Here is a 72,089-nt window from a genome sequence, read left to right on the forward strand (position 1 = left end):
AATAAATATTAAATATTATATATACTATTTTTAAATGTAAAACTAATTTTAAAAACTGGGCTTCATTAAGTACAATAACTATCCTCTATACTAAGAAATATGACCCAGTGTTAAAGAATTTAAGGATTAATTAATAAAAATCAATGAGCCAAATGCATCATGATTTTTTTAACCTGTCCATATGACAATCTCTTCTTTGGACTCTCATTGCTAAGGATTAATATGTTTTTCTCTGCATAGAATCTTATATATGAAGTATTATTTGATTCCTGTAACCTGTCTTTTGAAAGAATTTGCAAATATTTCAAAATCTTCTAAAACATTTTTAAATGACTTCTTAACTAATATCAAAATACAGAGAAAAAAGAAGCAGAAAATATCAAAATATATAACATTAAAGAAATAAAATTAAAATCTAGTACATTCCTGTTTTCAGGCACACACAATTTTCAGAAGACATATTGCCCTTAGCAATGAAATTCAAACACAGACAGATGTTTGTGGAAGTTCATTATTGTCGCCTTCACATTATCATCACTGAAAGGCAGGTGCAGCCCCTTTTCTTGCACATCATGAAATCTCCTCTGCCAGTTTCATTGAGAAGCATTTATATCCTCCCTTGAATGGTATCACCCTTACTCTTATGAATAATACCTCTTTAACGATTAGTAGCAGCCAGGACACAAGACACCTTTTCTAATTCCCCCTAAACATATTCTAGGTCAATGGTTCAGTACTGACTCACAGAACAGACAAGCTATTGAATAATCAACACTGCTTCTTGCAACAACCTGAGTTTTCCTTGGAGACATATCAGTCATGTACTAACCTGCTTAGTTTATGACAGCGATCCCCAAACTTTTCAGGGTTGCATGCCCCCCCTTACCCCATCCATGGCTCCCCAGAGCCGGGGCTGGGGCCATGGTTTCGGGGGGATGAGGGGGTGGACAGGGTAAGGGGGCCAAGGCTCGGGCGGCAGCTGGGGGGCAGGGCCAGGGCCAGGGCCAGGAGCAGAGCCCCGGCTAGGCCACGGTCAGGGGCTGGGCGCGGGATCAGGAGCTGGGGCCATAGCTGGGGGCAGAGTGGGGTTGGGTGGCGCTCCCTCCGTCCCATGGGGGGGCTGACCTGGGCCCCACCGTGCCCCCCAAATGTTCCTCTGCCCCCCCAAAGGGGGGGGGTCACACCCCACTTCTTGGGGACCTCTAGTTTATGATATAACAAAATCACAGCCTGAAGTGGCATGAATGCAGGCTTGAGCCTACATATTCTGAGAACAAAAGCAAGCCAACCAGGAAACATTGGAGCATTTCTTCAGCAGATGTAAATTAGCACAACTCCATTGTTATCTAATGGGCTATGCCAATTTACACCACCTGAGGATCTGAACCCCTGACTCTTGAGCTAACTAATGCAGGTCTTTGCTCTACTGCAGTGATACTGATCTCAGGGGTTCAGGAGACAAATTAGTGATCAACATTACCCAAAAGAACCACAGTAGTGTGAGTTCATTGTTTCATTTACTAAAGTACTATATATTCATATTTAAACAGTATGACAGGGAAAATATTTTGTGTGTGTATACAACAAAATGACTGACCAAATATTATTTTATCAACTACAATTGGCTAATAACATAGTACAACCATCCTGACTGGTTAATAACTTAGATTGGTTAATAATTAAATCACAGAGTGTTTTCATATCATGTCCTGCAAAAGAGAGACACAGAGCCACTTGTGGCTTGCAAACCTCAGTCTGAGTATCACTGTTCTACAGATCCAGTTTTACAAGGTGCTGTGCACTCTGGCCCTGATCTAGCAAAGCATGTGCTTAACTTTAAGCACGAGTAGTCCACATTAATAACATGCTTAAAGCGTGTGCATAAGTGATTTGCTAACTCAGGATCACAGGGATCAGCATTTTGAAGAATCAAACCCTGTACTGAGAGTGGCAAGGTTTGCCTATGGCTTTGGCTTAACCAGCAGGAAAAAGGGCAAATCTTCATGAGGGTTTGCCCAGTGGACAAGTGGCAACCCGTTATCTTTTGGAATATTTGTCTTAACCTTACTAACCATATTATTGAACTGGGATTTCTTTATTTGTAACTTCAGCATTAGCTTGGAGTTTGAATCAAAGTTGATTGTTTGTGTGTAACTTCACCCCAGCCCAGCACTCACATTGAAACAGCTTGCGTGCAACATCACCTCTAGCTTAACACTTGCATCAAAGTGACCTGAATGCATGTAATCTCATCTCACCCAGTTTGACACTCATATTGGTTTATTTGTGTGTAATTTCACTTCTAGTTTGGCACTCATGTTAAAGCAGGTTTTTAGTGCACAAATTCATCCCTAGTTGGCATTTATACTGAAGTAATTTGTATCTAATTTCATTTTTATCCTCTTGCAGAACCTAGCAGAACCAGCTAGTTTGTAACTTCACCCAGCTTGGCCCTCACACCAAAGCAGTTACTTTGTGTGAAACTTTAGTACTGGCCTGGCACTTGCACTTAAGGGGCTTTGGTATCACCCTGCACAAAACAGTGAAATTCCTAATAGCCTTGTTAAAATCGCTTCTTTATGAACCCAGTGACATTACTGTCCCATCACTAGTAGACATGTTAGTAAGTGGGGGTTGCAGCAGGCGATGTCCCTGATTGTGTCTCTAGCCAGAACAAGGTGGGAAATGCCTCTCCCTGTCCCTATCTCATCTCATCGTGAATGTGATAAGGATGGGAGCTCTTGGTGCCCAGCAGTGCCATGTCCTCACACCTGTTTGTAAAGGGACCAGCAGTTAACACACGTTGGGAGTCTTCTTCGTGAGTGACCAGGGCAGCACCTTGCATCCGACGAAGTGGGCATTCACCCACGAAAGCTTATGCTCCAATACATCTGTTAGTCTTAAAGGTGCCACAGGACTCTCTGTTGCTTTTTACAGGGCGGCACCGTGACCGCACCCACCGTGCACTTCCTATACTGCGGTCCCTGGCTACGTAGGCTCTCAGTATGCCGATGTGGCCTATTGAAACTACACTTTCCAGCATGCAATGCTCCTGCTGAAAGGATAGCCCCCAGAATGCATTGCTCCATTCCTGGGGCGGCGGGCTGGCCGCGTTACCTGCTGGGAAGTGTTAGCCCAAGGGGGCCGCAATGCATGCTGGGAATTGTGGTCTCCTCGGCCATAATTCCGTATTTGACGCTATAGGAGCAATGTTGGGTTTATTTTATGCCATGTAGGTGCTCCCCTCAGGCCCCTCATTTCGGGTGCTGGAGGTGAACCCTCCTGGGCAGTGTCAGCAGCTTTTTGCCAACACTTCCATTATATTCGTGTTCTGTGTCGAAAAGTGAATGTGTCCCTCCACGGGCGCCGTAGGGTTTGCAGCGCGTGCGCGTTCTGCCGGGAGAAGCTGGTATGTCCTTCCGCACTTGCCGTAGGTTCCCGGCTCGCCCGACGTTGCCACCGCCTTTGTGAAGAGGTGAAAGCGGAGCTGGGCGCGGAGCCTCCGAGCGGCGGTTTAAGCGGAGAGAGGCTCCGCTGTCAGGTTAGCGCCGTCCCCGACGTGTTCTGAGGGAAGGGAAGGGAGCGCCCCGTAGCCCCTGAACCAGCCACCGCCGCACCCCTAGTCTGCGCTAGCGGCAGAGAGGAGTCGGGCGCCCCTTCCCCCCACACCCAGTGCCGCCCAGGGGAGGAGAAGCTACACCCCCCCTCCCGGTACCGCCGGCAGTGGGGAGAGGGGGAGCAGGTTCCTCCCATGGACTGTGGTGGGCGAGGCGGCCCCACACGCTGGGCAGTAGAAGGCGATGGGCCGGGGCACTGGGCTTGGGGGTGGGAAGAGACGGCTAGCCCAGTCTCAGGCGGAGATGCCAGGTCCCTCGGGAGGCGCTTGTTGCCTTGTGTTGTGGGGAGGGGGCCCTGGGCTGAAGCGCCCCGGTTGCTGTAATGGGTGAGCCTAGGCATCCCGGTGGCGTCTCCTTCCAGCCCTAAGGCTCCAGGGTGCGCCGATGCGGTCACCTTTGGGTAACAGCACGATTCTGTGCAGCAGCAACAACAGCCCAGCCACCGTGCGCGGGTGTCCCCTGGAGCTCTCTCTCACTCGTTGTTCGCTTATCCCCGCTGTCACAGCCCCTTTCAGGCGTCTCTGGTTTACGCTGAGGCTGTTTGCAGCTGCTGATAATGTACCAGGTCAGGAAGACGCACCTAATCAGATCAATTTTTCATCTTTTTCCAGTTGCAGCAGTGTTGTGAAGCTGGCTTTCTGTATTGGAGCTACCACGTTATATAATTTATGCTGTGTAAATTTAGTATTAAACTTCCAATTCCTTTATTAAAAACTAAACAAAAATATGCAGTGATCGTATTCATCTCTGAAGTTGCTTTGGTGATCTTAAAAACAAATCTATTGGCAATTTTATGTTTAAAATATAAAAAATCAACATTTATATTGAACTAAATATATGAAATTTCTGGTATGTTTCTTTTCTCATGCACACATGCATGTATGTGAAAAAAGAAACAGCTGTCAATTAATTGTTTACGGCTTTTAGCTTCATCATCTTTGGAAAGCACTGCTTCTGCAAACATAATTTCAGGCGCTTGAATAGTTCCATTACTTGGGCTTAAAGTTAAGCACCTGCATCACTGTTAGCAGAATCGGAGTTTAAGGGCATTCACAGCTTCTCCTCTTGTTCACTGTAGAACTTCCTAAAACACAATTTGGATTTATGTTGCATCAGCAAATTTGATCTCTTATTCTTCCACCCCATACACATACAGCTCTTCTGACCTGTATTTTAATTTTTTGGTACCTTTGTTTAATGGGAATGAACTCTCCACCTCTACCAACCTGTTTAATTTGGGAAACCTTGCTGTGTTCACAGTAGAACATATAATTGACCATGCATTTCTGAATCCACCTGTGTCTGCATCTTTCTTTTGAAAAATACACTGGAATCCTTGACAGTAAACACTAGACAAAAAAAAAAAATAAAGAAAGAAAAACATTGAGTAATCTACATTTTGTGTAGTTCAAATTGTATTCTCTAATAAATTATACTTACCTTGTTTTTTAGTTCATAATAAAGTTGACGTTCCTCATATGATTCAGAATATAGATTTAATACAGCTACATACTACAGAATACACTGTTAAACTGCAACATTTAAAATGAACTAAAATACAAAAGCAGTTCCTTATTTGTTGATATTCTCCTTCCTGCTGTCCTATGCCTGGATCCTGAGTGTAGTTGACTCTCTTCATATGCAGAGACGCATTGTAGGATTAGAGGCTCTAATCTTTTGGTAGCCAGCAGGATATGGTGAGTGAGGGAAATCTGGATATGATGTAATAAATGTTTAGGTGGCTCCTTAAGGCTTTGTTTCACAGCTTTGTTTTTAGTAGGCCAGATAAGTATATTTTATCAATCTGACTACTTTTTTGAAAAATCATGGAAGTCCATTATGTTAAAAATACTTCACTGTCTGTATTATATGACTTGTTTAATAATCACTTCATGTTGATCAGGATTCCAGCCATGTCTGACAAAAGTGAATTGAAGGCAGAGTTAGAGCGCAAAAAGCAACGCTTGGCGCAAATCAGGGAGGAGAAGAAAAGAAAGGAGGAAGAAAGAAAGAAAAAGGAAGTAAGAACCTAAATGTTATCAACAAGAAAATTATCAAATATTTCCTTATGTTCTGTAACTTGTCTTGCACTTAGTAATTTATTAATTTGCTTCATGTTACGTAGAGGTATGCTGTTAAGTAGGGTAGGATTAAAATTTAAATGTGCAGTTTTGTTTTGTTTTTAAGGGGGACTAACACCAGTTTTGAATAGAAATATTTCGATGACAGTGTTTTTCTTCCCCATGCATTGTTAGAAATCCAAACATAATAGCATTACACTAGTCCATGAGAAACAGAAAATTGAAGTGATTAGTGAGATCTCCCTGTAGAAAGTAAACAAACTGCATAAACTGTGAAAAGTATTTTTTTAAAGTACTTCCTTAAATGTAGTTCTCAATATGTCCCTCAGTAATGACTATCAGTGCTGTCAGTGGCCTAGTAGAATATTGTGCCATTAGCCAACTCTAATCTTCAACCTGCATTTTCAAGTCAAAACAATAATCAGGTCATATCCACCTACTCTTCATGTTAGAAGATAGAATTAATAATCAGTAAAAAGAAAGCCAAGAAATTGCTTAAGTGCACAGTTGGCAGTTATACTCTAGAGCCTTCTGCTGCAAACTTCTTCTGCACATTGGCACACATTCAACAAAGCACTTAAGTATGTGCTTGAAATTAAGCATATGTTTAAATGCTTTGCTGAACTGGGGCCTGTGTTTATGTCTTTTCTGCATTTAAGTTATGGGCTGTTAAGAATCTTAAAACAGCATATTACTGAACACGCCAGAAGCATGATTCATATGTAAAGAAAAGACAGAGAAATATCTCACAATATAATCCATGTCCCAGTGATCACAGAAAAGTGTATTGCTAGTTTGCACTTTCCAGGAATCATGTGTTTATAATATTTGGGAACTCCTTGATTTAGGAGAAATCATACAATGGTTTGGAAATATTACATGTATCCAAGAGAGGAGTAGGCATTTATCTTTAACAATTACATAGTGAGAAAATTGACTTATCTAGGTTTTTCCACCTATTCCAAAGATTCCTGTTGAATGACCAGTTCATCTTTACAAAAAAGAATGATAGTGACAGAGTGCCAATGATTGTACTCTAATTATGTGACTGAGATAAATGTATTGTATGGTATGAGCAACTTGAATTTGAATCATATTTCTTCAAGTTAATAAGTAATAGACTTATTTGTTTAAACTTAATGAAGTGTTTTGGCTCTCTCTCTCTCTCTAGAACATCAGTTATTGTAGACTTTTTTCAGTGACCAGTTGGAGGATAATTCATTTGATTTTTAGCCTGAGGTGATGTTATTGGGAGCTGAGTGTGCTTTATTCCTAAAATTCACTTGGCCCAAACATTAATCTTTTGGTTATTTTTTTTGAATAATATGCTGAAGCGTTTGGTTACTTGATTTTTTCCTTTTCTTTTGTGGAGTATGGCAAGAAACAACTTAACTTAAACTGTACTGTGCATCCATCAGTTGCGTTTTTGCGTCTCACATAGTTCTTTCACAGTTCCCTTTCTTTCATTTTGTGAAACCTATGTGATTGACAAGAAAACCTAAGCAGCCCGTGTACACCCCTACAGAGAAGTGGTTCTGAATATGTTCATGCCTGCTAGCACATGATCTATATATTCTTCTAATTAGTAAATGTTTTAAATATTTGCCATATCGGGCATAGTGTCCTGTCACACAGTTGGCCAAGGTTCTGTCTGTCTCCTTGCTATCCCAAACCCATAGTATTTTTCTTTATAAGAGTTACTGCCATTCTAGAGGTTTTCCAGATCATTATCTCATTAAGGAACATAGAAAGAGCTCTTTGACTTTCCCTGCAAAAAGGAGCTTGAGGATTGCTAGATCAGACTTCTCCAAGCTCTACTCATGATATTTATTCACTAAGCACAGAAAAATGAATACTGAAAAATAACTAAATGTTTTCTCACATATGAAACCACAAAATGTTTTACACCAACTATATACTGTCTCTCAAAGGTTGTCTGTTCCTGAAATTTTTTTAGACTGATCAGAAGAAGGAAGCTCTTCCTGTACAAGAAGAGTCTGACCTTGAAAAGAAAAGAAGAGAAGCTGAAGCATTGCTTCAAAGCATGGGATTAACGCCAGATTCTCCTATAGGTAAGAATAATACCAGTTAAATGTTTCATCCCTCATATCCTACATTAAGAATGTAGCATTTGTATTAGAAGCATGAAAATTAAATGACTGACTCAGTAGTTCTAGCCTGCATGTGTCTCTTGTCTTTGGCACAGTTTGTCTTGCATAGTTCACCATTTGTCATAAGTGTCAATCCTAAATGATGTGCCTCAGTGCACACAATTAAATGCTCGATCTCTCTTCTTTTACAAAATATTGCTAGTAAAATGTTTAACTCTGCTAATCTGCTCAATATTTAAGACCGTCTCTGAGAACTGGGATCTAAATTTAAAGTATCTTTGGCACATATTAAATAAAATTGAGGAATATGTCAAAAGTTAGTTTCCTTCAGAGCATAAACAAAAGTGTTATTGGGAATCTGTTTTGGTCTGCATTAAATAACATACATTTTTGTTTTCCTCTTATTTTCCCTGAACAGCACATTGGTATTTTGTCCTCTGTCAACAGGCAGGGTTTTAGCTAGCGATTGTCCACTTCTCCACAATCACTGACCTTAATTACTATACATATCAGTAATGCATCAGTTTGTGCATTTGTTCTGTTTCTACTACTTAACTTCCCCCTCCCACCAACACCTACACAATCTTATGGGTGTTGGATTGAGGTTCACTTAATCAGCAGATGGGTCTAACATATTTATTAAGGGAAAAACAGAGTAGTGATCAGTTACAAGTGGGAAGTTCATCAGCACAATCTCATCAGTCTCCTCCAGCACCAAACAATACAGCAGCCTCCCTTTGTCACACAAACTTTTTGCTTATATTTTCTTATACATATGTCCTAGTCTCTCATTTCCATGTTAACTATCTTCCCTGTCCGTACAAGTTTAGTGTTAAATCAGACCGGTCTTTTCTAACTTTAGTTATTTTATCTTGATTACACTGCAATTTCTTACACATATGCAACACTAAACATGATTATTCTGCAATTTCTTACATGTACACAGTTCTGCTTATGCTGTTAAATGTTATCAGAACAGAGTGTTAAAATCCACAGCAGTCTTCTGTCAGGCCTAAAGGTGCTTTCACTTCCAATAATGGGGGTAACAGCAAGGTCAAATGTAAGTTTTAACTGTCTAGGAAAATATAATTGTTCTTAATTTGTTCTTTCCCCATTTTAGCCTCAGATCCTACCCCATTCTTGGATAGGTTTGTATATCAGGTATGTCTGATTGCTCAGACTTTGGCTTTCCTTAGCCACATCTTTCTGAAAAAAAATCAGACTGGAGAAGTATTTTTAAACTCCATCCTGAATCTCAGACACTTCTCTCATCACTAGTTTTTGACCACCCAGGATTTCAAGTTATCCTTTTGATTTGGGCTATCACTCTGAATCTTGTCTTGCAAGTATGAAGCAGTGTGGTAGTTGCTTTTCCATTATGGACATGATCCTTCTCTGACTACCTTGTTGCATCTGGTCTTGAAACAATCCCTATGTATTTTGAAAGCGACCATGGGGATGCCATTAAAAACATTCTTATTCCATAAGCTTCAGCAATGATCTACAATGACTTGTAAGAGTAGAATCCTGTCTCTTTAATCATTACTGTGGCAATTGTACTCCACAGATGTTTGAGTATCTTTCTCTGTCTGCGCCATTCAGAGTTTTGGCATCTTTAGCAGTACAATATGTTACAAACTATCCATTCCTCTCTGGGTATTTTTGGTAGACTAAAATTTTGGACATTTCCATACAGGAGAAATGAAGGCTTGATAGTTTTGCTGAACTAATATGAAAGACTCTTTCAGAAGTCCACAAGCACATGATTACTAGCTGTCTGTGAAAGTCTGAAAGCCATGAACTGGTACATCTCTATAAAACAAATCTGTGGGTTTATAATGTGTAACTGTTCATGGAAAATTGTCTGAAATCCCATGCCCTAACAAAATTGGTACTCTTCAGGCAGGGAACCATTTGTCCAAAGCCTGGACCTTGCTTGCATGTGACAGTGGAGAACGCTCCCTTTCAGTGGCTATATTTAACTTCAAGCAGTAGCTTTGATCAAGCTCTAACTCAGGTTACATTAAGTTTCTTCAAAGGAAAGAGCCATATTGGAAAAATGTATAAAGTAAACACGTATTGATAGTCTTTCCTTTCTGTAGACTTCCAATAAGGCGGTTTTCCTATATCAGATATTGCCTTAATGATATAATATGGGATTCCACTTTTAAGAACTCATCCTCTGAACCAGATTTTCTTAAATACCACCATATCCCTGATGTAAGAAGACATACTTGTAGTAGGAAGAGAGCCTGAGATATAAGCCCTTGTGTTAGAGGCCTGGTATGAGGCCTGAGCTAAAGTGGGCAAGCTTTGCTAATATAAAGCAAAGTTAGCAAAAGTTAGGCTGTGAGCAAACGTCAGGGTTTGCCTGCTTGCAAGTTCACAGAATCTGGCAAGAACAGGGCTGATATTGGAGAAACACACATTGATTAAGTACTCTGTGCCTAGCACTTCTTAGAAAACACATTTCAGAAGAGTGGTACCAAAACATCCTGATATCAAGGATGGTACAAAAATATTTTCCAAGAATTACAGGAACATGCTGACCCCTCCCAAAAGACAAGGTCAGGATAACGGAGTGATAAATAGAGATGTTTTAATCGAACCAACATGCACAAGGAGATGGGTGATAACTAGCCACATCAGGGGGCAGTAACTATTTATCTCACGGGGCAGCACATAATTTGTTTGTATCAGGGTATAAAGAGGTATCTCTGAGAGTGTCTTGGCCCAACCGAGGGGGGAATGGAAAGTTCTGCCATTCACAGAGCTGCGTCCATTGTCACGGGCATACATGTCTTAGTGTCCTCATGCTATTACTGGTGCTTTGTCGACAATAAACCTGGCCTGGTGCCTTTGTACCTTAACGGATCTTGTGGTCATTGGTTCGCTCGAGGTCTGCTGTGCCGGCTGTCTGCGTAGACCTAGGATAGCACACAAGGAGAACACACACAGATGAACATCTAACAATACTTACTTAGTGAAACACAAAACTGCTTCAAGAAATCCTTAAAATTTTATCTTCTAACAATCAAAATTAAGCCTTCTTATTTGGAGTGTCTCGTAAGATAATTACATTTGCATTAAATAGGCATTGTCCCCACCAAGGGGGAGACTTCCTTTTTGGAAATGACATACTCCACAAGGGGGCATTGCAGTATCGCAGATTAAATTTGAGAATGCTTTAGAAATAATACACTCTTTGTGCCGGTCATAAGGATTCTGTGCACAAATCTTTTTCTTAGCAGTCCTCTAATCTGCTCTTCCCACTAGCCCACTTATTAACTAGGAAGAGTGTGCAAGTTTTAGTCTAGTAACAGTGCCTAAAGAGATTAGGCCTCAAACCTCTTCACTGCATGTTAATATTTGCAGTATTGATTATGAATAAAGTACTGTAGAAGGAGATCTAGTAAATCATGGTATTACCTGAAAATCTGTTTGCTAGATACATATGCCTACGATAAGTAACTGATAGGCTACTACAAGTTGCCTTTTGGTAAATCAGTATACAAGGACTAGTTCTTGTCAATTCCTTTTACATTTTGCCTAATTTTAGTCTGCCTTCTACGAATATTACATTATTTTAGATCTGCTTTTACCAGAGGTGTATTGGAGAGTTCTAAATGTAATTTCCTCTGCAAGAAAAGCATTTTGGGGGAGGAGCAAATGTAGGGTTTTTTTTAATAGGCAGAACATCAGAAATAAGAATTATTTTCCAAAACTCTGGATTAGATCTGCCATTTACTTTGGTAATGAGAATCTATTTCTTTAGCATATACATGTTGTACTACAGATAAATCACTCAGCTATGCTGTACATAGCAGTTTTTTAAAAAATGGAAACTTCATACAAATGTAAATAAACTGGGAGGCATAGAGTAGGTACTCAGGCTGACACTAGTCTTTCCTTTCCAGCTATATAGTGCTGTCTCTCTTTTAAAAAATAATAATTCTGGTGCAAATAGGATTTAATAAAGATAGAATTTTCATTAAATACTTGTGTGGTCTTCTGTTGAACAAGAGATTCTTAAAAGGAAAAAGGCATTTTAACTTTAGTGTATGTTAGAGGGTCAAAATCTGTCCTGACTCGCACTCCATGTAGTTTCAATATCTCGAACAGGGTTGCATCATATGTAAATTGGGGCAGAATTTGGTGTAAAAAAATCAGGGAACCTTCAAATGATTGTTTTCATTGGTTAATTATTTTCATGGCAGTGATCATAGAATCACAGAAACGTGGGACTGGAAGGGACCTCAATCGGTCATCTAGTCCAGTCCCCCTGTACTGAGACAGCACTAAGTATTATCTAGGCCAGGGGTCTCAAACCCGTGGCCCGCGGGGCTCCCTGTGCCCCCCCCATCCCTCTGCCTACCCGCGGGATTGCCCCCTGTGGGATTGCGAGCCCCGCGCCGCTCTCTGCAGCAGCTGGCAGCATGCCCTTTTGGGACGGGGGAAGGAGGCAGAGGGCTCCTGCATTGCCTCCTTCCAGGCACCGCCCCGTGCAGCTCCCATTGACTGGGAACAGGGAACCGCGGCTAATGGGAGCTTCGTGGGAGGTACCTAGAGGAACGGCAAGAGCAGCGCACGCACAGAACCCTGATCGCCTCCCCCCCCTCCCCCAGGGGCTGCAGGGACACGGTTCCACCCGCTTCCAGGAACGGAGCGGCGCAGGGCCAGGGGCCAGGGCAGGCAGGCAGGGAGCCTGCCCTGGCCCTGGTGTGCGCCGCTGCCACCCCGGAGCCGCTCTAGGTAAGCGGCGCCGGGCTGGAGCTCGCACCCTGAACCCCTCCCGCACCCCAACCCCCTGCCCTGAGCTCCCTGCCACATCCCGCACCCCAACTCACTGCTCTGAGCCCCCTGCTGCATCCCAAACCCCTCCTGCACTCCCTGCCCTGAGCCACCTGCCACACCCCTCACCCTCTTGCACCCCACCCACCAACTCCCTGCCCTGAGCCCCCTGCCGCACCCTGCACCCTTTCTGCACCCCTTGGGGGCAGTGTTGGGGTGGGGACTTCGGGGAAGGGATTGGAATGGGGCAGGGAAGGGGTGGGTAGAGGTGGGGCAGGGGCGGGGCCTAATGGAAGGGGTGGAGTGGGGGCGGGGCCAGAGGCAGCGAGTGGGGGTGACAGTGATGCGGCCCTCGGTTCAATGCACTAGTCCTCATGTGTTCCTCGTGGTCATTTGAGTTTGAGACCCCTGATCTAGGCCATTCCTGACAGGTGTTTGTCTGACCTGTTCTTAAAAGTCTCCAATGATGGAGATTCCACAGCTTCCTTAGATAATTTGTTATAGTGCTTAACTACCCTTACTCTTAGGAAGTTTTTCCTAACATCTAACCTAAATATCCCTTGCTGCGATTTAAGCCCAATTACTTCTTGTCCTGTCCTCCGTGAATGAGGAGAACAATTTATCACTCCTATTTGTAACAAATATTTACATACTTGAAGACTGTTATCATGCCCTCCCTCTCCCTGTCTTCTCTTCTCCAGACTAAACAAACCCAGTTTTTGCAATCTTTCCACGTGGGTCACATTTTCTAGACCTTTAATCATTTTTGTTGCTCTCCTTTGGATTTTCTCCAATTTGTCCACATCTTTCTTGAAGTGTGGTAGCCAGATCTGGACAGAGTACTCCAGCTGAGGCCTTATCAGTGCTGAGTCGAGTGGAAGAATTACTTGTCATGTCTTGCCTGCAACACTCCTTCTAATACATCCCAGAATTATGTTCACTTTTTTTGCAACAATCTTACATTGTTGACTTTCAGTTAACTTGTGATCCACTATAACACCACCCACCCACCCCCGATCCTTTTCTTCAATACTCCTTCCTAGGCAGTCGTTTCCCATTTTGTATTTGTGCAGTTGTTTGAAAAATGTCTTCCTACATGATGTACTTTCCGTTTGTCCTTACTGAATTTCATCCTATTTATTTCACACCATTTCTCCAGTTTAAGATCATTTTGAATTCTAATCTTGTCCTTCAAACCACTTGCAACTCCTCCCAGCTTAGTATCATCAGTAAACTTTAAGTGTACTATCTCTCTGCCATTATCCAAATAATTTATGAAGATACTGACCAGAACTGCTTCCAGGACAGATCCCTAAGGAACCCCCCTCTCTCTGTTCTTCTGGCTTGATTAAACCATTGATAACTACTCTTCATTTTCCAAACAGTTGTGCACTCACCTTATATCAGGTTCATCTAGGCTATATTTCCTTATTTTGCTTATGAAAACATCATGCAAGACAGTACCAAAAACTTTAGTAAAGTTGAGATATATCCCATTTACTGCTTCCATTCTATATCCACAAGGCTTATGTCAAAGAAGGCTATTGGGTTGGGTTGACATGATTTGTTCTTGACAAATCCATGTTGACTGTTAGTTATCACCTTATTTTCCTCTAAGTGCTTACAAACTGTTTGATTATTTGCTCCATTAACTTTCCAGGTACCGAAGTAAAGCTGACTGGTCTAGAATTCCCTAGATTGTCTTTATTCCCCTTTTTATAAATAGGTACTATATTTGCCTTTTTCCAGTCCTCTGGGATCTCTCCCACCCTCCACAGATCCTAGCTCCACTTATGTTCCCTATGTTAGCTTTTTTGGTGAAAAACTGAAATAAAAAAGGCATTTAATGCTTCATTCATTGCTGTGTTTTCTTTTAGTCTTTCCCTCTTTATTGAGTAATGGGCCTATTCTGTCTTTGGTCTTCCTCTTACTTCTAATGTATTTGTAAAATGTTTTCCTATTACCCTTTATGAGCCTAACTAGTTTAACCTCGTTTTTGGCTTTGGCCTTTCTAATTTTGTCCCTACATATTTGTGTTGTTTTCTTACATTCATCCTTTTTGTAATTTGACCCAGTTTCCACTTTGTGTGACTCTCTTTTTGAATTTCAGGTAATTGAAGGTCTCCTGATTAAGCCAGGGTGTTCTCTTACCATACTACTTATCTTTTCTACACATTGAGATAGCTTGCTCTTGTGCCCTTAATAATATCTCTCTTTTTTTAAAAACTACCAACTTTCCCGAACTTTTTTCCCTTAAACTTGCTTCCCATAGGATCTTCCCTACTATTTCTGAGTTTGTTCAAATCTGCCTTCTTGAAGTCCATTATCTTTATTCTGCTATATTCTCTCTTACTGTTCTTTAGAATCATGAACTGTATCATTTCACGATCACATTCACTCAAGCTGCCTTCCATCTTCAAATTCTCCTTCATATTTATCAGAATTAAATCTCGAATAGCTTCTTCCTTGTAGTCGCTTTCACCACGTTCTGTAATAAAAAGTGGTCTCCATTGCATTCCAAGAACTTGTCAGATAATCTGTGCCCTGCTGTATTATTTTCCCAACAGATGTCTGGGTGGTTGAAGATCCACGTCACCATCAAATCCTGCGCTTTGGATGATTTTGTTAGTTTAAAAAAAGTCTCATCCAACTCTTCTTCCTGGTTAGATGGTCTATAGTAGACTCATACTATATCATCATCCTTGTTTTTTACCCCTTTTATCTTTATTCAGAGACTTTCAACAGGTCTGCCTCCCACTTCTATCTCAGTCTGAGTGCAAGTGTATACATCTTTCATGTACAAAGCAACCCCTTCTCTCTTTTTCCCTGCCTGTGCTTCCGGAACAAGCTGTACCCTTTTATATCGATATTCCAGTCACATGAAGTATCCCCTAAGTCTCTGTGATACCAAGTATGTTGTAATTGCGGTTATTCACTAGTATTCCTAGTTTTTTATTCCCCATACTACCTCCATTAATGTACAGATATCTAAGACGTTGATTAGATTTCTCCTTCTATATTTCCTCGTCTCCTGCATCCCTGCTATGATTTCCTATGTCCCCCCCCGCCCCCCAGATTCTGACCCTTCATCCAGGTCTCCATGTTTTGGACTTACTGTGGATTTTTGTTTCCTGCTCCCTTTGAACGTAGTTTAAAGCCCTCCTCGGTAGGTTAGCAGTCTGTATCCAAATATACTCTTTCCCTTCCTTGATAGGTGGACCCTCTTTCTGCTCAGCAGTTCTTCTTCTTGGAACAGTATCCCATGGTCAGGGAAGTCAAAGTGCTCCTGGCAACACTGTGACCGAACAGTTTTACATTCATCCCAGGATGTGTCTCTCTCTCTCTGTCTCTCTCTCTCTCTGCCTGGGTCCCTACCCTCGACCAGAAGGATTGATGACACCGCCACCTGTGCCCCCAGCTCCCTCACCCTCACTTCCAGAGGCCTGTAGTCACGTCTGATCTGCTCAGGGTTATATCTCACCACCAGGTGGTTTTCTCTCAGGACTGGTGGCCACATTCCTTCCAGCCTTGGGGGTATGTGGCTCCTCCTCCTCTGCCTTTGGGGGAGATTCTTCATCCCTCATTGCCAGGGTAGAGAACTAGTGTTTTTTTTTTTTTTTAAATCTCTATGGAGGATTGGTTGGGAGCAGAAGTAGCCAGCATCCAGCTTCCTCCCTATGAAGGAGCTGTTTCCTCCTCCCCTGGTGGTGCCACTGCAGGCCTCCCCAGATGGATTGCTTCCTCAATCTTGGAGGTCTCCATGTGTATATTTTCAATCACTTGCAACCTAGCCACCTCCTCCTGTAGCTCTCCCATGTGGTTCCTGAGGGATTCTATCAGTAGGAAACTCACACACTGGATGACCTCCCTAGCCTGGCTTTCTGTGATGGGGACTACAGGTCAGTCTCTGCAAATCCACACCAGGACCTGTGTAGAGTCATCCATGATTGGGTTCTCTGTCTGGACCCAGGAGCAGTGTTGGCTTTGGCAATGTGGCCTTTTTGAACCATGCCCCCTCGTTAACACACAGGGGAAAGGTGATCAAGAATGATTTAGGATCAAGGGACAGGAGGCTAGAGCCTTGCTAGCGCACACTCAGTTAGCTGACCTCTGACCCCTACTCCCACACAGTCCCTAAACACACAGTCCCATACAGACCACGCTGTAAACTTTAAGCAAGCCAAAAGAAAAACCAAACAAACAAAAAACTCACTCACCCCAAGAATTAGTGTTCGTTCCTTCAGCAGGGGATCTCCCTCTCAGATTCCCTCGTTTGCAGCCCCCTGTTCAGGGAGCTTGTTTTGTTTTGTTGATACTCTTACCTTCTTTGTATCTGACTCTTTCGTGGTCTATGAAGTTGTGTACAGTGAGCAGCTGCTTCCAGGGGCAAAAGAAATCCTGGAAAGTCAGTCATTTGTTCTCACCTTTTCTTTGGATTTTTTTGGAGGGAGTGTGGGGAAGAGCTGCTCTGCTTTGGAGCATACATACATACATACATACAATTTTAAGTTGCAGTATACACAAGTATTTTTAGATTTGGCTCTATGATATTTAATGTCATAGTTCAGTGTTTGATACTTTATATCTATTAGTTAGAGCTCAATCACTGGATTGCACACAGGGGTGGCTCTATGTATTTTGCCGCCCCAAGCACGGCAGTCAGGCGGCTTTCGGCGGCGTGCCTGCGGGAGGTCCACTGGTAACGCGGATTTGGCGGCGTGCCTGCGGGAGGTCCGCCGGTCCCGCATCTTCGGCGTACCCACCGCAGAATTGCCGCCGAAACCGGCGGACCTCCCACAGGCATGCCGCCGAAGGCAGCCTGACTGCCGCCCTCACGGTGACCGGCAGGCCGCCCTCCGCGGCTTGTCGCCCCAGGCACACGCTTGGTGCGCTGGTGCCTGGAGCCACCCCTGATTGCACATTATTAGGGCCCCTACTGAATTCACAGTCCATTTTGGTCAATTTCACAATCGTAGAAATTTAAAATTAGTCAATTTCATGGTTTCAGATGGTTAGACCTGAAATTTCATGGTGTTGTAATCGTGGGGGGTCCTGACCCAAAAAGGGGTTGTGGGGGTTGCAAAGTGGTCACAGGATTACTACCGTTGCTTCTGCGCTTCAGCTGGGCTCTGAAGGCAGCAGCCATGGCACTTGCTACAAGTGTGGGTGGTACCCAGAGGTGGGTCTGATCTCCCCCCTCCCCCAAGAGCAGCTGTGCAGGGGAAGAGGAAGTACCATCCCTTCCCAATCCCGCCAGGACTAGCAACTGGTGCCCGGTGCATGATAGGAGCCCCCGGTGGGGCACCCTCAGCCCTGCCCCTTTTTTACCCCCCTCCAATAGATAGATTTCACAGGGGAGAATTGATTTCATGGTCCGTGACACATTTATCACAGCCGTGTATTTGACACAGTCTGAGCTAAATTGATAGTCTGGGCATTGTGATCCCTTAGCTCTGTTTTCAGGTCTTAACTGTCTAATTTAGTAAAAGCAGAACAAGTTTTCATTCATGCTTGTCTGTTTATGTTAATTGCCTTTTTTTAATTGAACAAGTTAGTGATAAAATCATGCAGTACTAGAATAGAGGGTTGTAGGCAGTCATTCTATAAATTATCCAGCAGATGGCAGTGACTACCAAGTAAAAGTATACCTGTAAAAAGAGCTATCTACCAACTTTACCTGTAATTTTTCCCTGTTTTGGGAGGAAAGGGTGATGCGGGAGGGGGGGGGGGGTTGTTGTTTTTTTTAACTCCCAGTTTAGGGGAGAACCATGGCTTTGGGTGTCTGTGTGCGTTACTGAAAAATAGAACGTGCAAAGAACTCTGAGGCATTATTAGGCTGTCAAAAAGGTATAAAGCCGGGTTAGGCCGTTCTTACAAATCATAATTTCTAGACTGGGGAAACAGTTTTGCATGGTATTTAAATTGCATGATGTCACTTTTCATTATGCATCAGTTCCCAAAAGCATGTTGCTTTTTAAATTTTGTTTGCAATCTTCACCCAAAATGCTTGAAACTTTTAAAGGAGATATATATTTTAAATATAACATTATTACATTTAATTAAAAAACAGCTCCAGGATAGCAGCTATTCTTTTGTCTAAAAGAAGTGTTAATTACTATTATCTGATAAAACAACAGTACAGGTTAAAACTTACTGTATGGCAAAATAAATTGTTGCAGTTGTAACTGAAGCGAAGGCAAATTTAGCAGAATTTAAATAGTGCATTTTATGGTCTGTTTAATCCATGAAAACAGTTATTAATGCTATACTAACATGCTTTGAACTTATTTGGAAATGACAAATGATAAAGAAAATTGTCTCCTTTGAAAGTTGGTGGCAGCATTTTGTAGAAATTGAGATTTTTAAAAAAAATATGTATATTCACCAGTCATTTTCTCCTGGGTGTGTCTTTTTTATATATATATATAAATCCCCGCTACATTAAATGCCAAAGAGTTGCATGAGTCTCCAGCATGAAATGTTAACATTGTCTTTTCCCCTCTCTTTCTACTATTCATTTTCATCCACGTATTTTTTGTTTGCCATCTTTTTTTTTTTTAATACTTCATGTTAAATTAATTTGGAAACATCCTAAGCTGTGCAACCTCTACGAGTAGTAACAGCGGATACCTGTCTGTTTCACTATTTAGTCCCTCCTCCTATGTCTCCATCTTCCAAATCTGTGAGTACTCCAAGTGAGGCTGGAAGCCAAGATTCTGGTGATGGTGCCGTTGGATCTAGGTATGGTAATTTTCTTAAAACATTAGATTGTTTTAACAATTAACAACAATTAAAATGTTGTTAGAAATGTTTGTAGGTTGAGAAGTGCTTTAAAATACTATTGAGTTAGTGTTGATAACTTAAAATTTGTAAATGTCCAAGTCAAATTTTATATGTTTAAGTCCTTTTAAGATAAACCACATAACATCTCTTGTTCTAAAGCAATTCATGTTTTTTACTCTAATGATTATGTAAAACCATTTTATTCTCTGATATGGATAATTCTCTTGGAATGTATTTTATTTAAATACTGAAGCTGCAAGTAAAATGTAAAATGAAACTTTGAATTCCTTTTTAACTTTAAGGAGAATCAGATATGTTTGTTTCTAATTGACCCATAGTTTAAAGTGGGTGGGAGGAAAGAGGATGTTATATGAAAGGGGTCTTTTCACTGCCATATCATGTGCACTCTCTTCAGATAGTAGGTAAATTCTCATAATAATTTGCTCAGAAAATCTATTAATTGCCATAGCGATTAAGGTATTATGCCACTATCAAATATGTTTTTTAACTTATCACTATGTTTATATTATGGAATAACTTGTTAAAGAAATCTAGAGGATAATTGTTTTAGGTGTGCTTGCACATGAGTTTTGCTCCTTTTGGAAGAAGGTTAAATAAGATTTAAGTTGTTTGCTATAATATTTATCAAGACGCACATATTCATGTCTTTTCCACATACTTGTGTTGTGGCTGATATGTCATTCTCATATTTTGCATACCCTAGGCTTTGAAGAATCAGTGCTTGCACCCCATTTATGTATAGTTTAAATGTTGCTATTCCCACCATCCTAACTGTAAAAAACGTGATTATTTTCATAACCAGTTAGTGGCATTAACAAAGTTTAGGTTGTTGCTAAAAAGAGCAATAAGCAAAAACAGGAGAATGCAACACGTCACTAACATGGAGACACGTTGCTTTCCTGACTGCTCGTGGACACTATACCTCTTGAATGCAACTTTGTGTTAATATTTCATTCAATCTGTGTGGATCGAACCCACTTTTGATGTAATAAAATATCCAGTAATATTGCTCTTTCATTTAGTAACAACCAGATTTTAAGTAGTACAGTCCACATGTGACATGAGATCTGTGAATCGTTTCTATTATAATCCATTGGGTGGGAGGGTTATTCTCTGCTAACATTATTTTAATCTAAAATATTTGAAGATTAAATTTCATTCATGTGTAATATTGAATAGTGAAGTGTGTATGAAACATGTTTGACATGAAACAAACTTCACATGTACATTTTATGGTGAATTCATCTCCAACTAATGAAAATATTATTGTCCTCACCATTGTGTATTCTGCACGTATAGTTACATAAATGCATGTCACACAAATGTAGAGTAGGCACAGGTTCTTGAAAACTGTTGAGAGAAAATAATACCTTGCACTTCTATAATTTCATCCACGTATCTCAAAGTGCCCTACACATTAGGATTAACAGCAATTTTCAGGGTTTGGAAGTACAGTACAGCAATTTTCCCATCTTGCAGATGAGGGAACTGAGGCATAGGTAAACAAACTAATTTGCTGAAGATCAAATAATGAGTCAGTGGTAGAAAAAGAATAGAATTTAGAGCATTACATTGGGTGTCAGGAGATCCAACCACCAGACAATACTTAGAAATAATTTAAAGTACTAAAATGTCTGCCTCTATGTATAGTATATTAGTACATATGGACTCTTGGTGAGACATACTGGTATTCAAAAAAATCTTGAATTTGGAAAATCATTCTGCAGGAATAGTTTAGTATGATCGCTGCTAGAAACAGTTCTAAGGAGTTAACCGAATTTCAGAGGCCCATCAATGTGCCCATATCAGTACACATCAGCATTTGAAATCTAGTTCTAAAAGTTTGATACTGAACTGAAAATGTAAAACTGATCCTTTTTATTTTTTTCTCCATGTTTTTAACCCTTTAATCCCAACATTCCACTTCAGTTGCATGTTGAACAGCTGTGAGATCACATGATTACAGTGCACCTCTCATGCAGCAACTCTGTTTACAAAGATTGTCTTCCTGGTTAGCTTAGCATCTCCTCTGCATTTTTATCTCTCCCTTATGCTGGCTGGCACACAGCTGCAGTTCTTAACTACCCGATAAGCAGTAAACCACTGTTCAGGCCCTACGTCCACTGCTGTTATCAATTTACCTGACTGCGTCTCCTGTCCTTGTCATCAGTAAACCATTTTTCATATCTGCTGCTTCTTATCCTCAAGTTGCTGTGTTTATTGCAGCTCTTCTGCCTCTCTTTCCCACTCCCTATGTTTCTCAGGAACATTCAGAATAAAAAGTCAGGGCTGTAGAGAACAATTGAAATATCACATATTGAAACCCAATATCACTTACTATTCTAACAGAGAATGTTAGAGTATATTGAGGTATATATTAATAATGTACACTTTTATGCCAGAAGGATGTTGTGAGGCTTTAGTTAATATTTATGAAGTATTAGGCAACTGACTAAAGTTTAATCATTAAAGCAGACGGATAATTCATACTTTAAGGCATGTTACATACTTAGCAGTATATTATGTCACAGTCACCCCAAATAAAGGGCTGAACTCCAATCTCAGAATGCCATTTTCGTTTCAGAAGAGCATCTCTGGTTAAAAAATAATAATCCTCCTCCTCCAACAAAAAGTGTAAGGATTGAGACATTACAAATGAGAAATCTTAAAGGACATAATATTCCTTATACCAATGAAGAAACATGAGTGTCAGGGAGTGAGTTTGAATGAATGAGCAGCCTCTAAGAAGCTAGGTTTTATACCAAAGCAATGTGATTCAGTTTTCTGAAGACAACTTTAGAGTTGAAAAGAGTGAAAGAGTTTGAACATATTAATTTGCTTCAACAATCAGTACATCTTTGCAAAACTCTGATGGCATGTTTTATGTAGGAGAGGGAAGGAGAAACTTACTAAGAAAAAACTTAACAGTACGCTCAAAACAATTTATTTTGGACACATAGACAATACCGCCCATTTGCAAGTAATACATAGTCAATCTTCCAATGACTTGGAAAACTATTGTGTCCCTACTTTCGGACAGTAAAACCAAAGCTTTGCATTTCTAATTAAACCATTACTGAAAGTTGGTGCCCTTTAAACCAAAACTTGCTACTAGAACTACCTAGTACATCATTAAAGATACTGAAAATTTAATTTAATATTTTCACCACTCTGTATTAAACTATTGGGAGCAACTTTACATCTTTCTAGGAACTCTCCAGTTCCACTGAAAAATAACTTCAGTCTTCCTAAAATTCTCTACAAAGTATGGTAGCATATGCAAGCTTACTAAAAGCAGATGTTCTGCTGCTAATATTTCACGTATGTTTGTTTGAAATTGCTGCTTTGTGCCCTGGTAGAGTTAGAAGTAGACACCAACACTAGATGAAGTAGATTTCCCTCCCCGCTCCAGGCAAGACTAAAATATAACGAAGGTCCTATTTTATATAAGTGACCTGTAACAGATCCATTCCACTTCTTATTCTTATATACTGTGCTGAATACTCACTATTTTGAAACATTTTAATATAAAGCCCACTGTTTTCTAGGATACTGAATATTTTAAATTGGCTTTAAATCGGATGACATTTGTAAGCCCAAGGCAGTGCTTAACCCATAATTACAGCAGTGTCACATCTTGGAAACTCTAGCAGTTCTGTATCCCAGTGGAAATGCATTTTGCTTCTCTACCAAAAAGTTTGTGTTGACTCATTTCCTTTACCAATATGACAATTTCCTGCACATATTTAATGCTTTGGGCAAGATTGCAGTACATTAACAAACCTGACTTCGTATGACATAACCAAATTAGTATAGCTTTAAAATGAAGTTTAAAGTTTAAAACTTCCTAAGCTGTTTCAAATGGATTTTTATTCATTTTGCTTTCATATGGGCTACTTTTGTCAGTGATTCTGCAATGCTTTAATTTCCCATATCTGAAATAATTGAATGACTAATTGCTCTGAATTGTATGTTTCTGTTTAACTGTTTTATACTTTTTGCATGTATTGTAGCATTGAATGTTCACTGAATTTCCACTAACTGACATTACATTTTGTTTCTTTTAAACAATGAAAAAAATGTAAACTTACAATAGCTTTAACATTTCATAGTGTGTATTTGCTTCACTAATCTCTGGCCTCTTTTGCTAATGCTGCATGGTTGTTCAACCTACGGTATCAGGACGCTGCATTGGGATACTGATCCATCAGTTCTTCAGCTCCACTCTGATTCCGATCTGGGGTATTTCATAGATTTTATATTCCCTCTTCTGTGTATTTATAAATATACAATTTATATATATATCCAATATGAGAGCTTTTTTAAAAATGAATTTTAAATTACTATTAAGGGAACACAAGTTCTGAAAGTAATCAAAGTTCATGCTGTCCCTGGGTTTAGTGCAACTGGCCTATAGTAGGCAACTTCAGTCTTACTGTAATTGCAGGTTTATCATTTTTCCAGCAATATGTTTCACTCTTAACATTTTTTATCTACATCTTTTTTCTTGGCAAGACAAACTATAAAATGTCATTCTATTGAGATAAAATAACTACACATTTAAATATATACAAAATGTGTCTAATATAAGAAAAGATGGGAACTCATTGTTTTGTGGCTAATGTATCATGAAGTCTATTATAACTTGTAAGCTTTTTCATTAAGCCCCACATCATGTTATAGAATTGTATTTGCCTTCCAAAAATTAAAAAAAGAAAGAATCTGTTAGAATTTTTCCTTGAGCCTATTTAGTCTTAATGGATTTTTTAAGTGTGGGAGAAGATGATGGAAAGATTAATTTTCACATACTGCTTTTTATTGCTGGATTATTGGAATAGTGATTAATATACATATCGAAGTTAATAGAAGTTTTTTTATAAAAGTTCTCCTGAGATGGGTCTAACTTACGCTATATTATATATATATATTGTGTGTGTGTCTGTGTTGCAGTTAGACCCATTTTGTCCATGTCAGTATTTAAATGAGATTTTGTTCTCAATTTTTCTTGTTAAATCTTTAAGTTCTTTAGTATTCCGTTCAGGGATATTATACTACTGTTTGGGAACAGACTTACAGTTCTAAGTCATAAATAATAGGTTTGGGAGAGCTAAGGAAATGGCCAGCATAGTTAAATGATACTGGGAAACTGTCATTAATTGCAGAATAATTAAACAATTTTGCAAGCTATGCAGTCTTGGAACCCTGGTCCTGCAAATATCTTTCATGTGAGCAAGGAAAACAACGGTAGTGCTCACATGAGTTAGGTTTGTAAAACAGATCCTTTAGCCAGTGAAAAAAAGCCTTGTCATACACTAAGATTTAGGAAGCCTTGAAAAACACTTTGTGTAAAGTCAAGAAATCCAGATATCTTTGCCTTTTTTCTTTTTCTTCTAGTCTGTGTGTATAAGCCAGCCACCTTTTAAAAAATAAAGCTAGCATATCAATAACATACATAGCATTTTTCAGATGATAGCATCCTTTGGATTTAAACTTGATTTTTAGAGTGTGGCGTGAGATGATGCCTTGCATATCACTGCAGGCAATCTGAAACTTTATAACTTAGTCATGATTGTATTAAAAATATCAGTTGTTCTAATGTCTCTGTTCATTTTATTTAGACGTGGGCCTATTAAACTTGGAATGGCTAAAATTACACAAGTTGACTTTCCTCCTCGAGAAATTGTTACATACACAAAGGAGACTCAAACACCAGTTATGACTCAACCAAAGGAAGGTGAGTGTTAACTTATACTACTATTGCATGTATTTTTTCTGGTTATTAAAATGTATCCAGACTATTCTAGGACAGATGGAGATCAGTCATTTTCTACTTGATGTTTTATATTTTACAAAATAAATAGTCTTTCAGAGCTGGACATGGTTAAGTGTAAATTGATCTGTGGGATGACTGGTAATGTCTGTGAAGTCCATATACGTCTTTTTAAAGAATGTCATTCTGCATCTTGTAATTAATTAAAGGGAACCTATTAAGCACTTGTATTTTCCTATCCCAAATACACAGTTTTCTAGAAGACTTATACAGTCTGTTTAAGCAATGTAGAATGTGTTCTGTGCACATTAAGGTAACAAAATCAGTTTATTTGAAGGCTTATGTGTTCTTAAGCCATTTGTGGCATGCTGCCATCACTAGCATTTGATTGAAAAAATGACACTCTAAGACTTTTATAAATTGATTTTTATGTGTAGGGACAGAGACTGCCCTTAATCATTGATCAAATTTCCATTGATGAGAATAGGAGTTGCATATGCTAATCACATTTTTGACTCTTAGTTTATGGTACAAACTGAAAACAGTTGGAAATTTCTAAGTTAAAGCTTCAGTTGTAACTTGCTGTCTTTGCAGGAAAGTTTTGTTTTGTTTTTTTAAAGAAGATTGAGTGGGTTTAATTCACTTGCTGTTAACCTTTAGAGACCTGGGAATTAGATCACAAATGACAATACTTGGTCTTTGCCTAGTCCTCATCAGAAAAACACGGAATTGTTCAGTGTGACTGCCTGACTGATCTCTGATGAGCAAGTTTACTATGAGAACATAAATTGAGGGCCTAGAATTTCAACTTCCATTTTGTACTTCCTAGCTTTCTTGGGGTTTGTGTTTAATTTTCTGATATCTTCTCAAGGAAATATAGATAAAAGCTATGGGCTCATTTATTCTGTTAAATTTATATTTTACAGGATTTAGTTCTTAAACCTTTTCATTTAAGAGAATCACAAGCATATTGTCTGAAAAGGTTTGATGCAGAATGTATAGCACTCTAACTTGCATCAGTACACTATCACTTGTTACACATTGACAGTGGTTTATGTTGAAGCCACTTATATTTGAAGCACACCTATATAGAAGAGAAACGAGAAAAAGCACATCACAGTACTATCCCTCTGTTGAAAAAGAGCTTTTCTTTCTTTCCCCCCCTTTCCGCGTCATGTAAGGGAATCCAATATGTGTTCCAAACACCTAACTGGGCAGGTTTCTAAACTTTATTACTTGATAAACTAGAGTAGAAGATGATTTTTTTTCTGTATTTAAATAGTATGTTTTATTTCCCCACAAAAATATATATATAGACCTAGTATTTATTTTATTTACCTGACAAACTGGAATATGTACTAATATTTCAATGCAACATATTTATTGAATATTCAATATATTGCCTACAGATCATAGGCAAAACAATTCTCTTGCGAACAAGCTTTCTACCCCTTCATATATGAGGGTTTTTTAAAATACTTACCAGTTCAAAGGCTTTTCTGTAGTTTTTCTTTTCCGTTTATGCATGGTGGCTTCTACTTGGAGCACTGGCAAAAGTGGAAGCTGAATGCTTGTTTGTCAAGCACCCATGCAAGGGTACATCAGTAGACATCAAAGGAATCACATTGTTCTTCAGAAACTCACCAGTTCATGAAAATGCTGATTTCCACTTCAACTGTTCTTTATTTATGAGGTCCTCTCAGTTCTGCCTCTGAGAGCGTGCAGTAGCAAGAACCATATAGCTGTGCATTCACATTCTACATGTATTGTGTTGGTCATGGTGTCTGCTGTCAGTGTTTCAAACTCTCCTCCGCTCTCCTGGCATCATGTAATTCACTGTTTTGGTGTGATCATACCTGGGTGGCATCTCAGAATTTTTCAGTGATAGAACAACTTTTCCTTAAAGAATCTTCTTGTCTGAAAAAAAAACAGGAGTTTATTGCAGAAATTGTACGTAGGAGAGTTTACTTTTTTGAGAGTACTAAAACTAAGTCTGCTAAGGGTTGAGTGCGTCTCTCTTTAGCATGTTGTTGCTGCAAATCTTGCATAGGCTGAGGGAAAATTTAATGAACAGATAAAATTTAGCCCTTAGAATTCCATTCTTCATCCAAGTATTTTACTAATAATCCTCATCAGATGTTTGAGCAGTAAGTAGATATTCCTATTTTATAGATGAGGGAACTGAGTCAGAGGTTAAGTAACTTATTCTATTCTCTCTTGCCTCCAAAACCATGGAGCTTGGATTAGAATTCATGATTTTCTGGTTACCAGTGCTCAAACAAATTTTAGTATTTCAGAGTGATTTATATACAATTTTATTTTAGAAATTTGAGTGGGGAGAGGTGTTTAAAAACTGGTAACTTAAATGACAAAAGGGGAACTGGATACATTGAACTCAGAGTTAAACCTGAAAATCCAGCTTAAGTCCGGTAACATAAATTTTTTCAGGGTTAAGATGACTTAACTCTCAAATTCTGTACCCTCATTGACTCTCCTAAAAATAACCACTCCTTTGCCTAGGAAGCTCCCTGTAGCATACTATGCAATACTGCTCCTTCCATCCATTTGCATATCTAGACCACTGAATTAGACAGTGTGATGGAACATATATTGAAAATACAACTGGTTATGTCTACCAACCTTCTAATATAGTCTAGAAAAAGGCAGTTCAGGTTTTTCAAAGATTAAACTTGAAACATTTTAAAGGAAGAATGCTATTTTGAAATGTAGTGAATTTAAAACTGATTTAAATAGTTTCAAGTACTACAACTGCCTCTTAATTCCTCTTCATGTTTTGGTGGTTTTATAGTCACTCTTTCCAATTTTTACAAATGTTTTTCTCTTCCCTCTTGCTATGAGATCCACACAAACTGTGAAACCTGACTATATGCAAAGTAAACAAATAGAAAATAGCTTTTTTTTCCCTGTAACCTTTCAGTGATACTAATTTTGTTATATATAACAATAGTAGGTAAAAATATTGGACAAAAGTGTATTTAAATTGACAATATTCATTTAAATGTGTTTTTGGTGACAGAAATAACTTCTATGTTGACACCTTCTACATCAGGCTCCCTTCCATGCAACTTTGGGAACGTCCATACTATTGGAAAACAGCATTTCCTAATGGAAAGACTGCAAATATTAAATGTGAGGTTCTTTGCTGTTCTATTATGATATGCAGTGTTGTAGCTGTGTTGGTCCTAGGATATTAGAGACACAAGGTGGGTGAGGTAATATCTTGCATTGGACCAGCTTCTGTTGGAGAGAGAGAGAGATGAGCTTCAAGCTTACACAGAGCTCTTCCTCATCTCTCACTCCAACAGAAGTTGGGCCAATGCAAGATATTACCTCACCCATCTTGTCTCATTATTTCCAGATTGTTCCACGAGCCAGAAGCTCAGTCCCAGGGAGTAGACCACAGTTCCAGGGAAAAAATTGCCCCACATTACTTTTAATTTATCAAGGCAATCTTACCTATAAACTGTAATAACCCATATAACTATTTCAAAAAGCAAGTGAGATACCAAAGTTCTCATTGTCTTCCCTCTTTCTTCCTTCAGTTAGTCTCTTTTTTCCCCACCCCCTCTCATTTTCTTCCCTTTTTCAGATTCTCACTGGAAGGTGGAGAGTTAGCACATGAGTTGTGTGCTGAAGTGCTTTACTTACAATGCCTGCTGTGAGTGAAATTGCCTGGGATTGCATGATCCTTGTTAGTTTTACTCTCAACAGATATGCTGTAGTTAAAGAGCTTTTGTTCAGGAAAGTGACTATGAACTGTCTGCCTCCCACTGGTGATTACCAGAACCCTCCCTTGGACACGATAAGCTGGGATGGGTGGGTGCAAGCAAACTTAAAAGTTCCTTCCTTCCTGTTTGCTTGAGAACTACTGCTTTAATTGTATTATACAACTGGTATCGTGTATGTGCATTTCTCAAAAGTGACTTGACACTTGAATTAAGAAATGGGACTGACAAATTTGCTTTGAAGCCTGAAAGTCTTTCATATGACTTCTTTCCAAATACATCTTTAATAAATAACTGGGAATTATGCTCCCACCTCTTTAATATGTGGACTACAAATAATACAACAGTCAGAAGGTGAAATTGCCACAGAAAACGGGAGTCTTGAAATGTAGGATGCTATGTGTGACGTTGTGCAGTCTATATGGTTTTATAAAAACATAAGAAGTGAATATAATGTAACTGAAATATGCTTCATGCAAAAGGTCTCTTGTAAGGTATCATTACAAAGCTTATAATTTACTGAGTGTGATCATCCTATTTGTATAAATGTACCACTCTTGTATCTAAAACTAGAAATATGAAATATAACTCCGAGGGCCTATTGTAATTATGCAAAGTGTGGGCCATTAATAGTGGTTTGGAATCTTGATGACTCCCATTAACCAGGACCATTGTCTGCAGATGGCTGTGTTTACCTGTTAGTCTTCCTGTATATGTGTGTGCTGGCAAGTGGGTAATGAAGTCTTGCAGTGACATGTGATCATGTCACCTGACCTGGAATCCATCTTTAACCTGGGTGCTTTTCCGGGGGGTGGAAACCCAGAGGGACAAAGGGTTCCCGCCTTATGCAAAAGATATATAGAGGGGTGGAAGAGAACAGAGGGAGAGAGGAGCCATCATGAAGAATCCCCTAGCTATCACCTGAGCTGCAACAAGAGCTGTACCAGGGGAAAGAATTGTGCCCAGGCCTGGAAGAAGTCCAGTCTGAGAAAAAGCTTACTGAAGCATCTCTGAGGGTGAGATTATCTGTATTCAGTTTGATTAGACATAGATTTGCGCATTTTATTTTATTTTGCTTGGTGACTTACTTTGTTCTGTCTGTTACTACTTGGAACCACTTAAATCCTACTTTCTGTATTTAATAAAATCACTTTTTATTAATTAACTCAGAGTATATATTAATACCTGGGGGAGCAAACAACTGTGCATATCTCTCTATCAGTGTTATAGAGGGCGAACAATCTATGAGTTTACCCTGTATAAGCTTTATACAGGGTAAAACGGATTTATCTGGGTTTAGAACCCATTGGGAGTTGGGCATCTGAGTGCTAAAGACCAGCTGTTTTCAGGTAAACTTGCAGCTTTGGGGCAAGTGATTCAGACCCTGGGTCTGTGTTGGAGCAGACGGGAGTGTCTGGCTCAGCAAGACAGGGTGCTGGAGTCCTGAGCTGGCAGGGAAAACAGAAGCAGGGGTAGTCTTTGCACATCGGGTGGCAGCTCCCAAGGGGGTTTCTGTGATCCAACCCATCACACTATGGTCATAGTTTTTTCTATCTAAAATATCTAAGAGGATACAGGCAAATATGTACTCATGATTTGTGTGAGTTCGGTGAGAATGGAGTGCCTTTAGTTCATGTATATCTTTTCAATTATCACATTTAATCTCTAGGCAGTATTTAGTTATGGAATTTCTAGTTCATATTGTATAAACTAAGTAGCAAGACTGTAAGAAGTATTCTTGAAGCTGTTTATTTTAGGGTAACTTGATATTACATAGAATAACAAAATATACTGTATACAGGAAACCACGATGATGAGAATGTGTATTGGAATCTCCTTCATCTGCATACTCGGACTACGTCTGTATTAGAAGATCTGACTATACAGTCAGAGGTTGTCACTTCAGAGTTAGGGTTGCAACTGAATTTCCATTTATAAGCCTAATTTTGGCAGCTACCTCAAAAATCCACAAATCAAAATTAGCAGGTTAGATCCAGAGTTGAGGTCAATTTTTTTTCTATAAAATGTATGGTGAATTGGACACAGCATTTCTCAATTATGACATCCTAAAAAGTGTAGTTTAACACACTTTTGGAACTACATTTAACTTCTATTTCCTTTCTCCCAAACCCTCTGCTGCCTCCTGCCTCTCCATCCCTCCCTCCCCCACTCCCCTCCAAAAAAGAGGAAAGAGGCAGCCTTCCTGGACTCCCCCAGCTCTTCCCTAGGTGCTTGACTTTGGCAGGAAAGGTTGTGAAAGTCTAACAACCAGAGACAGTTCATTCAGCCTTATTCTCTGTACTTGTCTATGTTCTACATCAGGGGTCAGCAACCTTTCAGAAGTGATGTGCCGAGTCTACATTTATTCACTCTAATTTAAGGTATCGTGTGCCAGTAATACATTTTAACATTTTTAGAAGGTCTCTTTCTATAAGTCTATAACATACTAAACTATTGTTTGTATGTAGAGTAAATAAGATTATTAAAATGTTTAAGAAGCTTCATTTAAAATTAAATTAAAATGCAGAGCCCCCGGACCGGTGGCCAGGACCCGGGCAGTGTGAGTGCCACTGAAAATCAGCTCGCGTGCCGCCTTGGGTACACGTGCCATAGGTTGCCTACCCCTGTTCTACATATACAGCATGGTGTCTGTATTTTTTAGCTGTAAGTGTTTTATAGTGTTTTTTGGCCAGTGGGCCTTGTTTGCACATTGTAGAAGTGTTCGGCTGGGTTCGTCCCTCCAGGGCGGCGGGGAACCACGCCGCCTCGGTACGTCCGTCGGGTTATTTTGGGGGAACTAGCCTGGCTGCGGGGTTTCACACCGCGGCAACGGTAGAGGCAAACAAACAGCTCTATTCCGCAGACCCAGGCCCTAGTTCAGGGCGGGGCAGTCGAGGGTCTTTGGCTCCGGCCCTTAGGTAGGGGCTGAGCAACAGTTTTAACACGGGCCCTAGCCCTGGGTCAGGGCGGGGCAGCAGAGTCTATGGCTCAGGCCCTCAGGCAGGGCTGAGCAAACAAATGAATTTAGGAGGCCCAGGCCCTGGCTCCGAAGGGCCTGGGGAGAGGGGGAGACTGCCACCCGCACGTTGGGTGGCAGGGGGGACGCAGGCCCACCCACTCCACTGCGTCCCAGCCCAGGGCCCTAACAGCGGCAGATGGCCTGCTGCTCTGTCAGTGGGAATCCTGGCCGCAACACACTGACATCGGCTCTTGGTGTGCTGTAGCCAGACTAGGGTCGGCTGCCCTGGGCTACTTCCTACCTCCCCCCTAGAGGTACCTGCATCTGGATGGTGTCCTCCACGGAATCAAGCACGATGGGCTCCTCAGGGTACTCAGCGAGCGGTAGGCTTGGCAGCTCCTCTGGGTAGCTTGCCACAGGCAGGCTTAACAGCTTCCCCGGGGTCTGGTTGGCATCAGGCCTCGGCTGGTCTGGCCAGTCCTCAGGTTGGTTGCAGACTGCAGAAGCCTCCCCACCGGGAGCTAGGCCACAGGCATCTGGCTTCTCCGGCGGCCGGGCTCCTTGTGAGCTCTGGGGTTGGGCTTTTATACTTCCTGTCCTGCGCCTTGACCTCTGGGGGGCGGGCGCAAACTCCACTGGCTCCACCCACTTTGGCGTCCGGAGGGGCTCGTCCCTCTCCAGGGCGGCGGGGAACCACACCGCCTTGCTACACACATATAATTTGAAGTCGCATATCTTTTCTGTGGATGATTTATAATCTCAGGTACTTTCAGAATGGCTGAAGCCTAGTTTCTCCTCTTTAAGCACTCTGGTGGGGTATGAAGGTTGATAAAATGGTTGACCTGAGTTTTAATAATATTTATAGTGTCTTTCATTTGAACATCAAACTTGAAATTGTACAGATTATTTATCCCTCAGTGAAATGGGTTGAAAAGGCAGCACTTCTCTGAACACTGCCCAGTATGGAAATTAAGACAGGAAATTAAGAACACCCTATCCTATAGGAGGATTTAGGTAGGTAGAACAATAACTACCCAACTGGAATTTGTCGAAGATACAGGCGCTAAATGAGGATCTTGATTTTACATTTCATCTGCAAGTCAGTACAGTGCCTCCTTATGTCATGCCCCCGCACTTGGTCCAGTCTAGTTCAGATGCAAAAGTGCCACATACTGAATCATGACTTTTTACCGTGTTCCATTTTGCTTGAAAGTCTTCCCTCCAGGCACTAGCTGGCCTCATCTATCTCACTTCTGTTATACCAGGCCTATGTTTATGAAATGTGACCACATCCAAGCCAGATGCGTTGTAGCTGCAGGCAATGGAAGGCATGAAAATTGTTCAGCTATTGTTGTATAGATGTATTATGACCTCCTGAGTTCCTTAAAATAGTTATGAGAAACTCAGTGTCTTGGAGAGATTGGAAGTGGTTCTCTTTTGCTTTTCATCTGACACTATAGAATAATATAAGCATACCTCTCAATGTGTGTTTTCTCAATTTTGTGACTAGGATGAAATGAATAATCTTTTAAGAGATTCATTAATGAATGTTTTGCCACAGTTTTTCATACATGCTCCCAGCAACACAGCAGAGTACCTTCTTTTTTTAAGTCTTGATCCTAAAATGAAGTAAATTCAATAAATGCTGGAATATAAGCAGAATTCCAGAGTACAAAACAGACTTATAAAGGAAGTTTACTAAATCTTACATCAGGTTGCACCTACCATTTGAAGATCTTGTGTGTCCACCAAGTACTCCTAGTCTCTATGTAAAGAGTATAGTCTAGAAAAAGTGAGCAAAAACCAGATATCCATGGTTACAGATGGAAGCGAAAATAGCACCTAACACAGCACCTAACACAGCGGGGTCCTGATCCATTGTAGGAGTCCTTGGTGCTACGGTAATACAAATAATAGATTACCATTGGGGACAGGCACCCAGACATTCTCAATGGAGGGCCTTAATGCTCTTGAATTTGCTCAGTCTTGGTCCTTGGTGCTAGAGTGGCCTTCCTGTGGTGGTCAAAAACTAATCCAGCTTTATGAGGTAGGTCAAGATAAATCTGTTTAAAAACATTTTTTAAAAGATAATAAAAAAGCACATTAGACTATTATTGCAGTAATTCAGAATTTTTTCGTATTTGTGGACTATTTCTTCAGGCAGATCTTCTCTTATGGATTGTCTTTCCTCCCAGTGCTAATCCCACACCTGTGCAGTAGCTATAATGATTGATTACCTAAAGTAGTATTAGAACAATATAAAGGAGATGAGATGAAAATAAACTTGTTCCAATGCAACAAGTATGTTGTCTTGGTAACACTCTTTCCTTATTTTGTTTACCTTTCCATAATGTAGAGTGTTGAATTCATTCAGTTCTACTAAATCTTCTCCTGTTGCCTATAATTGTCACTGCATTGATCTAATCTATCTGGGTCATTTTACAGTTTAGGGCTGTCCTCTTGTGATTTGCTCCCCATCAGTTTTTATGGTGTCAGCAAATTTGATCATAAAATAATTTTAATACCAGGGACACCTGACAAAGACTTGCTATGATTCATGTGTAATCCAAACAGGAATAGGCATCCAAGGGAATTCTGCTTAAAGACTGGCTCATTAGTAATGGAAGCTTTATGGGATAGTAGGACTACCTCTTGTTTTAAATGCCATGTTGCACCTTTGTCATGGAAGCACTTATGGACCAGGGTTTGAGAAACACTGATTTTGTTAGACGAAAGATGGGATGTGGCTCATTTATTGTTAATCGTTTAAATTTTGTGTGTATATACACATGCCTAGATCCTACGTAACTGGCATGAAACAAATTCTTAAAACTAGATACAGTAGAACTTCAGAGTTACGAACTAACCGGTCAACCACAGACCTCATTTGGAACCAGAAGTACGCAGTCAGCAGCAGAAGCAAATGCAGTACAGTACTGTGTTAAACGTAAATTATTTAAAAAAAGGGGGGGGGGAGTTAAAAAGAAAGATTTGATAAGGTAAGGAAACTGTTTCAGTGCTCGTTTTATTTAAATTAAGATAGTTAAAAGCAGCATTTTTCTTCTGCATAGTAAAGTTTCAAAGCTATATTAAGTCAATGTTCAGTTGTAAACTTTTGAGAGAACAACCATAACGTTTCGTTCAGAGTTACGAACAACCTCCATTCCCAAGGGGTTTGTAACTCTGAGGTTCTACTGTACTGTGCTGTACCAGAGCAGTTCTAAGTGACTGTAAAGCTGAAAGGAGCAGCTGAGGATTCCCCTGCTGTGAGGGAATCCTTGGCTAACCTACAGTTGACATAGCCAGCCCATTCTGGCTTTCCTCACTCCCATCAGAGGGTATATATCTGGAGCACAGTGTGCTCAGGTGACCTTAATCAATGCAGAGGCTGTTAGTGGTAGCAGAGAAAGTTAGTCCAGTCTTTAGACTGGACTTAGTTGTTGTGCCAGTTCAACCTCTGGACAGGATTTGGGGAGACGGAAAGATGGCAAAGCACCATGTTTGCCTCCCCTTAGCTGTTTGTGCCAACTGTACTCCAGTACAGCAGAGAATTGAATGTAGGATGTCTAGTAAGAAAAGTCAGGTGACAGTTTTTCTCTATAACCATCTCTCTTATAAAATCTTTCAGATTACTCAAACAACTGGAACTTCACATTCTAGTATTTATTTCTAGGTATAGGCTAACTTACAGCACTGCCTTTCATTCCATCTCTCCAAAATACATTATAAGTTTGATGTCAACATAAAGTAAAAACTCACCCTACATTCGGAAAGTAATTGGGGGAAGTGTCCAGGTTGACACACTCCCTGAAAGTTTTGCAGTTCATGTTTGTCGTTAGGGAATTCAGTGTGACTTCCTATGAGTGAATTGCTGATAGGCAGCAGAATAGAATATTGCATGAAAGCCTGAAGCTGTCATCTTCAGTGGTACTAATAAGTATAATATACAGGAGTCTGGGGAGAAAGACACAAAAAGAGAAAAAGGCATATGTGAACATGTAAGTATTATAAACATGAAAATCAACAGAAGATCTGTATAAAGGTGAAAATTAGCATAGAATTACACTCTGTTTCTGCTTGGGATGCTATTTAGTAATGTATTTCCTCAGAACCAGATGGACTTGGCTTATTTCAATATCTTATTGCATAGATGGGACACTTTTGACATGTAATATACTTTAAAACTGGGAACCTCTTAATTTACAATTATTGTATTCCTTACTCTTGTAGATTATAGAATTACTGTATGTGCAGTCTCTGTACAGTAAAATGCATTTGTACAACTCATATCTAATTCTTTCAGTTAACTAAAGACAATATTGTTGCATTAGCTCCACACTGAGGATTTGTAATTTGTTATTGGTGACTTCTAACTGCTTAATTATTGGCTTTAAAAAATGCATAAAAACTTGTATGATTAAGACTTTATTTTAACTCCGGTTTTAACTATATTTAACAATTCAGCACATAAGGCCTCTGAGTGCTACAGCAATACAAATAACAACACTCCCAGTATTTATATATTCCAACAGTACTCTTTAAGAAATAGTTTAGTTTTATATATGCCTGTAGTTCCCAGTACATGCCATAAATATACAATGAAATACAGATGGAAAACTTCAGCTTAACAAAAGCCACCCATTTCACAGATGATTTAACTTTGATTAACCTACTCTGCAGCAACAGATTACTCAGACAACTGGAACTTCACTCTATAGTGTTATTGCTAGGTGCAGACTAATTTACAGCACTGCTTTTCTTTCCATCTCACCAAAATACATCACAATTTTGATGTTAACTCAAAGTAAAAATTCAGTGGTTCATTAAATCTGGTTTTAGCATTCATCGACAAGAGATTTGTCACTTTAAAAGTAACTGCTACTTTTATGCACTCTTTACTGCTTAGTTTATAACCTTAGATCCCCTGTCAGGAAAAAACATGGAGTTAACCACTTAGAATATTGTAATGAATATTCATCAATAAATTGATGTGACATACAGTCCCATTTCCAGTCTTCATGCTCCTGTGCGGTTTTTAAAGTTTTAACTGCTTTATCTTCGTCTTGTTGGGGGAAAAAGGGTTAGCATTTTTTTTTAAAACTAGAAGTTGTATCAGATGTATTGCTAACTTAAGTGGTATAAAGAATGAGGAGTCCTTGTGGCACCTTAGAGACTAACAAATTTATTTGAGCATAAGCTTTTGTGAGCTAAAACCCACTTCATCGGATGCATGCAGTGGAAAATACAGTAGGAAGAGAGATGTATACACAGAGAACATGAAAAAATGGGTGTTGCCATACCAACTCTAATGAGACTAATCAATTAAGGTGGGCTATTATCAGCAGGAAAAAAAACTTTTGTAGTGATAATCAGGATGGCCCATTTCAAACAGTTGACAAGAAGGTGTGAGTAACAGTAGGGGGAAAAGAACGAGGAGCACTTGTGGCACCTTAGAGACTAACAAATCTCTAAGGTGCCACAAGTACTCCTCGTTCTTTTTGCTAATACAGACTAACGTGGCTACCACTTTGAAAGTAGGGGGAAAATTAGCATGGGGAAATAGTTTTTACTTTGTGTAATGACCCATCCACTCCCAGTCTTTATTCAAGCCTAATTTAATGGTGTCCAGTTTGCAAATTAATTCCAGTTCTGCAGTTTCTCGTTGGAGTCTGTTTTCGAAGTTTTTTTGTTGAAGAATTGCCACTTTTAGGTCTTTAATTGAGTGACCAGGGAGGTTGAAGTGTTTTTCGACTGGTTTTTGAATGTTATAATTCTTGACGTCTGATTTTTGTCCATTTATTCTTTTACATAGAGACAGTGTACATGGCAGAGGGGCATTGCTGGCACATGGCATATATCACGTTGGTAGATGTGCAGGTAAACGAGCCTCTGATGGGGTGGCTGATGTGATTAGGTCCTATGATGGTGTCCCTTGAATAGATATGTGGACAGAGTTGGCAACCGGCTTTGTTGCAAGGATAGGTACCTGGATTAGTATTTTTGTTGTGTGGTGTGTGGTTGCTGGTGAGTATTTGCTTCAGATTGGGGGGCTGTCTGTAAGCGAGGGCTGGCCTGTCTCCCAAGATCTGAGAGAGTGAGGGATCGTCCTTCAGGATAGGTTGTAGATCCTTGATGATGCGCTGGAGAGGTTTTCGTTGGGGGCTGAAGGTGACGGCTAGTGGCGTTCTGTTACTTTCTTTGTTGGGCCTGTCCTGGAGTAGGTGACTTCTGGGTATTCTTCTGGCTCTGGCGATCTGTTTCTTCACTTAAGCAGGTGGGTATTGTAGTTTTAAGAACGCTTGATAGAGATCATGTAGTTGTTTGTCTCTGTCTGAGGGATTGGAGCAAATGCGGTTGTATCTTACAGCTTGGCTGTAGACAATGGATCGTGTGATGTGGTCTGGATGAAAGCTGGAGGCATGTAGGTAAGTATAGCAGTCAGTAGGCTTCTGGTATAGGGTGGTGTTTATGTGACCATCGCTTATTAGCACTGTAGTGTCCAGAAAGTGGATCTCTTGTGTGGACTGGTCCATCTTGAGGTTGATGGTGGGATAGAAATTGTTGACATTATGTTGGAATTCCTCAAGGGCTTCTTTTCCATGGGTCCAGATGATGATGTCCTCAATGTAGCGCAAGTAGAGTAGGGGCGTTAGAACAACGCTTCCTCAGCTCTTGTCCCCTAAGTCAGCCATAAAAATATTGGCATACTGTGGGGCCATGCAGGTACCCATAGCAGTGCCGCTGATTTGAAGGAATACATTGTCCCCAAATGTGAAATAGTTGTGGGTGAGGACAAAGTCACAAAGTTCAGCCACCAGGTTTGCTGTGACTTTATCGGGGATACTGTTCCTGATAGCTTGTAGTCCATCTTTGTGTGGAACATTGGTGTAGAGGGCTTCTACATCCATAGTGGCCAGGATGGTGTTTTCTGGAAGATCACCAATGGATTGTAGTTTCCTCAGGAAGTCAGTGATGTCTCGAAGATAGCTAGGAGTGCTGGTAGCGTAGGGCCTGAGGAGAGAGTCTACATAGCCAGACAATCCTGCTGTCAGGGTGCCAATGCCTGAGATAATGGGGCGTCCAGGATTTCCAGGTTTATGGATCTTGGGTAGCAGATAGAATATCCCTGGTCGGGGTTCTAGGGGTGTGTCTGTGCAGATTTGTTCCTGTGCTTTTTCAGGGAGTTTCTTGAGCAAATGGTATAGTTTCTTTTGGTAACCCTCAGTGGGATCATTGGGTAATGGCCTGTAGAATGTGGTGATAAAGTAGTCGGTAATGAACAGCGGGGAGACTGAAGTAGAGAAGGTCACCTCCGCAAAAGTTCAGGCTAAGATCATAGATTTTGTGGTGGTGTGATTCATTTAGATTTTAAGTGAGTACTTAATGCATTAGAAATGGTAAACTTTTCAACATTAGAACTTTTAATACTTTTTACTGTGTGTTGCTATTCATCATATTGTATCACAACCCCTGCAAACACTTAACACTTGGACCATTATTGTTAAAGTAAGAGGAGGTGATTGGGGGAAGGGGGAGGGAAGAGGAGGGGAAAGGAAATTTTTAAAACTTAACTCTGATCCTTCCTGTTCTCCAGTGGATTCTGGTTGTGTCTTTAGATTGTAAGTTTCTCTGGGTAGGGACCATTCTTTTGTTTCTTGCAAATCGATATACAACATTTTAATGTTCTAAGCTTTTATGTTTTAATTCAAGATTCTTGACTAATCCATTTATTTATTTATATAAATAAATGAATAATAGTGTTGCTTAATATAAAGTAACCACAATAGAATTAAGGCTACAAGGATTATGAACCAGGGGGATGTTTGTACATAAATAAACCTAAAAATAGGACTGAGTCATCAACAGCCCTGATACCTTAAAGTATTGAAGTAATTTCTGCTCTACTATGTCTAGCACTCAGCTGCAGCAATAACTCATAAGCTGACAACACATACTGAGAGTAATATGAAGGAATTTGGATCTCTGTATAATATACACCATCTATGTTGAAACATTAAAAGGGAGGAGCAATCTGCTACAAGATCTTTTCTGTAAAATATGTCGATTATGAGGTCACTTAGCACTAAACAGCTGACCATCTGCATTTGTTAGGAATTTGACTCCTGTCATTGAAAATGGTACTTAAAATCAGTGTGATGCAGCAAAGTTGGGATGCATTTTCTAATTCATTACATTTAAAGCTAGAGTAGCTGTCCAGAGTGACCAGAATCCAGGTCTCTAAATTTAGGGCATTTTGTTAACTGCAGCAAGATTGCTTGGGGAAACAAATATTTTTTTACATAATTAAATGTTCATTGTACATCAATTGTCTTGCAATTTGCTCTTCAGTCATATCTAGTAAATATAAATGTATCAATGTTCAGACCCACAGTGACTGGACGTTAGAATTTCAGTTTGGTTTGAACAATACAGTTTAGGATTTGCTACAAGTTATACAGTTTTCAGATTAATAGTCAGTTGTACATGCGAATCCATCTAAAAAGGAGCAGTGTCTTTCTGTTTCTCCGTGTGATTATTTTGCCCAAAAAAGCTTTCATTTTTTTTTAAGTAGCACAAAAGCTGTAATTGGCATGCTTTGTAAGGAAGTGTCAATGTGCAAGAGAGTGGAGATCACTAAGAATTCTTTTACGCGTTCTTTCCCCTTTGCACCACCGCCTCCTCAGCAGGGTCACTGAGATCACTAGCTTTTCTTGAAATGGCCATTTTCACTGGCAGGTGCATTATACCCTGTATTTTCAGATTGTTTTTCCATTCTGAATGTTTGGCAGGTTGATTGCTCTGGCTGCATTGACAGAGAAAGGGCTGACAAATGCGGTTGGGCTGGCTGAAAAGACAGTGATTACTGTTTTCCTTTGTGGCTGATTGAGGCCCTTGAAAGGAAAGATTTTAACCTTCACCATTTGGTTCAAAAGTATGAGCATATATTGAAATCATTCATGCCATTTATCCTAGTTCTGTAAACTTGTCAGAACGTAAAAATCGCTCAATTTCAAGTAATGTACGATTGGCATACGTCATTATCATTTTGATTAAGTTGGAGTTTGTATTATTGTGAGCATTATACAGTGTCACTTAAAGCTTTCTTTCCTGCAGGTACAGTTATATTTTTATTGCCTGTACTATGGAGTTAGAAAGATATTCAGACCTCTCTAAACCTATCACTATGTGTGTGGTTTGGCAGCTGGTATGGCCTACAAGCTGTATTTTGTTTAGAGGGTAAAGGCTTGTCTGTGGACCTCCTGGAGTGCTGGTAATTGCACAGGCTTGCCATTGGGGAAAGACATGATTGGAAGCAGTGAGGCAGAAAAATGTTGTGCCATCCCATTGCCACCTCATAGCAGAGACACACAATCCCAGCAGTACCATCTGGTTGTTGCTATCTAGTCAGCTGGCCTGGCTGCTGGGACCAGGGCTTGGCAGCTGGTTCCCATCCCTTGACCACTCTTTTGTGTGTGGGTGCGTGTGTGTTTTTTGTTAGAGAACTTTGAACATGGGTCAGAGAAATGTCTGTGACAAACAAGTCGAGTCCCTGTTGAATACTGTCTTGTTACTTGTGATGAAGCATGCTGTAGACTCCTGCTGCCATTCCCTTATAGACAGATGACATAGCTGTTTAACCAGTAAAAATAGTCTTTTCAGAAACTTACCTTAGAAAGGAGAAGAAGAAAAGACAGGAAATGCATATTCCACAACACTAAGTAATTTAAAGTTATTTTCTGGTTTACAGTATTCAAAGGATAAAATGTAGTAATGTAAAAAGTGCTGTAAACCTTGTCAGTATTCCAGAACATTAACATTTTATGTTATTCATTGCAATTAGGGAAAACACATTTTGCTTTAAAATTCTCATTGCCAAACATGATACAGATAATGAGACTTGCATTTAGAATGACAGAAAAAAAAATGTAATCTCTCAGCTATTATCTTTAGCAAAATTTGCCTCTCAGAATAGCAACCTGAAAGCTAATGTAAGTCATCTTTATGCCATACGAAGACCCATTAGACACTGATGGTTTCAGATCACAAGTAAGCAGCAGCTCTGTAGGCTATTTTAGACATTTGATTTTCTTTATTCTGCAGCATTAATGTGTCAGCATGTTACATAAAACTATGTGGTACTTCCATATTCTGTCTGGAATGATAAATGCTTGTAAATTTAGAGATTTCCACTGTGAATTCTCTACAATTGCTTATGTATTCTGTTTCAGTTTACACAGCTACGCAATTTGGTATGACTGTTGTATACGAAATAGTGGTGTAGATAATGTTCTCATTAATATTCCTTCACTTTAACCAAATGTTATCCTTTTTATGGATTAAGTTTTAGAAACAATCAATTTATGTAAAATTATTCCATATGCACAAATGTGTTTACTTTTGTATTGTTTGAAACTGGATGGAACTTTACTGTGCTTCTCTAGGACTGTTATTAACTATTTTGCTGTATAATTTCTTTTCAGATGATGAAGAAGATGATGATGTGGTGGTACCAAAGCCATCAATCGAACCCGAAGAAGAAAAAACATTGAAAAATGATGAAGAGGAGGAAGGTACAACTCACTTTAGGACACAGTATTAGGCATTGTAAATAAAAGAATGTTTAGTAATTTTAATGTAATAGTTTTTTATCAAACTGACATCTTTTCCACTTTTTCTGTAAACAAAAATATAAATAACTTAAAATCGTATGTAAAAATTAAAATATATGGATATAAAAAAATTTTAATTTGAAAAGTATTTGGTTTTTCTTCATAAATGTTTTGACAGATAAGAATGAACTTTAGGAAAATCCAACCTTTTTTTTTTTTTTTTTTTTTCCCCTCTTTAGCTTTCAGAAGAGGAAAAACAGCAAATTTTGCACTCTGAAGAGTTTTTAAGTTTCTTTGACCATTCTACAAGGATTGTAGAAAGAGCTCTTTCTGAGCAGATTAACATTTTCTTTGACTACAGTGGAAGAGATTTGGAAGACAAAGAAGGGTAATGTGGGAGTATTGAGTGCTTTACTGTGTTTACTATATTTGTAACTGAAAAAGTGATCTTAGATTAGAACCCTCCATTTGTCTCTCTTTACAGAGAGATTCAAGCAGGCGCTAAACTGTCCTTAAACAGACAGTTTTTTGATGAACGCTGGTCAAAGCATCGTGTTGTTAGTTGTTTGGACTGGTCATCTCAGGTAAAAACAACATTTTCTTTGAGTCACCTTTGCAGATACTTCAAGTTTTGTGCACTCAACTTTATTTGAACCATACATGCACAGTGCTTTATATATAGTCCTTAGAATAGCTCTGACACATTCTGCTGTTTCAATACTGTAATTGAATGTGATTGTTTATATATTTTGAAAGAGGTAACAGAAATTAACAATGTTCTTTTAAATGCAATCTATAAATTGAACAGAAAATGCCCAAGGCATAAAGGTATAGCATTAGCTCCAAGAAACTAGCCTCACCTAAATATTTTAATTATTGTGTTCAGTATTTATGTATTATATTATCTTGTATTTTAACACTGTTTTTGAGTAAACCTTGTAATTATACTTACTGTGGTAATTAGCTAATCTAATATTTTCTGTTTATGGAGCTGATTTATCCATGGGTTAAACTTAGTTTTGCCACTATAAATCAAGATTCTAGGACTGACTGGACCATAAGGCAGTTGTTTATTTTGAACATTTTTTCCCACTAATTTCTCGATGACTAGTATCCAGAATTGCTTGTAGCCTCCTACAACAATAATGAAGATGCCCCTCATGAGCCTGATGGTGTGGCTCTTGTGTGGAATATGAAATACAAGAAAACTACCCCGGAGTATGTCTTTCACTGCCAGGTATGATGTGAGTTCCTGTCTCACCAGGCTCAAGATTTTATGTTGATTAATTTGGACAAGTGCCTTATTTATTCTTGTCAACATAATGATTTCATTGGGTTGGCATGTACTTTAACCACATGTATTTGCAAACAGATGTTGATGGCTGAAGACATCTTCAGTTTGAAAAGATTCCTCTGTTGCAAAATTTCTGACATTCAGAATATTTAAACATGTCTGAAAATCTGTTTCTTAATCTCATTTATTAAAAGAAAAACTGACATTATGCCTTAAGTATGAGAGGTTTTTCAGGAACTATGATGCAGAATGTATAACTAGATCGTAGCCCACTGAATAAAATGTACATAGCCTGAGGAATTGGAAAAAAATAGATAAGTAAAAACACATGCTTCAAGTAAAAAACAGATGCAGGTTTTAAAATGGATTACTGAAAGGTAAAAATGTGCAAACCTTTTCTGTTTGACCAAACCTGCAATAACCATTTATTTTCAAAATGTCATAATTCTGAAAAATCACTTAGTTGAATTAAAACTAGTTTGTAATCTGATGCTGTCAGATTACTGTCAAGGCATAGATTGCAAAGGTAATTATATTATGATTTGATACTATAGTGACAAAACAGTTTTCTGCTCTCCTTGAAAAATGACCACAGAATGTGTCTTATTACTGGATTCTATTTCTGTTGCTACTAACTTCTAGGAAAGATACAAATCAAATGTATACATATGGAGAGAGTGGGATTTTTATTTGTATTTAGTAAGAGTTGAGACCAGAAGAATGTCAAGGTTTTTAAGTAACCATTCAACTCATGTAGTTGTGAACCTTCATATGTTTGGACAAAGGAGCAGAAGATAGTAAAAGCAATATCAAATGTAACTGAGGAAACAGCACGCTACCAGTAATTAGTCAGATTTTCTATCCTTAAATTCTTGATTTTAGTCTTAAACATAAAACTGTTCCCTTTGTATATGTGTGTTTTTTGTTTTGTGTGCATCTCCTCTGCAGTCAGCAGTGATGTCGGCTACATTTGCAAAATTTCATCCAAATCTGGTGGTTGGTGGCACATATTCAGGCCAAATTGTGCTATGGGATAATCGCAGCAATAAAAGAACCCCAGTGCAGAGAACTCCACTTTCAGCTGCTGCTCACACGGTAGGGGGTGAAATGAGAACTTCTCACTATTGAGCCATTAACCCCTTGGGGTGGGAGAGGGTTTCCCCTGGATGAACAGTAATGATGTTTTAATACTTATGTCTGGTTTACCAATAGCAGCACTGAAAAATTGTCTTTGTCGTAGAGCTGTCAGTTTTATAGGAGCCTATCTCAACACCATGTGTTACATGCTAAAAAGCTAAATGAGTTTTCATATATTTCAAATAGTATTGTTAGTCAACTTAAATTGCTTTATGAAATATTAATTTGTATTTCACTCGTGTTAAGTGAGTGTTATTGAATTTGTTACTATGGAAACTGTTTCTGAAAAGGATTTTGTAATCTCTCTTCAGCACCCTGTGTACTGTGTAAATGTGGTTGGGACCCAAAATGCTCATAATTTGATTAGCATCTCAACTGATGGAAAGATATGCTCATGGAGTCTGGACATGCTTTCCCAACCGCAGGTAGGGTAAACTTGGAAAAGTATGTAAGAGAGAGCTATAGATGAGGCTATTACTTACCACTTACTCTCTTTTGAGCTCAGGTAGTCTGTACGTTACTAAATTCTTAGCATTCTAATATTAATTTCACCTGTTTGCTTTAAGTATTTCATAAGGCTTTGTAAAGTAGTGTTAAGCATTTTGACAATATGCAGACATTCCCAGCTGAGTAGTTGTATAGTAATTCTGTAAGATGAAATTCCTTTTTTACTGTAGTAAATCAAGTGTCATAATAATTTTTGGATTCTTCAGTACTGATGCTAAAGTTTGGATTCATGAATAAGAGGCAGATCTTCCAAATGTAGAAAAGGGCTGGAATAAGAATAGCTTGTGAACTAACTAGTACTAGAAAATCTACACGATTTCTGGTAAAAGTTAAGATGGCAAGTTTGAAAAATAAGTTCCTGCTACTTTTTTCTCCAGGATAGTATGGAGTTGATTCATAAGCAATCCAAGGCTGTAGCTGTCACGTGCATGTCCTTTCCTGTTGGAGATGTCAACAACTTCGTTGTTGGAAGTGAGGAAGGCTCTGTGTACACAGCATGCCGCCATGGCAGGTGAATAGACACTCAAATTATTTTTTTGTTCAAAATAGCAAAGCTTATCAGGATTTTTCACTTAATATAAGAAACATTTTGTTGCGCAAGCTAAATTAATGTTCATAGCAGAGCTTTGTGCTTGTATAAAAAGGTAATATCTTTGATTTAATATTTCATATTTTAAAAGACTTTTAAAGTTCAAGAAAAGATCCACCATTGCTACTGGTGGATCTTTACTTTGGCTAGGAATACTTTTAATTATGAAAAGGAAGATGAACTGGTAGACTTCAGTTCTATTCATTTGAATTGGAGCAGAACATCCCAAACTTTATCAGTTCTACGGATAATTGTACAGGAAAATCACGCACAAATCTTAAATTGGCTAGCATTTCTCCTGCTGTTCAATCTGTTTTGAAATTGTCTGGCTGTATCTTATCAATTGCTTTCTTAAATAAAATTGAGTGTCCAGTTTTCATCTCAAATACACATCACTCTCACGGCATAGCTCTTTGGTTTAAAACTAGCCAAAATTGTATCCCTTCTTTGTAACATCCTTTTTCCCTCCTCTCCACTTTATCAGTTCTGATATGAGATTATTGGGGATGTATTGTCACTAGGACTAAACTCTGCCTCAGCTACTTAAGTGCAACTCCTGTTTAAGGCAATGGGAGTTTCATATCCATATTTGAGGACTGAATTTTGTTATTTGATCCAAATATTTAGCAGTTGCTTGAAGAGGTACCTAGTCAAATCTGGATGGGATAGCCTTGCCAAATGTTACTGTTTTCTATGGTATTATGTCTGCACTTAAATATAACAGAATAGGGTTTTGGAAAAAAAGAGGCTAATACACAGGATCATATTCAAACCCACATTTCACTTTCCCCTCTGCAGGCCATATCTATTTGGGTTCCATTGAAACCCACTCCCAGTTTATTTAAAACATGTATTCCTTATTGCCTCTGTGTGAAATATAGTTTCAAAGGAAATTAACCTACATAATGTATTTTAAAACAGCAAAGCGGGAATCAGTGAGATGTTTGAAGGACACCAAGGACCAATCACAGGTATCCATTGCCATGCAGCAGTTGGACCTGTAGACTTCTCTCATCTTTTTGTCACCTCATCATTTGACTGGACAGTAAAGCTTTGGACAACTAAGGTATCTAAAACAGAGGCGTCTAACAGATTAGACTTTGACACAAGGTGGTGCTATAATGTAAGCTTTAGTTAACCAAAGTGTTGTCAAAGGGTTTAGGGAAGCTTGTTAAGTCGACTGGGTGAATGGTAACATCAGATGAGTTAATTTATGTAGCTTAGTTCTCTTTTAATAACCTGCAAGTAGCATCACCAAGATTACTGTAACTTGTTATCACCTAAATGTAACTTATATGTAAATGTGGCCAAGTTTGTCTATTTCTGGTCCATTTTGCTCATCCTTTTAACTTTTGTAACTGGGTTGGGAAGACCAATATAACGATTCAAGTCAGTTATTTTGTAATTCAGGTATATTATGTATTATATTAAGTATATTATAATTATGGTAATTCAGGTGTCCATTTCAGGTCCTCACATCTCCATAGTCCTCACTGCCTCACTACAGCACACAAGGCATTGCCACAGTCTTGTAGTGGCTCCCATCAAAACCAATCAACACCGTTTCTAATGAGCCTGAACTGAGTTGCAGTCAAGAGCCATGACTAACGTCCTTTCCATCGCTTTTCTTAGCAAGCCGCCTCTGCAACATTGCTGTCCCGGGGAGCACGAAACTGGGCTAGGGTTAAAGTCAAGCCAGGGTCTCTCCCATAACAGTGCACAAGCCTACCCCCTAGGCCATCAGGTCAGCTCAAGAGACTACCAGAATTCACTCATATTTAGGTTGTTATACCAGCCTCCTACTGAAGCTGTTGTAATATCAGGCAGTAAACGGGCTATATAATTCATCCAAATGGGGGGGGGGGGGGGTTGGGGGTTCCCCCCCCATCCTGCGGTTATTTTTTGGCCTCTTTCTATGTAAGAGACAGTTGAAGGAATTCTTTAAGCACAGATTGTTACTTAATTTTACAATTGCTGCAATATGAACTGTACAAAAACTCAATATTTCACCTTCATTGCAAAAAGATTTTGCTTTCAGAATCCCAAATGTAAAGATTGTGTGGTGTAAAGTACTATCTGGTGCTTTGTTTTAGAATAACAAGCCTCTCTACTCATTTGAAGACAACTCAGACTATGTTTATGATGTGATGTGGTCTCCCACTCACCCTGCCCTGTTTGCTTGTGTGGATGGAATGGGTAGGCTTGATCTGTGGAATCTCAACAATGATACTGAGGTGAGGCACAATAACTTAACTACTTCAAATCTGACAAGAACTAAAAATCTTAGGCGTCTTCAGAAATGTGTATGGCCAGAAATGCTTTATCATGGTTGCGCTATGTATTTCTGCTGCTGTAGTGGCATTATGCAGTAGATGTGTGATTAGACAGGAATAATTCAGATCACCTCGTTTTTAGTGCCTGAAGATGGTAACTAAAATGTTGTCCTCCCAGTATAAAAGCAATACAAAATTCCTATCTATATAACGTGCTATACTTGTGTGGCTTTTTCCTTGGACTTGCCCAAGTACATGATCCAGACACCTTTTAGTGGCTACAGCATACAAGGGCTAAACACCCTAATACTATGAATGAGTCATATAAGATCGCTATTATGCTGTTAGTTGCCATAGTAGATTCACTGACTCAAAATCAAATTTGGCTGTTTTTTTTTTTTTTTCCCCGCCCATGCTAGAAAAGTTATACCACAATCATTAACCACCTGGTAGGATGAGAGACACTTATTTTCAGACATAAGAATGGCCATACTGGGTCTGACCAATGGTCCATCTAGCCCAGTATCCTGTCTTCCGCCATTGATCAATGGCGGGTGCTTCAGAGGGAATGAACAGAACAGGTAATCATCAAGTGATCCATCCTGTTGCCAGTTCCCAGCTTCTGGCAACCAGAGGCTAGGGACACCATCCCTGCCCATCCTAGCTAATAGATGATCCTAGCCATTAATGGACCCATCTTCCATGAATTTATCTAGTTTTTTTAAACCCTATTATGGTCTTGTCCTTCACAACATCCTCTGGCAAGGAGTTCCACAGGTTGACTGTGTGTTGTGTGAAGAAATACTTCAGTTTTGTTTTAAACCTGCCGCCTATTCATTTCATTTGGTGACCTCTAGTTCTTGTGTTGTTAGGAGTAAATAACACTTCCTTATTTACAGCACAGCTTTGCAAACAGTGAGGTTCTGTAAAGGATTGTAGTCAGTACCAGGGGCGGCTCCAGGCACCAGCGCAGCAAGCGTGTGCCTGGGGCAGCAAGCCGCGGGGGGGCGGCCTGCCAGTTGCTGTGAGGTCTGCCGGTCCCGCGGCATGCCTGTGGGAGGTCCACCAGTCCCACGGCTTCGGTGGTAATTCGGTGGTGGGGATGCTGACGGTGCGGCACCGTCGAAATTCCTGCAGGCATGCCACCGAATCCGCGTGGCCAGCGGACTGCCCGCAGGCGTGCCGCCGAAAGCCACCTGACTGCCGTGCTTGGGGGCGGCAAAAACCATAGAGCCGCCCCTGGTCAGTACCTATCCCAAAGCCCAAGTATATTTGCTTATATTACATTTACATAGAGCCTTTAATACCAAAGGGCTTTGTGCCTCAAAACGCACCTGATCCTCGCTGTACTAGCGGAGGCTATTGAGGTCATTCCTAAATGCAGGTCTTCCAAGTAGCAATGAAATTGATTGCTGTTATGTTTTGAGAAGAATTAGGGGGGGTACTTGTCCTAAGATTTTTTTTTATTTTTTTTTGTGTAAATTTTGACTCCATACCCATTGTCCTGTATAGTATATTTACACCCAAGATGGTCCTAGTGATATAGGGACTGTTTGTATTAATATTATGAAGCAATTTTTATCTCTCTAAATGAGGATTGCTTAAAATAGGCTCTCTCATGAATGCTACAAACTCAAGATTTTTTTTTAAGAACTGAGGTTTCTTTTGGGAGGAAAGAGGAGTAGAGGAAGAGTAACTGGGGTAAGACTTGTAAACTCCCATCTCTCCCAATTCCCCTTCCCTATGTACTGGACCATTGGGGAAAATACTTGTCAGGTCAATGCTGAAGATTTGTTTAACCTTTTAAAAATCTCCTTTTTCCCTAGGGGGAACAGTTGGCTAGAATACACTTGTGTGATTTTTTTTTTTTTTTTTTTTTTAATAACGGAGTGGCCTGGGCAGAGAGAATAATTACATCTATAGAAATCCTGCTAGTTTTAACTGTGTTTTAAATGGATATAGGTGCCAACTGCAAGCATTACTGTGGAGGGTAATCCTGCTCTTAATCGTGTGAGATGGACACATTCTGGGCGAGAGATTGCTGTAGGTGATTCAGAAGGACAAATAGTTATATATGACGTGGGAGAGGTATGTAACTTGTGTTTGCTACTTTGTGGGTTACATGGATTTAAAGCACCTTTCTGAATTTACTCTGTCACTTACCTTTTTGACTTTCAACTTTCCTTCAAAACATTTTTGCCAGGAATAAATGGTAATTCAAGATAAAGGTTCTAGGCCTTTCTTGCTTTCAGGATTAATTATAGTTTTTAAATGTTTCAATCTCAGTTCAACTTCATACAATATTTTAGCATTTTAAAGAAAAAGCAGCTGCAATAAAGAGATCTAACAATTTACGAGTTCTGTGTAATTTATACTGCAGTAGAAACTGCATGCAGAGGAGATTAGTAGTGGGTGTGGACAAGATTTTACCTCCTTTATCACTACTCTGAATGCATGCCAGGTTGGTTGTGAACAAAATGTACCATCCAATGGCCATTTGAACTTAAAGTGAGAAGTAGTCTCACTTTAACACCTGCCCGGTAGGAATTGATCTCTCTAAAACAATTACCATTGGTATATATATTTCAAGGATTGTTGGACAAGGATAAAGAACTGCTCTCACCTGTGGAGGTGGTCTCTCCAGACTGAGGTACATGGGCCAGACTTATTACTACCACTGCCATATTTGTTCTGTGCTTAAACACAGGACTTCAATGCTAGAAATCTGACAGCACCCTTATCAAGCACTGAATTTTTTTTTTTTTTTTTTTTTAAAGTTTACTAAGGCTTTGTATACACTGCACTTCGTTGGAAAAACTTTTGTCGTTTAGGGGTGTTTAATAAAAATAAAAAAAACCAAAAAAACAACTCACCCCCGAATGACAAAATAATGAAAAGCGCTGGTGTGAACAGTGCTTTGTCAGCAGGAGCACTCTCCTGCCGACAAAGCCGCTGGTGGGGGGTGGAAGTTTTTTGTCGGCAGGAGAGCTCTCTGCTGCTGACAAACAGCAGCTACCCTGTGCGCCTTTTAGCGGCACGGCTGTAGCAGCACAGCCATGCCACTAAAAGCTGTGTAGTGTAGACATAGCCCTAGTTACCACCCTTTGTTGAACAATGCATACCAGCTGTATTTGCTGGTCAGACTATTTGAAAACTTTTAATGAATAAGGTAAGCTGTTTTATCAACAATTCATAAATGTGGTGTTTAGACAAGGTGTTAAAATGAGCTAAATTACATTCGCTATGTACTTATCAATGGGTGTAAATAATATTCTATTTCTCTATAGCAAATTGCTGTTCCCCGCAATGATGAATGGACACGTTTTGGTCGAACGCTAGCGGAAATTAATGCAAACAGAGCTGATGCAGAGGAGGAAGCTGCAACCCGCATACCTGCCTAAATCTTTCAAAATGGGTTCTAGTAGTGGATTTGGGAATGACTTATGTAAGTTTTCAGAGTAATAGCATGTTTCAGTCTAACTGATAACCTGAGGAGAAATACGTGGAATAAACTGTGGATTTTGAAAATGTATAAAATCACTGAAAATTAAGTCTTGCAATGTCACTTTTTTATACATAATTACAAGCACATTATTGTTTAATTTTTTAATACAGCTGCCCTGACTTTGCAAGAAACATGTTTTGCTGAAACACTAGCCTAGATGTATATTAGCTGTAATGCTATTGAATTTTTCAACTAACAGTATGTAACTATTTCTGAAGGATAAACACAAGTTCCATTTCTCAATCAGAACTTCCTATATTACACTGGCTAATTTTCATTAGGTAGTTAATCTCTGAAGGTTTGTTAATATTAGGATATTAGAACTGCCCACGGAAGTGCATGCATCTGTTCAAAGTAAACCTTCATCTTGTTTCTGACTTGCTCTTTTTTAATAAATAAGCAAGACTAGGGTAGTAGGTTATGTATACGAATAAAATAATTAGTCTGTAATAAACTTTATTTGGTCACTGAACCTGACTTTGTAGAATATATATTTAGTACTAGGTCTTTGTTAAAGTTCATTAAAGATGAGATTTCTTTATAAATAAAGGTTACACAAGCTTTTATCACCAGCCCAGCCCCCCAGTCTCTCATCCTTCTTTAGTAGTAACATCTTTGCTCAGATGTACAAAATCATTAGGAACCACTTCTTTACATTCAAATAAATCAGTGTAACATTCTTTCCTGTTCCTCCCAAGACAAAGAACCACGAGGTAACCAACTCCTATCCTAGAAGATTGCTATCCCCATCATACTGTAAGAGCCAGGTGCTGGTGTCCTTGTTGCCACAGCCCCTACGTAGAAGTATATGGTATTAAAACACTGTGTGACTTAATATGTTCAAAGAATGTAGAAATGAGTCCTTATTTAGTGTTTTGGCTAGAGATTTCCAGGATTAGTACCAGGACTTCTGGAGACTGTTGAAAAGCCTATTGTAATCTGCAAGATGAAAAAATGACTAATAGCGTAGATGAAATTAATTAGAAAAATCTCACCTATGCTATAGGTGATAAAATTGCCAAGCAACTAGAAAAAGCAAAGAGCAACACGTTCCATTTGTGCCAAGTTCATGTGAGGCAGTAAAAGGGCTTTTGTAGCGATGTGGACCTAGCTTGACCTATCCCCTGCCCCATCCCACTCAATTATTTTTTTTTTAAGCCGGCTTGTCACAAGAAAAATATCTCTTAAGCTCTTGTTTGCCCCAGCTCAGTCTGTTTCCCCCACAAATGTTACCTTAAGTATTTCTGACTAATCCCTAGAGGACTTAGCCCAGGTCAGCTTTAAGGTGCCAGAACCTTCTTTGCTACCCTACTTTCAGAGACCATTTGACCCCAACTTTTCAAACTAGGACTGCCTACAAAGGCTCTCCATATTATCATAGGTGCTTCTCTCTCAAGGATTTGCCAGTAGTATCACCAATCTGCTTTTAAATTATTTTTCCTCTCTGTTACTCCACTCTGTCCCCTCCCTTGCTGTGGCAGCAAGAAAGATACGTTGCTGTTTGTGTAGAGAAGACAGTGCCTCTCCATTCTTGAACCAAGACTCTGATTAATATGTCTGCTCCAATAAAGCCTTTTGTCTATCAAGACCAACATCACTCCTTCATAGCTCCTGTGAGAGTATGGCCAGTGCTTTTAAAAACATTTATGAATTCTATGCCCTCTTAACTCTGTACAGAAAAGGCCCTAATTGAACATCAAGGAGAGTGCCTGACTCCTCCATTAAGAACATTTGTTTCTCAGAGGTTTTCCACTCTGCGAGATAGCTTCTGTGTAGCTGAATGATGCTGTGCAGGACTCCAAGCCTATCTGCTTAGAATAGTGCTCCCCTAATGCTGCGCCAGACCCATCTTGGAGGGGAAGGGAACTCAGCTTGTGTCTCTATTCCCCTCCCCCCCAACTTGGGCGCATTTGTTTGGCAAGTGACAAAGATAGGCTCTCTAACTTCCAGCTGACACTGGAAACGCTAGGTCAGTGCTTCCAGGAAAAAAAAGTCTGTTCTACTCTGAGTCCTGAGTCCTATTTCCATTATTTTCCCTCTTTTTACAATTATGGCAGAAGCAACTCTTAAGTGCTGTGAGCCTGAGGACCACAATCTGGCCCAAGGCCAATCCTACTCATGCGGGGAGAAGTCCTACTTATCCATCATGCATGTAAGGGAAGGGCTCTTTACATTTCAAGAGCAATGGAGATGTACTCCTTCTGACTACATAAGGTAGTAGCCCAGAGCTATTTCAAAAATGTAGGTGCAGAGGGTATTCCCTACCATTCTCTAAATATCTGCAGGAGAAAAAAGAATGCAGGCAGAAGTCCAGCAGCAGAGTAGAGGCTACCAGTTTATTGCACTGAATGCAGCATGTATGATTAACTGCCGTGTAGGCAGGTGGCCTATCAGGTGCTCATGGCCCTCACAGACTGAGTACAGGCTCTTGAGACTAGAGTGGCTGAACTGGAGGAGCTAAGAGACAGAAAGATACATAAATGAGACTTTCTGGGATATAGTAGAACAATCCCACTCCACATCTGACAGCCTTGGTGTTGTTGAGGAGGATGAAAGTCTTAAGAGGAGAGAAACAATCCCATAGTTGGGACCCTCCTTCCAGAGATCAGTCATGGTATCCTTTCATACTGAGGATACCTCTCCAGGGAAGGGAATCCTGGTTATTAGGAAGAGACAGGTAATAGCAATGTAGGATTCAATCATTAGAAATATAGATAGCTGGGTTTGTGTTATCCAGGAGAACTGCATTGTGAATTGCCTGCTATGTGCAAAGGTGGCAGACCTCTTGAGACATCTAGGCAGACTTACATGCGGTGGTGGGGAGGAGCTGGTGTTCATGTTACAATGACCTAGGCAAAGGCAGGAGAAATGTCCTGGAGGTCAAATTCAGGCAGCCAGATAAGAGATTAAAGTCTAGGACCTCCATGGTATCTCTGAAATGCTTCCAGTTCTATGTGCGGGCCCAGTTAGACAGGCAGAACTGCAGGGCCTCACTGCATGGATGAAACTATAGCGTTTGGAGGAGGGATTTAGGTTTAGTAGGAACTGGGGAACCATTTGGGAAAGGAGGAGCCTTTACAGAAGGTTGAGCTCCACCTAAACAAAAATGGAATCCGATTGCTAGCATGTAAAATTAAAAAGATTTGTAGAGGAGTTTTTAAACTAAGGGCTGGAGGAAAGCTGACTGGTGCAGGGGAGGATCTATTAATGGGGATCCTAATAAAGAGGAGAGAATAGAAGTTGATAAAGTAGAGGTAGGAACCTAAGAGAAATAGTCAAATGAAAAAGAATCCCACTCAGTTACATCATATGAAGGCAGACAAGTAAAGTGACATTTTATAAGTGCATGTATACAAATGCTACAAGTCTAAATACTAAGATGGGTGAACATGGGTGCTTGGTGTTAAATGAGGATATTGATATAATAGGGCCACTGGATGATCAACATGCTAAAGGAGCACTCAAGGAAGAAAAGGACAGTGGGGAAGCTAAATGAATTCTTTGCACTGGTGTTCACTGCAGAGGATGTGAGTTAGATTCACACACCTGAGCCATTCTTTTTAGGTGACAAATCTGAGGAACTCTCCCAGATAGAGGTGTCAGAGAAGGTTTGAAACAAATTGATAAATTAAACAGTAATAAGTCACCAGGACCAGATGGTATTCACCCAAGAGTTCTGAAGGAACTCATACCTCAGTTAATTCTGAAATTTTCATGTTACCTATCACTTAAATCAGATTCTGTACCAGATAACTAAAGGATAGCCAATGTGATGCCAATTTTTAAAAAGGGCCCCCGAGGCAATCCTGGCAATTACAGGCCAGAAAGCCTAATGTCAGTACCAAGCAAATTGGTTGAAACTATAGTCAAAAACAAAGATCAGAGGTCTAGAAGAATATGATTTGTTGGGGAAGACAACACTGCTTTTGTAAAGGAAAATCATGCCTCACCAATCTTTAGTATTCTTTGAGGGGGGTTCACAAACATGTGGACCAGGATGATCCAGCAGATACAGTGCAATTGGCCTTTCAGAAAACCTTTGATATGGTCCCTCACTAAAGGCTCTTAGGCAATGTAAGCAGTCATGGGATAAGAGGGAAAGTTCTCTAACAGATCAGGAAACAAAGGGTAGGAATAAATGGTCATTTTTCAGAATGGAGAGAGGTAAATAGTGGTGTCTGCAGGCATCTGTGCTGTTCAACGTATTCATAAATTACCTGGAAAAAGGTTACAAAATTACTCAAGACAGTTAAGTCCAAAGCTGACTGCAGAGTTACAAAGGGATCTCACAAAACTGGGTGACTGGGCAACAAAATGGCAGATGAAATTGAAGGTTGATAAATACAAAGTAATGCACACTGGAAAACAGTCAACTATACATACAAGTGATGCATCCTAAATTAGCTGATTTAAGATACGCAAATTCAGCTACGCGAATAGTGTAGCTGAATTCGACGTATCGGAGCCGACTTACCCCGCTGTGAGGACGGCGGCAAATCGACCTCCGTGGCTCCCCCATCGACGGCGCTTACTCCTACCTCCGCTGGTGGAGTACAAGCGTCGATTCGGGGATCGAATGTCGCGTCCCGACGAGATGCGATAATTCGATCCCCGAGAGATCGATTTCTACCCGTCGATTCAGGCGGGTAGTGTAGACGTAGCCTAAGGCTTGTTAGCCTCAGTCTCAGAGAGTTTAGCTTGAGTACTTTCCAAAGGATAGCCCTAAACTCCAACCTTTTCCATGTCAGCCAACCTAAATAAATTGGTAAGCAAGGTAGGACCTGCTTGTTTCTAAATTCTTAGGCTAAATCACCTGAGCCCAAGATTGAAACCTTGGCAACCCAACCTTATATGCAGTCCCATGATTATTCTTGCTGTTGAAGAGAACCTGCTAATCTCTGGAAGGATAATGCCTTTCTCACTAAGAGACCAAAATGGTGATGCTCCCTTCTGGAGGCAGATTGAAGGACCTTACAATAAGTTGTTGTTGCTTTATTTTTTTTATATATATATATATATATATATATATATATATATATATATAGAAATAAATAATATAGGGGCGGGGTACTTACAAGAACCATCACTGGGATCTCCAGAGACATAAGTCAAAAAGAGCCTGAAATAATGCTCATTTCTGCTGTTACACTGCATCTGCTAGAATACCTGCCAAAATCATGGTGGGAAATGTATAAGATTAATGTGTTATCACACTAAATGTAACCATGAGAGAGGTGGTGGTCACCAGTGACAAATCCTGACCTATGGCCAGAGCTCCCCTTACGCTCTGAAGAAGAATTTTGCTTCCTATCTCATGAGACCTACAGATCTCTTTCAGGATTGGGAAGCATGAAAATTAGACAGGATTGTGAGCAACCCCAAAAAACCTAATGAAACTGAGTAAGTGGTAGAGCGGATTCAAAAATGGGAATAATTGTCGTTAAACAGGTCTGTTGAAAAATTTCAAAACTCAAAATGTGACCAACTGTCAAGCTATGTGAAATCACCCCCCTTTTTTCCATCAAATAGAAACGTTCAAAAAATTTTCACCAGCTCTAGTAATCGGGCAACATGACAGTTGAAATTCAGAGTAGACAACTGGAAAAGAAGGCAGCTCTTTAAAGCTATACTGTAGCATTCAGGGACTCAGGATTGGTCATCATCTTAAAAACTATCAAAACCAGAAATCATCCTGAAGAGGACACAAAAATGAATCTGTGCTGCCGGAGTCTAGATCGAGGGGGAATTAAGAGGAATGGGACTATTTAATCTTAGTGCTTTTAATCTCAAAATGTTTTTTAGTAATTTGGAAAGAGAAGAGGAAGAGGAATACAGCATTCTGAATGGTATAAAAGAGGTTAATCTTAGTTCAGTTTATCACTTCCTATAGTGCAAAGGAAGGCAATAAAGATCAAACTGATAAAAGGAAATACCTTTCTGGGCAGCAGACACCCTGTGGAACTCCCTATTGCAAGGTATTGAGGCAATCTCTTAGTAGCAAATGCTTGGAAGCATTGTGCACACAAAAGACTTAGCAGGTGCAATTACACTTACTACATTAACATGCAACAGCTTTTTATTTCTTATGCTTCAGAGCATACTCCAGTATGGCATAGTGAAGTTAGGAAGACCTTTTCTCAAGAATTTAGTATGTCAAAAGTAGATGTATGATCACTATCAGACACTGGCCATGGTAAGGGATGGGACACTATATTTGATTATATCAACCACTGATCTTGGCAGCTTCCAAAGCAGCCTGAATAGGAAAAAAAAATTTAATAGTGCATCTTGCAGCAAAAATGCTCATGTTCAGAGTGGGTGCCCTTTTCCTAAAGAAACTTGAATCCAGGTTGTTTGAGAGTGAAGTAAGAAATCTGTGCTCATTCCTAAAGTGGATGAAAGCATGGCTTTCATTTTGAGAGCAAGTCGCCTTTCCGGAGTAGCTTATCCTATTTCAAACAATCTGGCAATACTTCAAACAAGATTAAATATTAGTAACTCTCCAGCACTGGAAACCCTAGGAAAAAGTAGGCTAAATTCAGTAGCTTCCAGTGGCATCGGCATCGACCTTGCTGCAGAGCCCTGACAGTGGAAAGTCCTCTGCACAGTGGACACTTACAGTAGCAGAGAGCAGTTTTAACCACATAGCAAAAGAAGAGGCCCAGCACAGTCCCATGAATGGGCAAGGCTGGGCAAGGTGTGTGGGGACATGGCAGCTGATAAATGCACTGATTCGGCACATCCTCTCGGCTGCCTCCCACAGCCCAGTCCCTACTCAGCACCAGTCAGAATTTAAAGCTACTTAGGGCAGGCAGTGACATTGCTTCTGCCTCCAGGTGCATGGGAAGATAATTTACACCTCCTTGTTTCAGCTTCAGCATATAAACCACACTTTAAAACAAAAACAAACTTGAGACTGAGGATTTAACAAAAACAATAGAAAATCCAACACAGGAACCAACCTCAGCATTACGTAGGTTTAAAGAACACAAATCTCAAGTGTTTGTCTGATTGTGCATTTCAGATGGGTGGCGCTCCAGGTACATGCACAGGATAGCTGCAGCTTACTGCACTATATTTTTTATGGAAATAAATGCCATGCAGTATTGGATGTGCTAATTACATGTCTTTGTGTCTATGTAATGAGACGTAATCACAGCACTAAAAGCACTGGTTTATTTCAGTGTGCATTAGACATGCACAGAGCTGGAATGCAGCACTTCTACATTCAAAATATTTGGCAGAAAAATCACAGGTGCTCATACAGACATGTAGAACTCCAAAAGCAGCAAAGCTCAGCCATCCACTATGCAGGGGAATGGGCTCAGATGGCCCAGGATGGGAATCTCTCCCCTCCCCCACCACAAACCTGTTCCATACATCAGTGGTAGCATCAAAAGGATGTTTTAAAGGGAGGGCAGGGCCATAACCAGTGGATCCTCAATTATGCAGCTCCACTAGCTAACTCTGCCACATTGGGCTGGAGGGGTCTATATCATAGAGGCTATTTCAGTCCATGGGCTGCAGCAGCAATCAAAGTGTCTCCGCTGGCACTCTGGTCACGGGGAGACCTCTGCATTAAGTCCATTTGTGCTGTGGTTGTGGGGAGAGCTGGGACCAGACTGCAAATATGCCATGATTTTTAAACAACTTAATTTCTGATCCAAATCACTTCAAAACACTTCAGTGGCACTTGTCTGAAGGGACGACTTAATCCAGTGGGAGATTGAAGTTTTAAAATGAATCCAGATGAGTTACCCAAGTGGAAAAAACATCAGACTTAACCACCTGCACAAATACTCTGAAAACCTCAACAGCTGCCCAGTGCTTCACAAAACAAAAAATACCCTTTGGGCCGAGAACAAGGGGAAACATTATATCCCTAAGGTTTTTTCCCCCCCCAGCAAGTTTCAAGTGCCTGAAAATGGGCATGTATAGGGAGAGTGCCGCCTTCACAGTAGCTTTGCAGAGCCCTATGCTAAACAGTGGAGCTGGCTGGAGAATGACAGTTGTTTCACAACAACTTGTGAAGTTTTGACATTTCTTTTTGTTCCACACAGTGCAAAACATTTTGGCTTCACGTGTTGACGAAAAAAAAAAAAAACCCCACACCAAACACACACACACAAACCATTTAGCTGAAAATGCTTTAACTAGCTCCACTATATGGGTGAAAATCACCTTCTGTGCATTAGTACCAGAGAGCATTCAAAGTTTATTTAGTGCCATTTGTTCTTAATCTCTTCTACAATCCTACTTCTTTGCCAGGAGAACCATTTCACATACGTCAAAATCAGAAATGGGTTGATGTTGCTATTTAATCTATGCTATAAACAGAAGTTCTCTTACCAATTCTTGGTATTAGAAAAACCCTCATTCTATTATGAGCAAAGCTCATACGGAGAGTCGCTACTGCAATCAGAATTGTGTCTTCAGGAGGTTATCTTCGCTCAATAGATTTGAAAGTGAAATAACTTCAGGCTTCCATCAGCTTTGCCTTGTCAAAGTACCCCCTCTATTTTCAATCCAAAATCATGCTGTTCAATTTGACATTTGCCCTGTATATTTTCACCAGCCTTACTATAGTAGCTTTCTGTTCAGTTGAGACACCCAGGGACTGCATAAAGAACAGGCACGTCATGTGATGGTGTCCATCCTCCAGGCATGGGAATTTTTAGTGACCAGAGCACCGCTTTGCTGGAATTTAAATACATTTTAGAGCTATTTTCCCCCTCCCTCTCCAAAACAATTTCTTCTAATTCTAGATTAAAATGTTCAAAAACACAATAAACAAGTTCTGTTCCAGAGGACTCCTGACAAGAACTAGGTATGAATACGAGTCTTGGTAGGCTTCAGCATGGATCCTGATCCACAGGTCAGGTATCATTTAGGGAAACTTATTAGAAAATGGAATCTAGCTTCAAGCAATTTATAACCATTTTTATTTTTCCTCCCAAACCATATTTGCATTGACAACCCCATCCCCCCAAACATTTAGGGAATGAAAAGGAGGATAGGGTGGATGGGATTTCTTTAGACAATCCCATGTCAGCAGTTATGGAGGAACCAGCATGCCAGTCGCAGGATGCTAGATATTGTAAATGATCATCCCAGGAGCCTCACTGTCCAATCACTATTTCGGAACTCAAGTCAGTCAACAAGCTGTGACAAAGATTAAATGCCAGTGGGTACCAAGCATTTTTCTACCCCTCAAGGAAGCATATACTTGTCATAGAGCAGAACAAAATTTGAAGATACAGAAGTGTGAGCTGCCTAAGAAGCCTATGCCTAGGCAAACTATGTAAACAGATACATTCTCTGACCAAGGACTGGGAACTGGGTGTCCCATAATAGCCTTGATTACATGCACTCAATTCCTGTTGAAGTCAAGGAAAGTTTTGCTCAAAAGTTAAGGGCTGATTGTAGTTCTACAGCTACAAAAGTTACCATCTTTTGGACAGTGACTAAAACACAGGGAAGATTTGCAAGTGTTTATTTGGCAGAGACAGGAATGGCTGAGCATTCCTATTCATTTTTTTTAAAAAGCTCCTTCTTCCTTAAATGCTCTCTAAAACCTTGGCCTTCACCTGTTGTCAGGTGAACTAAAATATTTAACTGGAATAAAGTCAAGGCAATTCTAGTTGTCTTTAAAAAAAAAAAAAAATCCAGGAGGCTATTTAACCCAACCATGGCCCAGAAACTATAGTGTCTGAAACTGAAGTTGTAGGATATGTAGTTTTCTACCCTGCTTATAAAAACCTGGCCAATGCCTGTCTTCTGGAATCAACAGCTCTCTCTTCTCTGTATTACATTTCCTTAACAGTTTCCTAAGGAATTGCAAACCTTTCACTGTCACCTATTTCAATTAAAATAGCTGCCTGAGATTAAGTGGCAACTGGATTGAGGTCAGGAGCCATTTTACCTGTCATTTGGTATTTTACTGCAGTTCTTAACCCCAGAACATGGAAGTAAGCCATTAACTTGGCATTAATTTAGCAGTCCCCACCCAAGTCAGTTTGTAGACAAGGTGGCAGGGCTTCTCCCCAGTTTACCAAGCACACACTGTCAGACCTAGTCTCCTTTAAATAGGTTTATTGTCCAAACATAAGCCAAACAAACAGAAAATAGTCCTTCTGCTCACCCTTTATCCAATCTCTCCTCCCAGAAGTCTCTGGTAATTCTGCTTCTTGCAGCTTCCCAGCTTCAGCCAGTCCTCATTCAGCCGGCTCCACCATAGGAGTTAGCTCCACCCTCCTGTGGTGCCAGGTACAGCCTGTCCCAATCATTACTCCTCTGACAGGCTGTTACAGCCCCAGGTGTAGCCCTGCCTCCTTTAATTGGCTCAACTGGGCCCACCTGCTCTGATACAGGGGCACTGGTCCTGCTCTGCTTACAGGGACCAGCTATCCCATGACAGTAGGGTGATAGATTAGAACTATGAGCAGGGACTCCTGGTTTTTCTTGTGAGTCAGGCTGGAATTTTGCATTTGCATTGTTCCAAAATCAAATTACCCACCAGTCAAAAAGGGCTTTTAATTTAGCAAATTTTAATTTTAATTTAGCAAACTTGAGGCAAAAAGTTCTACATAATTTTTTCTTCAAAATACCTGGAAATCTTCTCAGAGTACAGCACCCCTTCTTTGGAACTCAACTAGGTACCTTCATTTTATTTTTTCTAGAATTTAGAGATTTTGCAAAACAACTAGCTTTCCCCATCTTGTGTTCCTCCTACCAAGAAGGAACTTAGCTCCTCCCTGAGCAAGTATTTCAAAGTGGATTAATTCTTATATACCTCAAGCCCACAAAGCCAGGAGGGCTTACAGCTCCCAGAGCTGTCAGAAGTCATTCTTCTAAAGCTACAGGAACCTCCTGTGCAGAATATAGAGCAGCTTTGTAAGTCTGCAAGGCTGTACCCCGAGATGTTTACACACATTCACACAGTGCTGCAGATCAGATGTTAACCTCCTGGCAGCAGGGATAGGATTTCCCCATGCTGCACATTAATACAAACTTTGTACTGCTAGTGAAAGCACAATCATAATAAAATGGAAGCTGTGTCTTTTAAACAAAAAGAGATTACATCAGAATTCAGGAGATATGAATATTCACCAATCCAACCTCTGGGTGATAAGATTTCCTAGACTACACAAGGAGCCAAATTTATCTCTAGGCGATTCCACTGAACACAATAGTTACATCAAAGATGAGTTAGGCCAAGGCCTTTTATTACTTAATTACAAATAAGACACTTTGGGGACTTGCTGGCAAACTAGCAGTGCATATCCTGGCAATAATTTCATCCGAATATGCTAAAACTAAACCCTGGACTTATTTTACTTGCTATTCAGATATGTACATTTACAGGATAAATTTATTCAGAATGCTCATAAGAAAATCCACTTATAACTGGTAAATACAATCTCACTAAATTTAAATGTGATATGCTGGAATTCAGAATTACCAAAAAGTTACTAGTTAGCATTACCATGAGTTTCTAGGTAATTCCTGCAGTTTCCAAGCACTCCTCCCCACATACACACCCACAGTTCCTGTGTGTAACTTCCTATCAGCACTGCATCTTTATGCTTTTGCCTTTATTAGCTAATACCTTGATTTATTCCCTAAGACAAGTCACGCTACACAATAATGGTCCTTTTCTGGCCTTAAAAATCTATGACTAAATACTCCAAATATCTGATGGTTTATTTTTATAAATTACACAAATATAAGAAAATGAAATGACTTTAAATATATTTTATTGTCACATGATTCTTAATAAAAACACCTTCAAAACATTCTGTACATTTCAAACTGCTTAGAACCACATACCCATTATAGAAATGTAATAGTGTATAGATGCCGTGATGTCTCTGTACAAAGATGTACAATATGTACAGTAACATTAAGTGCAAGCTGTGCAAAGCCAAGTCAAGGTTACTGGTTCATGCCACTGGTTAGGAAAAAGAAATCAATGCAGAACTAAAGCTTCAATCCGTTTCTTGTGTGCAAATGATTAATTTAGAAACAAATAAATGCATATTGTATATCATATAGAAAGGAGTGATTTGACTTGAATTCTCAGTTCAGCAAGAGCAACATGCAGCTGACTGGATAGATACAGTACTGCTCTCGAACTTTTTTTTTTCATGGCGTCATTATACTAGGCTGAAAGGTCATCTCAGGATTCAGCTGCTACTTTTGGTAGAACTGAAACAACATCAGGAGATCGAAATTTTGGAAGATAAAGCCCAAACTTGTTTTCTATGCCAGCAAATGTAGCTGTAGCAAGTCTGTATCCACCTATGTGGTCAGGATTAACAGGAGGAAGGTCTGAGATTCGAGATTTTGGGGTAGGTTCTGATCCAGCGGGTTTGCTGTTTGAGAAGAAAAAAAGAAAAGGTTGCTTATTTAAAATGTTTCTCCTGCACCAGAGTAACAGAGCAGAATCTATAGTAAGCCAATACTAAAAATGATCATCTGTCTACAACATATAAATCATCATAGTTAGGAGTTAATTATTCTGATTAGTTTTTAAAATAAAGGAAGCTTGCTTTAAAGGCCACTATCAAGTAGTTTCGGCTAAAATTTAGTTTCTGGATATTTTAAAATAGAAATCTTTTAATAAAAAAAATTCATTAAAATCATTAAAAAAAAAACAGTTTGAGAGGGATTTAATTATCATCTTGCAGTGTAGGAAACCCAAATACAGCAGTTTTGTGCAGTGCATTAAAAAAAGTGAAACTGACATACTTCATGTTGTTTAGACAGTGAAATAGTATACAAATCAAGTCAATTTGATTTGTTTAAGCTCTTTCAATTTTAATACCCAAAGATGTTACTAGTAATATAAGTGGTGGTGGGGGGTGTGTGTGTGCGTGCAGGGTACAATTAAAACAAAATTCTGGCACTCTGATTTATAGTTAATCAATATCATTAAGTTTAACTACATCTGTTTCAACATATTCTTTCCACTTAGTTCTCTGAAGGCTCTGTCTGAATTCTAACTTGGCAGACCCAGTTTGCATGTTAGTGAGCAAATGTTTGCACTTACATTCCTCCAAAATCAACATAGAACCATCGCTGCAGAAGTTCATAGGTCACTAACGTAACACCAAACTGAGGTGAAGATCTGAACACTCGAGCTGTTGAATATTACAAATAATACTGTAATACAGCAACGTTAGATCAAGAAAGATGGTCTGAGAATTTCAAATGAACCCGTGCACTACAATACCAGGACCCAATCCTGCAAACTTTACTGCTGGGGTTAATCCTGAGTAAAATAACATAGAAAAAATGTGGTCTGACTTTAAATATAAAGAAAATTCCCTACCTATAGCTCCCTTCCAAAAAGCCGAAGGGCCTTCTTCTCTAAGTATCTTTCTAAAACAGTCAATAACTCCACTGTATGTTGTCTGACCAGCGCGAGCTGCCACTTGCAGTCTTGTCTTGATGACATCAGCAGGGGTAACCAAGGAAGCAGCAGGCACACCTTTTAGAAGAAAACAGCATTTAATTTACACAAAGTATCTTGTAAAAGATAGAAATATTTCTAATGTCAAAGAACATACCTGCAAACATTAATCTTTTTGTGAAATCAAAGCTTATTAAAAATGTAAACCCACACACACCTGGTACTAACGTAGAGTATTCCAAATAGACTTTTCCTGCAGCTAGCATAGCACAATCCTTCTAAATGGTTCTTCTAAATCACAAAGCTAATTTTATGACAGATGCTCAAGAAAAATACTATGAAAATACAGCCAAGAGAACTGCAAAAATTATGCAACGATATTAACAGAACAATTCTCTCCAGAGCTCCCCTTTGAGTTTTATCCGTCATTTCAAATACCTTTTATTTTTCCTTGTTTAAAGAGCGAAGCAAATATTTCCAAGTATAAATAGTTAAAACTCTCTCTCTCTCTCTCTCAATATAAGGGATTAAATATTCCTGACACAAATTAGTGGTGCTCTCAGCTGATTCTAGGAGCTCTGTCAGCCTTACTGTGCTTTGTGAATATTAATCGTTCTACTCACCTATTGTATGTACCAAGTACTTTGTAACAGTATAGCTGATTAACTGCTCTGCAAACCTCTCAAGTACTAACATTCTAATCCTTCACAGATCCATTTGTTTAAAGGTGTAAATATGCAAAGTGATCATTTAGAGGCCATCTATTCTACAGTGAGATTTCTGTGGCGCTCTTTGGCCAGTTCATTAGCAGAACACAAGTCTATTTAAAAAGTAAACTATAAAGAAAGGTTGACAATAAAGGCATTTTTAGCACACAGTATGGTAACAGCCATGAGTGATGGTACAGCAACAGTACCCCACCCCAAGCACCACCGGTTTCTTATTCAAATGAAAGGGAAACCGTGCCGGTAAAGTATTCTCCTGAAGGCACAATTATGGATGCTGTTAGAATATTTATAAAATTTAGATGTAAAAATCCAACTCTAATTTTTAATATAATGCATACTGACTCATTTCAATCACTTAACCAAAAACAAGAATTCCCTTCCAGCTTGGAACTTGAATGTTCACTTTCAGCCTTGGTTGAATTGTTACTATTGATTTCAATACAATTAAAAAAACCAGCATAACAGTTGTCTACATAGCATTTAAGGGAGATTTATCAAGTTGACAGGTCAGAAATTTAACAAAGTTACAGTAAACCTTCCCAAACATCCTGCTGATCAAGTCAGTAGGTTTTATATTGGACAGGAGCAGCAAAGCCAGTCTATTTGCTAAAGCTAACTATGCACTATTACAACCCTACAAACTTTCTTTGAAGCCACATGTGTACACACAATGTTCTTCTCAGTTATGCTTATCTGATGCATTCCCGTTAAACAGTAAAGTGAATTTGCAACTCAGAAAGAAGGATTCTTATAGGCTAAATTTTATATCTCAAACAAGATTTATAGCCATTTCTATTGAGCTCATTGCATTAATATCCGAGTACCCGATAAACATTAATGAATTAAGATGTGGTTAAAAAACACAAATGGCAAGTCTTATTATAGGATACTAGACCTCACAGTGTATTTTTCAGTAGTTCTATGAATACAATGGAACAGATTTTCTTTCCATTTCTGGGCCCTTTGTGCCATTCGAGAGCAAAAGGGCCCAGAAAATTGTCACATCTCCCCTGCTGGATAACCCACAGCCATGGGGGCATACCCAGTTGGGAAAGAGCAGGCATAACCAGGTCTTACGCCAACTCCAGTTTAGGTGGCAGGCTGGAGCACACAGAGCTCTAGTGATCCCTGGACAGCTCTAAGGTTGGTCTAATGAACTACACATAGGCCAGCACCAAATGGGCCCAGAATCAAGGAACTGCAAACACCTGCTCTGCATTCTACCTCACTTGTGTTACACACAGCAGATACTGGGTGCAAAAGGGAATTTGGCCCAGTATGTCCACCATTAATTTGTCTAGCAGTGCATTTTTAGCCTACTCACCCCCATCACATTTGGGCCTAATTTTATTATACTACTGACTGAGATAAAAGGCCATTATTACCAAAAGACCAGTTACACATTTTGTTCATTCCAAGTGTAGCCAACGATTTTAGTTTATTGTATATGTTATGTTATGTAATGTTATGATTTACTAACATGTTATGTTACATATAATCACTGTATGCTAAATAGAGTTAAATTATAGGATTATAGAAATATAAGATTGATCAGTAGTTAGAAGGGATAATTATGTATTAGATATTTAAGTAAGTCGGGTTGTAATGCAAGGCCTACAGGCTGAGGCCTAAGATTTTAGCTTAGCCATACTAGGCCAGAGGCTTAAGAAATGCTTGACAAAAGTAAGCGACTAAAGAATGACCCTATGCCAAAGATGACCAGTAAAAATGTACCAATGGGTGATACTGCAAAAAATTTACTGTAAGAGTAATTTTTTGCTTACAAGATGCTCAGTAGTCACATTTTTCTAACACATGTCCTAACCGCAGGGTGCACTATGTGCATAAATATTAATGAAGTATAGTCAGAATCACATTATAAAAAGAGGGTGCCCAGATTAGGAAAATTGAGCTCCCCATGGGAAACTCCAGCAGGAACCATCCCTTTACTGATGATCAATCCATGAGAGACCCATCAGACCCTAACACTATCTAGGAGGATGTGAGTATAACTATATAAGTAACTTGTGCATAGGTCCGTATAGAATTTCTATATGCTTAGGTAATCATAACTTTGATTGTAACTTTAACAAAAACTTGCCAAACAGACTAGACATTGTACTTATAAATGTATGTGTGGTCTCTACCCTTGGTCTTTGTGTGTTCCTAGAGACTCTAAATCTGAAGCAAGTAGCAGAGGTGACTTTTACTCTGTTAAGCTTGAAACTACAGCCAGCAGAGTCAAACCCACGGTGATGTAATACCACATTACAAAATTCACTTGAAATAAAATAAAAGGCTCCAGAAGTAATTTCTAAACACTAACTTCATGTGAGTGGGGTGAGTTTGTCCCACTATCATTACAAGGGAAATCTTGATTAGAAATTCTTTAAAAAAAACATGAAGAGTATGTTATTTTCACTCCTACTGAACAATAAGGCACCTTCAAATCTTTATTTTGGCATTTACCTTTGAACTGAAAGTTTCTTCCCCAGCTGTTTAGGAGCCCTAAGCTAGATGAATCATTTTCTTTTTAATTCTTTTCAGTATATGTTCATCAAAGATTCAAATTAGCCTTCAAGTCAGAGAGCCTGGTAACAACTAAAACCCCATTGAGACAGACAGATCAAATTTGGCTACAAGTCGCTGAGCTGCATTAAGCTGTTTATCCACATTATGCAAATGTAATTAGCTCTCATCAAAATTACACTACCTCCCACCAAGGATAAAAGTGATCAAATTTAGATTAAATCAGATACAATGGCATACTACCATTCATATAGGACTGATGAACGAATATTAAATATTATCTATTAAGGGGAAAAAGGTTATTTCTAGAAAACATATTGAGAAGTTACCTGCAATGGCACCAGCTGTAAGGAGATTAAGCCCTCTCACGTGGCCATTTTCATCAGCAAGCATCAGTTTACTGTGAGCATAAACAGGAAAATAGATTGCAGAAAAGGGAATGTCTCGGAGGAAACACGCTTTTGCACCCTGTCACACAAAAAGGAAACATAATACAAACAAGTTATATAAATAGGGTTAAAATTAAAGGCTGGCAGGCAGCCCCAGGCCACTGGGTATAGACTGAGCCAAGGGGATCTACCAGGTAACTAGTAAATGCAATATAATGTCTTAGGGAATGTAGTATGGAGATTTGAACATCAAAAGAAGCACAGGTTTCAGAGCACAGTTAGTCATTCGATGGTCAGCTCTCAGCTTCAGTGTTCATTTCTAACTTTAGCAAAAGAGTGACACTTGACAATTAAGGGCCTGCCATCAAACCTTAGATAGATAGTTTTTCGTACAGAAATGTACACGAGAATTTAGCCTGCAAAAAACCTTCTCTTAGCTGATCCTGCTGGCCTGGTGACAGGGCATGTGCCGCCACACGAAAGATTCGACTGGGGCCCTTGCTTGCCACTTGCTTCACAGGAAGCTGAGAGCATTAGTGAGCATCTCCACTGACCCTCTCTGGCTGCCAGAAAAAACTGCACTGCAGGGCTAGCACATGGGAAAGTTCCCACAATATGGAAACTCTAAAGCACGGGAAAGTAATACAGAGACAAAGGATGGGGAACTTGAATGACTCTCTTGCCAGGAAAAAAAGTAATTCTTGGTTAAAACTTGGCATACAAGGCCTAAAATCAAACTAAAGAGATTCCCTCTTGACACATGCTACATAGCTGTGGAGGTGCTGTTAAAATACATCATGTTATCTGTCTGATACTGGGTGAATTACCTCCTGCTGCACAGAGCTCACCCTGAGGGTGAGCCATTGAGGCTGCAAAACTGTCTCCTCCACCCACTACTCCAGTCCACTCTGTGCCAGAATAGTGGCCACTGACTCTCTGGGTTTCCTACATAAGAGGCTCTGGGCCACAGGCCACATAAGAGTGATTCCAGGGCCTTGGGAGGTCGCACATTTCTAAAAGTTCCCCTCCACGCTGACCTATTTGGAGCAGACAGAGAGCCCTCTGCAGGGGATCTGTGGGGCTTAAGTGGTATGGATGGTCTTGTGGAGAGACACTCTATGCTTGGATGAATTTCACTCACCATGATTACATGTTTTAAAACCAGTCCCCTTTTCGTATTTACTCCACTGAGCTTTGTATTCTTTTTTGTTTTAACTTAATTCTCCTAAACCTCCTTGAGATGACTATGCAATTTTAAAGAAAGATAAAATTTGTAATAGAATCACCTTTCTAGCCACCACACACCAAAATGATGACTGCACTAAAATTTTGCCCCATGTACCAAAACATCGATGATATTTAGGGAAATATTATAGCTGTGTGAATCTAATCTAGTGAATTCAGAAGAAAAGCTGCAGCTACGGAGGCAAATTTCCACATTTTTACGGTGCTACACAGCTCCTTAAATAAATCAGCTAAACCAATATTTTGGAAGTCACAGCTGCCTATAGCTGCTGAATTTACGTGTTACTCCTTGCACTGGCAAAGGATACAGGAAGAAATACTCTTCCTTGTTTAAGAAAACTAATCGCTTCTGCACCATTACATCTGATCTGTAATGATGGTAGTAAGTATACCTGCAGGGAAGGAATCTGTTGACTGGCATTCTGGTAAAGTACAGTACGGGCTTTTTTTTAAATGGAATTCATTATTGACAAATCCCACCACTTAACTTCTTAAAGATCTGAATCCTACTAAATTCTACTACTGTTTCACTGCTGCCAAATTATTAAGACAAAAAGAGGATGCTGCTGTGAAGATAACAATAGAGAGAACTGAGATTCAAAATAAATGTAAGACATTTGGGCTCCTAAACAAACACAAAAGAAAAGCTAAAGAAACTTCACAAAAGCCTTCAAATGAAATGATCCATGCCAGAAGCCAGCAAGTCTGCAATACAGGACTCCCTGCAGCCTGATATAAAAGCCCAAAGGATAGAACAGGAGAGTATTTTTATGTATCCCACTTCCACTATTATGAGTATAAGGGCAAGTCTACACTACAAAATTAAGTTGACCTAAGTTATGTTGACGTACAGCCACTGCAGTAATTAAACTGCTTTTGCATGTCCTCACTACGTTCTGTGTGTCAGTAGTGCGCATCCTCACCAAGAGCGGTGGCACCAATTTAACTGTCAGTTTGGGCACTGTGAGATGGCTCCTGAAAGGCAGTAACAGTTGATGTAACAACACAGAGTCTACACTGACACTGCGTCGACCTAATTACATCGACTTAAGCGCTATGCCTCTCATGGAGGTGGAGTTATTAAGTTGGTGTAGTGGGCAAGTTACATCAGTGGCAGCTGCATTTTACTGTAGACACTTAAATCTGTAAGTCGATGTAAGCTGTCCTACATCGAACTAACTGTAATGTAGACCAGGGCTAAATGTGTCTCTCCCCCACCCCCACTTTTCTACCAGGGGGCTGCCCTGCAGGAAGAGTTTATTTTTAAATTTGAAAAGATTTCTTTGTTTTACAACAAAGTTTTTGTTTTAAAAGTTCTTTTAAATTTAGCATAAAATGGTTTAAAAGTAGTGTTCCAGGAATGCTCAAATACATACCTTATAAAGACCGAAAATCCCCAGGTCTTTTAGAACAGTAAGGGCACTGACTCTGGGTCCTGTAGTGATTTCTCCTGCTACCTGCAACCGAATCTTTACAATCTCTAGTGGATTAGTGAAGATGACCTGTGAACCTCCTGCCTGCAAGACCAGAGAAAATGAATTACAGTGAATTCTATCCTATCACACCAATAAGAGTCCACTCCTGCAAGGTGCTGAGTACCTTTGGCTCCCACTGAAGGACAACAGGGCCCTGTTACATTATGTATATGCAATATGGAACACACTCCGTAAAATCCCTGTCCTGAAGTCTCCCATCCTTCTGCATAAAAACATGTGCTTTTGAAAGTACATTGAAACTTAGAAACAAAGGCAGACTACCAGGGTTCTGTATGAGTTTGTGATTTCTATTACAGTAATTCATTCCATTTTTCTTCTCCCTCGGACATCCACTTTTCTAAACAGTCACATTACTATCTAAAAGTTTATCAACTTTCATCCATATAAGATATCAGGTTAAGTTAATCGTAATGCTCTGCAGTCCAAGGCTCAAGAGACTGGAAACAAAAGAAAACTGCTCTGATTCACAGACAAAATTAGAGTCTATATCAAGT

The 72,089-nt window shown here is 39.7% G+C and overlaps 2 protein-coding genes across 2 annotated transcripts in view; one reads left to right on the plus strand and one right to left on the minus strand.

Annotated features, from left to right (window-relative positions):
* Positions 1-3,396: 3,396 nt before the first annotated feature.
* DYNC1I2 (dynein cytoplasmic 1 intermediate chain 2) lies at positions 3,397-52,266 on the plus strand. The gene is given in 16 exon segments (XM_029910562.1): positions 3,397-3,541; positions 5,521-5,638; positions 7,656-7,770; positions 19,251-19,341; positions 25,023-25,138; positions 42,361-42,450; positions 42,685-42,877; positions 42,974-43,073; positions 43,601-43,726; positions 44,732-44,878; positions 45,232-45,345; positions 45,805-45,938; positions 46,938-47,082; positions 48,110-48,250; positions 50,252-50,377; positions 51,577-52,266. Coding segments are annotated over 15 exon segments (1,860 nt in total). The 5' UTR covers positions 3,397-3,541; positions 5,521-5,530; the 3' UTR covers positions 51,691-52,266.
* Positions 52,267-63,487: 11,221 nt separating this feature from the next.
* Positions 63,488-72,089, minus strand: part of SLC25A12 (solute carrier family 25 member 12) — an 81,908-nt gene continuing 73,306 nt past the window's right edge. Inside the window, exons 14-18 of the mRNA XM_024209945.1 lie at positions 71,476-71,616; positions 68,795-68,933; positions 65,128-65,286; positions 64,846-64,936; positions 63,488-64,168 (exon numbers count right to left, since the gene is read on the minus strand). Of these exons, the coding sequence (XP_024065713.1) occupies positions 63,973-64,168; positions 64,846-64,936; positions 65,128-65,286; positions 68,795-68,933; positions 71,476-71,616 (726 nt within the window). The 3' untranslated portion in view covers positions 63,488-63,972. The remainder of the gene's footprint in view (positions 64,169-64,845; positions 64,937-65,127; positions 65,287-68,794; positions 68,934-71,475; positions 71,617-72,089) is intronic.

The sequence above is a fragment of the Terrapene carolina genome, unplaced genomic scaffold (assembly GCF_002925995.2).
Source record: "Terrapene carolina triunguis isolate 2854851 unplaced genomic scaffold, T_m_triunguis-2.0 Scaffold62, whole genome shotgun sequence".
Classification (NCBI taxonomy): Eukaryota; Metazoa; Chordata; order Testudines; family Emydidae; genus Terrapene; species Terrapene triunguis.